Source organism: Natator depressus, chromosome 2, assembly GCF_965152275.1.
Source record: "Natator depressus isolate rNatDep1 chromosome 2, rNatDep2.hap1, whole genome shotgun sequence".
Taxonomy (NCBI): Eukaryota; Metazoa; Chordata; order Testudines; family Cheloniidae; genus Natator; species Natator depressus.
Window position 1 is genome coordinate 65,589,747 of NC_134235.1, and position 72,089 is coordinate 65,661,835.

The 72,089-nt window shown below is 44.3% G+C and overlaps 1 protein-coding gene across 1 annotated transcript; it reads left to right on the forward strand.

The window, feature by feature from the left end:
- The first annotated feature begins 15,326 nt into the window (after positions 1–15,326).
- Positions 15,327–40,459, forward strand: BPNT2 (3'(2'), 5'-bisphosphate nucleotidase 2). The gene is made up of 5 exons (XM_074944352.1): positions 15,327–15,815; positions 29,676–29,835; positions 30,080–30,175; positions 33,691–33,852; positions 35,330–40,459. Exons 1-5 carry the CDS (start codon positions 15,420–15,422, stop codon positions 35,605–35,607), a joined length of 1,092 nt encoding a protein of 363 aa, XP_074800453.1. The 5' UTR covers positions 15,327–15,419; the 3' UTR covers positions 35,608–40,459.
- Positions 40,460–72,089: the final 31,630 nt, after the last annotated feature.

Genomic DNA, 72,089 nt, shown 5'->3' on the forward strand with positions numbered 1-72,089 from the left:
CGGGGACATCAGTTGGCGGCTCCTTCATGGAGCTGTGAGCACGGGCATGTACTTGGCGCGGTTCAACCCCATCCCAGATACGTGTCCCTTTTGCAGTGTGAGGGAAACCCTGGCGCACGTATATTTGGAGTGCGCCAGACTGCAGCCCCTGTTCCGGCTCCTCACAAATCTTTTATTACCTTTTTGGTTGCATTTTTCCCCTCACCTTTTTATTTATGTACTCCCCATCTGTGGCCTCACAAAGTCGCGGGATCTCCTAATTAACCTCATCCTGGCCCTGGCTAAAACAGCCATCTATAAAACCAGAGAGAGGAGGTTGGCCGATGGAGTTTCCTGTGACTGTGGGGCCGTTTTCCGATCCTCGGTCTGTTCACATATCCAGGCGGAGTTCCTCTGGGCGGCGTCCACCGACTCCCTTGATGCTTTTGAGGAGCGGTGCGCGCTGTCCGAGGCTCTCTGCTCGATGTCCCTGTCCGGGTCCCTTTGTTTTGACCCTTTGATTGGGGGAGAGAGTAAGGGACCCCAGCCCCAGCCATTGCTGCTGCGGACACCACCACCTTAGAGGGGTCCTTTCACATGTGGGTGCACATGCCCCCCCCCCGGGTTGTCCACCCCACAGCCTGCCCCTTTTGTTGGGTGCTTTCAGAGGAGGGAATTGTTGGTGACACTCTGGAGTGGCGCCAGGTAACTCGAGGGGGTGGCAGACCTTGAGAGTCGATGAAGCCCCCTCGCTCTGGACCACCAGGTAACTCGGAAGGGTGGAAGACCACGAGAGTCGAGGAAGCCCCCCGCTCTGGGCCCAGGCAAGCTTGAACACTTCCCTCCCCTGAAGCTAATGAGAAAACAATTGTGATTGGTTGCTGTGTTACACATTGCACATGCTTTGTTTTGTTTTGTAAGTCTGTTATGCAAATAAAAAAAAATTACTCTCCTAAAAAAAAAAAAACACTCTCCTGTAGCCCTCTGGCCTGGAGGCAGAAGGAGGGAGAGGACTGATGCTTCTGCTGCTGATACTGCTGCTGTTAGGCCCTGGGCTCTCCCTGCTGCTCCAGCTACTCCCCTGGCTGGGCCAGATACCATCCCCCTTCTCTGCTACCTGGTTGCTGGCTGGCTGCTGGACCCCCCACCCTCGGGTGCTGCTACTGCTCCAACTGCAGCCCCTTGGAGGGGAGCCTGCTAGCCCGCTCCCCAGAAGAAAGGAGTGAGGGACCCCAGCCCCAGCCATTGCTGCTGTGGACACCACCACCACCACCACCACCTGAGAGGGGTCCTTTCTGCCTGCCTGGACCACTACTTGGAGTTCCTAGAGCTGCTGCTGCGGAGCTTGCTGCCTGGAGCTGCTGAAGCCCCGAGGAGAAGAAGAGGACCATCTCCTAGTGGGGGAGCACCTAGAGACTTTACAGACCACTGTGGAGGGGGCCTTTTGAACTGAGTAACTTTCAAACTGTGTTCTTGTGGTGGGGGTTTTGACTGTGTTTGTAGGGACACAGGGGGTGTGGTGTGGAGCTTCCTCCCAATCCATCTGTGTCCCCCTCAACTCCTACCACTACCACCACCGTTGCCCCCTCTACCACCCCCACTGGCTGTTTACCATCTGCCTCAGCTCTTGCCTCTGGACTCAGCTGCTTGCTTGGTTTGCTACGCCCTATTTCCACTCTTTGAGCCAGAAGCAGCAGCCAGCCAAATTGACTTTGTGCAAGTGCACATGGGCGCACGTGCCACCCCACCCCCCGGACTGCCCACCCCAGAGCTTTGCCCTTTGCTACCTGCCCCATTTGCCCCTTGCAGCCTTCCCCCCCTTTTTACCCCAGGCCCCCTTACTAGCTTCAGTTTGTTTGCCTGCCCCGCCCATTTCCCTCTGCAGCCTTTGTTTTATTTACCCCACCCCAGTCTCTGAAGCTAGCCCCTCAGTTTCCCTGATCTAACTCCAGCCCACTTAGCTCCTTGCTCTGTGCGCCCATGCCCCCTCCCATGCACTTGCACCACTCCCCTTTTTTAGTTTAAACCCTCCTCACTGCACCCCCAATGCTGTTGTTTCCCCCCCTCCCCTAGTGTAGCTAGAGGAGCCAGAATCCCACCCAACGTTGGTCATTGACCCCTAACCCCAATTGCCCCCCCGTCCATCCCACCCTGTTTGGCGCCCTCCTCCCCTGCCTGCAGCCTAGCGGGGAGGAGTGCTCGACCTGCTTCCCCTTTGTCCCCTTCTCTCTCTGGTGCTCCCCTTCCCTCCCTGCTCACGATGGCAGGGGACGAGACGGGTGGGGCCCCTCTAGAAAACCCCACTGCCCCTCCCCCACCTGCCACCCTGTTGCCCCCCCGAGCCTCTACCTCCGCTGCTGCAGCCGAACCACCTGCTACTGCCTCCGCTGGGGCACCGGCAGCGGTGGACACCGGGGTGACCTCCGCTGCTGCCATGTCCTTCACCCCCTCCGACCCTGGGGAAGCCCCCCCAGCTGGTGGGAAGGGCCAGGGAAAAAAGAAGGGTAAGAGCCCCTCTGACAGGTTTCACTCAGTCCACCAAGCCTCTAGGGGGCGATGGAGAGCTACTGTCCCACTGACCGGCCTTAGTCACACCTTTTGGGCACTGGGGAATTAGCAGAGAAGGTGTGCCGGCCAGAGTCTGCGGTGCGCCCCTCAGGCAGGGGAGCGCCGGCCAGAGTCTGCGCCACACCCCTCAGGCAGGGGGAGCACCGGCACGAGTCTGCGGCGCGCCCCTCAGGCAGGAGAGCGCCGGCACGAGTCTGCGGCATTCGGGATTCTGCTACTTCCTGTTCCACCCCTCCCCTTCCGGGGATTGGAGTAAGCTTGGTCTGGCCCCACCCACTCAGGCTGAGAGGGTGGCTCTTTATCCTCTGGTTCGGAGGGAGGCCACCCTGGCTCCCTATATCCCCGCAAAAAAGACCAAGCCCTCCATGGCAGGGGCTGCCCCCACTGCCGCGGCCCCACCACTGGCCACGGCGTCCCTCCCCGCTGTTCCCTCCACCAGCTCTGTGGGTGTCCCTCCCCGGCCCCCAGGGCGTACGCCCAGGTGGCGGCAACCCCCCCCCCCCCCCGCCTGCCGCTACATCATCTTTCCCGCCCACCACCTCCGCTACCATCTATAGCGGCCGGGGCCCCTTCCCGACCTTGACCAGGAAGCACGGCGTCCGTTGCCTCCTGGTGCCCACCTTGCCCCATGTGGAGACCTATGTGCGGGCGTTGGCGAGGGTGGTGGGGCCCACGGCCATTGTGGCAGCCTCCAAAATGTACAGAAAGGTCGTCTTCTTTTTAGCATCGGAGGCCACCGCCCAGGAGGCGGTGGAGAAGGGCCTGGTGGGGGGGGGCGTGTTCGTCCCCCTAGAGCCGCTAGAGGACCTAGGCATCCACCTGGTCCTGACTTCCGTCCCTCCCTTCCTTCCCAATGCCACCCTGTTACCTGCCCTCTCTACCCTGGGGAAACCCATCTCCGTGGTCAGCCCTCTCCCACTGGGCTGCAAAGACCCCGCCCTCCGTCACGTCCTCTCGTTCCACCGGCAGGTGCAGCTTCAACTGCCGCTGGTGGCATGTGGCGGAGAGGCACTCGAGGGGTCATTCTTGGTCCCCTACCAGGGGGCCCATTACCAGGTGCACTACTTTACGGGGGAGGCCCGGTGCTACCTCTGCCAGGTGATGGGGCACGTCCGGAGGGACTGCCCATTGGCCCGGCAAGGAGGGCCATCCGGGACCCCCGAGCCCCGGCAGGGCGCCAGCCCCATCATCGCCGGTGCACATGGCTGCCCGGCACACGAAGCCACCCCTCCTCCTTCCCAGTCCACCACTAATCCCGCTCGGGGCCAAGGGGCACCTCCCCCACTATGCCCAGACGAGTGGGAGAGTCCCGCCTCCGCTGCTTGCAATCTTGCTGGGCCTGTGGAGGAGGGTGCGGCAGAGATACCGCCGGGCATGGGAGAGGGCCCGCACCAGGGGGAATCTTCCCTCCCTCGTGCTGCCCCACCGTTACCACCCCGAGTCCCTGAGCCATCACCCCTGCCCCCTGACCTGACCCCTGCTAGCCAGCCCCCAGATGATGCCACGGTGGGCTGGGCCCTAGTACAGGGGAAGCGAGGCAAGTGGAAGGCTCGAGCTCCGCTCCTCCCATCCGATGCGGAGGCCCCCCGGAAGACCAGGAAGGGGGCACCGATGCCGAACCTTCAGCTTTGCCCGCGGGTGTGTTCCATCCACCGGTGCTGGCTGGGGAAGATGTGGCAGCACCGGAAGGTAGTATTTCCCCTCCACGGGAGTCCCTCCCCTCCGAGGCCCCTGAGGGAGCCCTTCCTGCCCTGGTACAATTTGAAGCCTCTGTGAGCCCCGAGGTGACCATTGCGTCGGGTGCCAGTGGGGAGAATCTTGGGGTGATGGAAAGCGATCTGCCCTCCATATACGAGGAGATCGAGGCCCTAGGTCTGACCCTGGTCACCCAGGGGGAGGACGACCCTTTGCCAGCAGGCCTCGATCTGGGCGACCTCACGCCAGCCCCCCTTTCCCAATGCTCCCTCCCCCTAACCGTTGCTTCCGCTCCCACTTCCGCCATGTTGCTGCAGCTAGGGTCTGTGCTGGCGGACGTGGTCCACCCAGGCCAGACCTACACCGTCCCAGGCCGCAGCATCTTTGACATTGGTGAGGCCTCATCTGGAGTACTGTGTCCAGTTTTGGGCCCCACACTACAAGAAGGATGTGGAAAAATTGAAGAGTCCAGCAGAGGGTAACAAAAATTATTAGGGGACTGGAACACATGACTTATGAGGAGAGGCTGAGGGAACTCGGATTGTTTAGTCTATGGAAGAGAAGAATGAGGGGGGATTTGATAGCTGCTTTCAACTACCTGAAAGGGGGTTCCAAAGAGGATGGATCTAGACTGTTCTCAGTGGTAGCTCATGACAGAACAAGGAGTAATGGTCTCAAGTTGCAGTGGGGGAGGTTTAGGTTGGATATTAGGAAAAACTTTTTCACTAGGAGGGTAGTGAAATACTGGAATGCATTACCTAGGTTGGTGGTGGAATCTCCTTCCTTAGCAGTTTTTAAGGTCAGGCTTGACAAAGCCCTGGCTGGGATGATTTAGTTGGGGATTGGTCCTGCTTTGAGCAGGGGGTTGGACTAGATGACCTCCTGAGGTCCCTTCCAACCCTGATATTCTATGATTCTATGACAACCTATATCTGGTCCGGGACCTTTTGGAACTCGGGTGTAGGGATGGTCTGTCGTTTGCCCTCCTGTCCTTGGATCAGGAGAAGGCATTTGACAGGGTGGATCATGGGTATCTCCTGAGCACTCTGCGAGCGTTTGGCTTTGGACCCCAGTTTGTGGGTTTTCTCCAGGTGCTGTACACCTCTGCAGAGTGTCTGGTCAGGATCAACTGGACCCTGACCGAACCAGTCAGCTTCAGGCAAGGAGTACGGCAGGGGTGCCCCCTCTCGGGCCAGCTGTACGCTCTGGCGATTGAGCCCTTCCTCTGTCTCCTCCGCAGGAGGTTGACAGGGTTGGTGCTGCGGGAGCCAGAGCTGCGGCTGGTCCTGTTGGCGTATGCTGATGACGTGCTCCTCGTGGTCCAGGACTCGGGCGACTTGGTGCAGCTGGAGGCTTGCCAGGCCATCTATTCGGCAGCCTCCTCCGCCCGGGTCAACTGGGTCAAGAGCTCTGGCCTGGTGCTCGGGGACGGCTGGCAGGCGAGCTCCCGCCCACCCGCGCTTCAGGCCATCTGGTGGAGCCCGGGTCCGCTGCTCTATCTTGGCATTTACCTTTCTGCCACGCATCCCTCTCCGCCGGAGAACTGGCACGATTTAGAGGGCAGGGTGATAGAGTGGCTCCGGAAATGGACAGGACTACTCCGGTGCCTCTCTCTTCGAGGGAGAGCGCTGGTGCTTAATCAACTAGTCCTGTCCATGCTCTGGTACTGGCTCAACACCCTGGTCCCGGCCCCGGGTTTCCTGGCCAACCTCCGGACATTGATTCTGGAGTTCTTTTGGTCAGGACTGCACTGGGTCCCTGCAGGGGTTCTCCATCTACCCCTGGAGGAGGGATGGCACGGCCTGAAGTGTCTCCACACTCAGGTCCATGTCTTCTGCCTCCAGGCCCTGCAGAGGCTCCTTTATGGTGCAGGTAATCCAGCATGGAGCATACTGGCGCACGCCTTCCTGCGCCGCTTCCAAGGGCTCCGATATGACCAGCAGCTCCTTTATCTTCATCCGAGAGGTCTTCCGCAAGACCTCTCCAGGATGCCAGTCTTCTACCAGGACCTCCTCCAGACCTGGAAACTGCTTTCAATGACCAGGTCCGGGGCGGCCACCAAAGGGGCAGATCTCTTCGCGGAGCCCCTGCTACACAACCCCCAGCTTCGCGTGCAGGTGGCAAAGTCCCCCTCGGTGTGCCAGAGATTGGTCCTGGCAGAAGTCACAAGAGTCGGAGACCTCCTGGACTACAACTGGGGAGACTGGCTGGATCCCCTGACGCTCACTCAAAGCATGGGGCTCTCCAGACCTCATACTCCCCAGCGCATACTTCAGGAGGTGAGGGCTGCTTTGCCGCCCGTTGCTCGGATTTACCTTGACCGGGTCCTGCACGAGGGCGCGCCCCACCCAACCTCCACCCCAGGCCCGCCGGACCTTTTCATCGGGCCCCTGCCCCGTGGACCCAACTGACCCCCCACCCCTTCACCGTGAGCTGGCTGCACAAGCTGCAGCCGGTCTGCTTCCAGACCACGCCAAGGAAACATCTATTCACGCTCATGCTCCGCACCCTTCACGCCCTCACCCTCGTGTCCCGCCCCGATACAAAATGGTGGGACCTTCTGCCACCTTTGGAGGGTGAGGAGCCCCGGTGGGCCAGCCTATATTCCACCTTGGTCCCGAGGCCTGCCAGGGATATCAGTTGGCGGCTCCTTCACGGAGCCGTGAGCATGGGCGTGTACTTGGCGCGGTTCACCCCTATCCCAGACACCTGCCCCTTTTGTGGCATGAGGGAAACCGTGGCACACATATATTTGGAGTGTGCCAGGCTGCAGCCCCTATTCCTTCTCCTCACAAATATTTTATTATGCTTTTGGTTGCACTTTTCCCCTCACCTTCTTATTTATACACTCCCTATCTGTGGCCCCACAAAGTCACGGGATCTCCTGGTCAACCTCCTCCTGGCCCTAGCTAAAATGGCCATCTATAAAACCAGAGTGAAGAGGCTGGCCGATGGAGTCTCCTGTGACTGTGGGGCCTATTTCCGATCCTCCGTCCATTCAAGTATCCAGGCAGAGTTCCTCAGGGCGGCATCCACTGACTCCCTTGATGCCTTTGAGGAGCAGTGGGCGCTGTCCGGGGTTCTCTGCTCGGTGTCCCCATCCGGTTCCCTTCATTTGACCCTTTGAGCACACTCCTGTCCCTGTTATTTCATTAGTTGTCCCCCGTATTTATTTGGTGTCCAGGTCCTGTGGATCCCCCTCTTAGGCTGGGGGGGGATCCTTTAGCACTTCCCGGATCCCAATAGGATTACTCTCCTATAGCCATCTGGTCCGACCCTGTCACACTACATAAAACTCAAAAACTGCTAAAAATAAACACTGAAAAATGAAATTAATAACCCCCCAGAAAGCAAGTCCTAGTTAAGCTACAGTCTTGCCTAATATTAAAGGAAGTCTGTTACAGAGACAAGAATAGTATTCAGCTCTCCTGAGTCCCAATCTGTTGCTTTAAACACAATCCATTTTCTTCTTATATCCCTCTGTCCATCCTGTACACCAAATGAGGCAGGACTCCTGAAAAAAAAAATAGTATCTGACGACAAAAATAAAAACTATAACAGAATGCCAATGCACAAGGGGCCAAATTAAGTTTGCACAGGCAAATGTAATTCTGTCATTTCCTAGCTTTTGCGTGCTTGACTTTGCAACCTTAAAAAATAAATAAAAATGGAAAGATAGAAAATCCATCATGAGGAACCACAATGACCCTCTGTATGGATCACTAGCAGAGTCTAAGCTCAGAACCTGTACATCCACAGCACAGACCTTTGAGTTAAAATATACTTGATAGCAGTAATAGGCTAATTATTCTTTATGTTTTAATTCAACAGTTTTGATTGATGACTTAAAGAAATGAAAATAAAATGCTTTTGATTTTAACCCGTTAAAATTCATGGAGTTATTGAAGAGACGGTGTCTGAGAAATGTTGGCCTGGTTGAAGTGGGGAGCTATTAGTTTCATTTTACTAAAGGGGCTTTCAGAAGTTTTGGAACATTGCCCTAGGGCCTTGGCTTAAGGGGCAGTGCTGAAATCTTGTCCTATCTGCAGCTCAAGCTATGATGAATCACCAGAGAGTATTCTTAGGCCTGGTCTATACTATGGGGTTAGGTCAAATTTAGCCACGTTAGGTCGATTTTAAAATGAATGCGTCCACACAACCAACCCCCATCCATCGACTTAAAGGGCTCTTAAAATCGACTTCTGTACTCCTCCACAGCAAGGGGAGTAGCGCTAAAATCAACCTTGCTGGGTCGAATTTGGGGTAGTGCTGACGCAAATCGACGGTACTGGCTTCCGGGAGCTATCCCAGAGTGCTCCATTGTGACCTGGACAGCACTTTGAACTCTGATGCACTAGCCAGGTACACAGGAAAACCCCAGGAACTTTTGGATTTCATTTCCTGTTTGGTCAGCGTGGCGAACTCAGCAGGACAGGTGACCATGCAGTCCCTCCAGAATCGCAAACGAGCTCCAGCATGGACCGAAAGGGAAACACTGGATCTGATTGCTGTATGGGGAGAAGCATCTGTGCAGGCAGAACTCCGATCAAAAAGAAGAAATGCAAATATATTTGCCAAAATCTCACAGGGCATCTTGGAGAGAGGCTACAACAGGGACACACAGCAGTGCCACGTAAAAGTTAAGGAGCTGAGGCAAGCCTACCAAAAGACAAAGGAGGCAAATGGTCGCTCTGGGTCAGAGCCCCATACATGCTGCTTCTATGCTCAGCTGCATGCCATTCTAGGAGGGGACCCTACCACTACCCCACCACTCTCTGTGGACACCTGCAAGGGGGGAGTCTCATGCAACAGGGAGGAGGATTTTGTGGATGAGGAAGAGGAGGAGGAGGAGGAGAATGCGCAGCAGGGAAGCAGTGAATCCGTTCTCCCTGGCAGTCAGGACTTTTTCATCACCCTGGAGCCAATACCCTCCGAAGGCAGGATCCCCGACCCTGAAGCCGGAGAAGGCAGCTCTGGTGAGTGCACATTTGTAACTACAGTACAGGGTTTAAAAGCAATAGCGTTTAATGTTTGATTTGCCCTGAAGAATTGGGATGCAGTTGTGGCCAGTATAGCTACTGGAAGAGCCTGTTAACGTGTCTGGGGATGGAGCAGGAATCCTCTAGGGACATCTCCATGAAGCTCTCCTGGAGGTACTCTGAAAGTATTCTGGAATCATTGCAGCACAAAGCATGGCAGCGAATGGTCCTGGGTTCTGGTCTCATTCAAGTAACATTCAGCCAATACCTTTCTGTGTTAGCCTCAGGAGAGTGCTATCATTCATGGTCACCTGGTTGAAATAGGGGAATTTTCGTAAGGGAACAGTAAAAGGACCCCATTCATGCTGGGTTGTTTGCGCTTGGCTAAAAGGGATCATCCCGGAGAATAGCCATGCGATGGGATGGGGGGAGGTGTGTGCTGCACATCCACCTGAAAACCACAGCCCCTCCTTCTAAATGTGAAACCCAACCCATTGCTTGCTATGGGAAAGGATGGTGCTGCAGTTTGAAACCATTCCCACATGCTATGCGTAAGAAGCCAACCCCGCATACCCTTTGCCTTACCAGGGCTGCATGGAAACCAAATTGTGTTGCCCAGCCGTGTGTGATGTGTCACCATACCGGCAGGCGCTCAATATAAAAGGCAAAATGTGACCTTGTACCTAAAGCACATGTGCTGTCTGCTGTGAATTCCTTGATTCACTGTGAAAGAGTCTCCCTTTTGTTCTCAGAAATGTATCATCTTAAATTTTACTCTCCCTTCTTATCTCCCCTCAGGTGCAAATGTTTCTAGGCTCCCCCTATCATCTCTGTCCCTGAGGTTATTGCAGATTAGAAGGCAGAAAAAAACGCACTCACGATGACATGTTTTCCGAGCTCATGCAATCCTCCTGCACTGATAGGGCACAGCTGAATGCATGAAGGCATTCAGTGTTAGAGGCTAGGAAAGCATTAAGTGAGTGCAAAGAGCAGAGGCAGGAGCGGGAGAAGCAGAGGCAGGAGGTGATGCTAAGGCTAATGGGGGAGCAAACAGACATGATGAAGTGTCTGGTGCAGCTGCAGGAAAGCCAACAAGAGCACAGACCCCCGCTGCATCCACTGTACAACCGCCTGATCTCCTGCCCAAGTTCCATATCCTCCTCACCCAGACGCCCAAGAACGCGGGGTGGGGGAGGCTCCGGGCACCCAGCCACTCCATTCCAAAGGATGGACCAAGCTGTTGTGCTGTCATTCAAACAGTTTGATTTGTAGTGTGGCTACAATAAGCAATGTGGCCTTGTCCTTCCCTCCTCCCCCACCCAGGGTACCTTGTCAGTTATCTCCCTTTTTTTTTAATTAATAAAGAAAGAATGCATGGTTTCAAAACAATAGTTACTTTATTTCAAAGTGGGGAGGGTGGTTGGCTTACAGAGAATTAAAATCAACAAAGGGGGTGGGTTTGCATCAAGGAGAAATACACACAACTGTCACACTGAAGCCTGGCCTGTCATGAAACTGGTTTTCAAAGCCTCTCTGATGCGCAGCACGCCTTAATGTGCTCTTCTAATTGCCCTGGTGTCTGGCTGCTCAAAATCGGACACCAGGCGATTTGCCTCAACCTCCCACCCTGCCATAAATGTCTCCCCCTTACTCTCACAGATATTATGGAGCACACAGCAAGCAGCAATAACAGTGGGAATGTTGGTTGCGCTGAGGTCTGACCTAGTCAGCAAACAGTGCCAGCAAGCTTTTAAACGTCCAAAGGTACATTCTATCACCATTCTGCACTTGCTCAGCCTATAGTTGAACTGCTCCTTACTACTGTCCAGGCTGCCTGTGTACGGCTTCATGAGCCATGGAAGCAAGGGGTAGGCTGGGTCCCCAAGGATAACAATTGGCATTTCAACATCCCGAATGGTAATTTTCTGGTCTGGGAAGTAAGTCCCTTCTTGCAGCTGCTTGAACAGCCCAGAGTTCCTAAAGATGCGAGCATCATGCACATTTCCTGGCCATCCCACATTGATGTCGGTGAAACCTTCCTTGTGATCCACCAGTGCTTGCAGCATCATTGAGAAGTACCCCTTGTGGTTTACGTACTGGTTGGCAAGGTGGTCCGGTGCCAAGATAGGGATATGCATTCCGTCTATCGCCCCACCACAGTTAGGGAAACCCATTGCAGCAAAGCCATCCACTATGACCTGCACATTTCCCAGAGTCACTACCCTTGATAACAGAACGTCAATGATTGCATTGGCTACTTGGATCACAGCAGTCCCCACAGTAGACTTGCCCACTCCAAATTGATTCCTGACTGACCGGTAGCAGTCAGGCGTAGCAAGCTTCCACAGGCTATCGCCACTCGCTTCTCAACTGTCAGGGACGCTCTCATCTTGGTATTCCTGTGCTTCAGGGTGGGGGAAAGCAACTGACAGAGTTCCAGGAAAGTGGCCTTACGCATGTGAAAGTTTCGCAGCCACTGTGAATCATCCCATATCTGCAACACTATGCGGTCCCACCAGTCTGTGCTTGTTTGCCAGGCCCAGAATTGGCGTTTCACTGTATCAACCAGCCCCACTGCCACCATGATGTCCCAATTGCCACAGCCCGTGGTTTCAGGAACGTCTGTGTCCATGTCCTCATCAAAATCCTCCTCTTAGCCCGGTTCTGCATATACTCCAGGATAATGTGCAAAGTGTTTACAATGCTCACAACAGCACTGGTGAGCTGAGCAGGCTCCACGCTTGCCGTGGTATGGCGTCTGCAGGACAGCAGGAGAGCAGAGTTGCAGCGGAAGTGGTGGATGACGATGGATGCCACGAGAATAGATATTTATACAGAACGACGAGAGGACCTGCCAGGTGGATTTATGGCACCAGGAGAGCAGAGTTGCAGTGGAAGCGGTGGATAACGACAACATGGAGAAATTTGCTATTGAGACTGAGCTTATTTACAAGAGCAGGAGGGCAGAGTTGCAGCGGAAGCGGAGGATGATGATGGTTAGCAGTTGTCCTGCACCATCTGCTGACAGCAGCACTCAGGACACAACAGCGGTGGTGATGGTGAGCTTAGCTGAGCAGGCTCCATGCTTGCTGTGGTATGGAGTCTGCAAGGAAAAAAGGCGTGAAATGATTGTCTGCTGTTGCGTTCACGGAGGGAGGGGTGACTGACAACATGTACCCAAAATCACCCGCGACAATGTTTTAACCCCATCAGGTATTTGGAGCTTAACCCAGAAGTCCGATGGGCGGCGGAGACTGCGGGAACTGTGGGATAGCTACCCACAGTGCACCGCTCCGTAAGTCAATGCTAGCCACGATAGTGAGGACACACTCTGCCGACTTAATGCACTCAGTGTGGACATATGCAATCAACTGTATAAAATCAATTTCTAAAATCGACTTCTATAGAATCGACCTAATTTAGTAGTGTAGAGATACACTAGGCTATATCTACACTTAAATCGCTGCACTACTATAATGCTTCAGTGTAGACACTACATATACTGACAGGAGGGGTTCTCCCTTCAGCATAGGCAGGGCCAGCTCCAGACACCAGCTTTCCAAGCAGGTGCTTGGGGCGGCATTGAGAATGGGACGGCAATCCGTGTCCCACGGCGGCAATTCAGTGGTAGCTCCGCCTCTCTAGCAGCGGCAGCAATTCAGCGGGGACTGCTTGGGGCGGCAAAATTGGTAGAGCCGCCCCTGAGCATAGGTAATCCTTCTCCCCAAGAGGTGGTAGCTAGATTGATGGAAGAATTCTTCCATCAACCTAGTGCTGTCTACACCAGGGGTGAGGTCAGTATAGCTATGTCTTTAAGGGGTGTGTATTTTTTATCCTGATGTGTAGACTAGGCCTCAGTGTCGATGAAGGTCAGTGGAGACCAGGGAGCATGCTCAGTGCAGATATATATACACCTAGTTTTAACTGCACTGAGTACCTAGTTTTGAAAAAATACCTAGTTTTGCCAAACTTCAGGTTTGGAAAAAGCGTAACTGTTTTTGCTGAAACTTAAAAAATAAACAAAACTCTTCATGAATTTGTGAAGAGTATATATATGAAGAATCCTTAATTTTTAGCTTTTTTCTTACATATCTGCTTCAATTAAAAAAACCTGTATGTCTTCATCACAAATTCATATATATATATATGAATCATTAATACGGAATACTCAGTTTAAATTAGCCAAACATTTACAGCGCGATCAGTTTAATGGGTCAACATGCATTATTTTAAAGGAGTGGGGCCTAAAAGTTTTGGCTAGTGTTAGCAAACTGACTATCGCTTACTGAAGGCCATAGCCACATGTATTTACATCCACTATTCACAGGCACATACACACATACAGTGCAAAAGTGACCATGCCAACCACTCTGCTCCACTTTCACATCTCCACTCAGCATTCAAAGGGAACTGTTGTTCGGATGTGATGGTTGGCTTCTGTCATAAATATAAAGGGAAGGGTGAACCCCTTTAAAATCCCTCCTGGCCAGAGGAAAAATCCTCTCACCTCTAAAGGGTTAAGAAGCTAAAGGTAACCTCTCTGGCACCTGAGCAAAATGACCAATGAGGAGACAAGATACTTTCAAAAGCTGGGAGGAGGGAGAAAAACAAAGGGTCTGTGTCTGTCTGGTGATGCTTTTGCCGGGGACAGAACAGGAATGGAGTCTTAGAATTTAGTAAGTAATCTAGCTAGGTATGTGTTAGATTATGATTTCTTTAAATGGCTGAGAAAATAGCTGTGCTGAATAGAATGAATATTCCTGTCTGTGTGTCTTTTTTGTAACGTAAGGTTTTGCCTAGAGGGATTCTCTATGTTTTGAATCTAATTACCCTGTAATGTATTTACCATCCTGATTTTACAGAGATGATTCTTTTTTTCTTCTGTTAAAAGTCTTCTTGTAAGGAAACTGAATGCTTTTTCATTGTTTTAAGATCCAAGGGTTTGGGTCTGTGGTCACCTATGCAAATTGGTGAGGATTTTTACCAAGCCTTCCCCAGGAAGTGGGGTGCAAGGGTTGGGAGGATTCTGGGGGGAAAGACGTTTCCAAACTATGTTTTTTCAGGAACCCAGATAAAGTTTGGTGGTGGCAGTGGAAGTCCAAGGGTAAAATTAATTTGTACCTTGGGAAAGTTTTAACCTAAGCTGGTAAAAGTAAGCTTAGGAGGTTTTCATGCAGGTCCCCACATCTGTACCCTAGAGTTCAGAGTGGAGAAGGAACCTTGACAGCTTCCTTGACACTGGTGCCACTGACCAAAAACTCTTTTCAACACAGGTCGGAAGTGTTTCACGAGGGCAGATGAGGGGGTGGGCAAAGAGTGAATCACCAGAGGGCGGCTGTTTACAGGCACTGTTGCCAACTCTCAACAATTGCTGGTGATATCTGATGCTCTTATTAAAACCCCTGCTATGTAATTACCTAAGCTCTGCTTCCCTTTAATAAGAATCATAATAACAGAAGTCTGAAAACATGGCCTGGTTGTACTCTAAAGGCAAATAAAAGAACCCCAACATTTATATCTCTTTCAGAGTAGCAGTCGTGTATTCGCAAAAAGAAAAGGAGTACTTGTGGCACCTTAGAGACTAACCAATTTATTTGAGCATAAGCATCCGATGAAGTGAGCTGTAGCTCATGAAAGCTTATGCTCAAATAAATGTGTTAGTCTCTAAGGTGCCACAAGTACTCCTTTCCTTTTTATTTATATTTCTAGAAACCCAACCAGACATGATTCTCTGCGTGAGCCTGACTCAGGATTTGAAGCACTGAACTCCCTGCACGCTGGACTTCACTGTGGCTCTAAGCCCCTCACCCCTATTTTTAGGCCCTCCCTCCTCACAGCCCGCAGCCCCAGCTCCCCCCAACTCCCCCTGAGGCTCAGCGATCAGCACGCCGCAGCCTGCTCCGGGCATGCTCAGTGGGAGCCTCGGCAGCCTGCCACGGCGGCCCGCCCCCGCCTAACCCGGATACGCACGCTCCGCTGCCTTTCACCTCTGCTCGCCGGGGAACGTGGAGCCGGGAGCCAGCTGAGCAGCGAGAGAGGCTGCCGCTGCCGGGCTCCCTGTGGTTCCATGCGGGCGGGCGCTGCCCGCGGGCCGCTGCGGGGCTGGGTGCGGGGCGGGTGGGCCGCTATGGAACGCTGGTGAGCGCCCGCCTTCGGCCCCCGAGAGCCCGCTGCGCGCCCGCCCCGCCGCTCCCGGCCATGGCCCCCATGGGGATCCGCCTCTCCCCGCTGGGAGTAGCCGTGTTCTGTCTGCTGGGCCTCGGCGTCCTCTACCACCTCTACTCCGGCTTCCTGGCCGGCCGCCTCGCCCTCTTCATGCTGGGCGACCAGGCGGAGCGGGCCGGGGGCGGACCCGACGTTCCTCCGGGCCCCTTGCCCGAGGGCACCGTGGACCTGCGGGAGCTGCTGGCCGTGTCCGTGCTGGCCGCCGTCAAGGGGGGTGAGGAGGTGAAGCGCGTCCGGGAAAGCAACGTCCTCAACGAGAAGGCGAAGGGCAAGACCCGCGAGGGGGCCGAAGAGAAGATGACCAGCGGGGATGTGCTGTCCAACCGCAAGATGTTCTACCTGCTCAAGAACACCTTCCCCAGCGTGCAGGTGGGTCCTACGCCCGCCCCCCGAGCCCCTGGTCAGGGCCCCCTTCCCTTAACAGAGTGAGCCGCGTGTCTCTCAAGCCCCCTCCCCCCTTTAGGGGAATCTCTTCCCTGGCACTTCCTCCTTATCCAACATACCTATCCCTAATCATAAATCACTTGAACCGGTAGCTCAGTATCCTGTAATGGCAGCTTTCTGTTTGGTTAAACTGGGTGGCCCCTGAAATACTCTGTCAGTTATTCTCAACCTTTTCCTTGCCAGGATCCTCTTAGGCTAAGGTCTGAGCTGCACCCAAGTTTTGTACCAGTATAACTCTTTCAGTTATGGGTGTGATTTTATGTTTTACAGTAATGGTTGTCTTAGTGTAATGTTGAGCCCGGTTGTCATCTGCATAAATCCTGGGACGGACCTCTGGAGCTTAATGCATGAGCTAAAAGACACACCTCTCTTGGCCAATGTAACAGTCTCATCAATCTCTAGTCACAAGAGGGGGATAGAGTGCCATACCAAGCAGGCCTGGGTTATCCTAGGCACAACCCATAGTGTGGATGCAGTTATAAAGGTGTCTTGTACAATATAGTTTATTCCCTTTCCTATGTGGGATTAGCTATATTAGTATGAGGTATCTTTATAGCGGTATAATTGCGTCCACGCTACAGGTTTATGTTGCTTGAACTACTTCAGTGCAGTTAAAGCAGCACAACTTTCTGGTGTAGAGAAGACCTTAGTAATACAGTATAAGAAGGGCAGGACACCTTGTTGTGATCCCCAGATTGAGAACCCATGTTTTATATAAATATAGTTGTACTGCAAACAGTAGGCACGTTAATATGAAACGTCCAGTTTTTATACATTCTGCCCCAAAGTGCTATAAAGACTTTTGTCTCTCAGTAGGTTGAATGAAAAGAGAGATATTTCACATCTGAATTGCAGGGATTAGGGGTGGAGTTGGGAAATAAGTTTGCTTACATATTTTGACGTGATAACTAGTGTAAGGTAGTCCTACATACTACCTTACATGTGTTGTCATAGAGTGATAAGAAATAGCCAACATGGATATGTCAAGAACAAATCATCCCAAACCAACCTAATTCTTTGACAGGGTTATGGCCTAGTGGAGGATGGGGGGCAGCTGTAGACCTGATAGATTCTGATTTTAGTAAGGCTTTTGATACTGTTTAACATGACATTCTCATAAGCAAACCAGGGAATGTGTTCTAGATGAAATTACTATATAGTGGTGCACTCACTAGTGGCTGAAAAGCTGTACTCTCAGAGTCGTTATCCATCGTTGTCTGTCAAACTGGAAGGATGTATTTAGTGGCATCCTTTAGAGGTTTGTTCTTGGTCCAATACTAATCAATATTTTCATTTAATGACTTGGATAATGGAGTGGAGAGCATGCTTATAAAATTTGCTTATAACACCAAGCTGAGAGTGATTGCAAGCACTTTGGAGGACAAGATTAGAAATCTAAAACAACCTTAAGAACGTTAGAATAGTTGCAGCAATGGTCCATCTAGCCCACTATCCAGTCTTCCGATGGTGGACAGTGCCATATGCTTTAGAATGAATGAATGGAACAGGGCAATTATTGAGTGATCCATCACCTGTCCTTCAGTTCCAGCTTCTGGCAGTCAGAGGTTTAGGGACACCCAGATCATGGGGTTGCATCCCTGACCATCTTAGGTCCATCAATGGCTGCTATTCATCACCCATGAATTTATCTAATTCTCTCTAGAGTCCAGTTATACTTTTGGTTGGAGAGGTTGACTGTTGTGTGAAGAAGTACTTCCTTTTTTGTTTTTAAACCTGCTGACTATTAATTTCATTGGGTGACCCCTGGTTCATGTGTTATGTGAAGGGGTAAATAACACTTCCTTATTCACTTTCTCCACACCAGTCATGATTTTGTAGACATTTATAGTATCAAACCTTTAGTTGTCTCTTTTCTAAGCTGAACAGTCCCAGTCTTTTAAATCATTTTTGTTGTCCTTCCCTATACTGTACTTTTTCCAATGACAAGATACCTTTTTTGAGGTGAGGCAACCGGAACTGCATGCAGTATTCCAGGTGAGGGCATGCCATAGATGTATATAGTAGTAGTATGATATTTTCTGTTTTATCTATGAGTTTCCTAACATTCTGTTTGCTTTTTTGACTGCTGCTGCAACATGAGCAGATGTTTTTTTAGAGATCTATCCACAGTGACTCCAAGAACTTTCTTGAGTGGTAACAGCTATTTTAGACCCCATCATTTTGTATGTATAGTTGGGATTATATTTTCCAATGTGCATTACTTTGTTGTCCGGTCACCCAGTTTAGTGAGATCCCTTTGTAACTCTTTGCAGTCAGCTTTGGATAAAATAAAATATATTGAGTAATTTTGTATTGTCTGCAGACTTCGCCACCTCACTGTTTACCCTTTTCCAGATCATTTATGAATATGTTTACCAGCACTGGTTCCAATACAGATCCTTGGGGGACCCCCACTATTTAATTCTCTCCGCTATGAAAACTGACTATTTATTCCTACCTTTGTTTCCTATCTTTTAATCAGTTACTGATCCATGAGAGGAGCTTCCCTCTTATCCCATGACAGCGTACTTTGCTTAAGAGCCTTGGGGTGGGATCTTACCAATGGCTTTCTGAAACACTATATCATTTGAATCACCCTTGTCCACGTGCTGGTTGACAAAGAATTGTAATAGTCTCCTGTGACAACCTGTTTTTTGTTTAAAAACAAGTGTCTTCTATGGAAGCATTAGTTGCTACTACACTCTGAGCTAAAGGTAATCTAAATTTCCATTATAAACCTCACTTTCTAATGCCACCAACTTTGACTGGTGAAACCAATTTGTTTGTAAATTAATATGCTCAAAATAAGTTAGGAGTAATATTTTTCTGGAGACCTTGAAAGTTGCTCCCCCTGGAAAATTACAGTAATACTGAAAAGGTAATGAAGGTTTCTGTTCTTTAAAGAAACTGTGACTGAGGGTATGTCAACACTTAAACTGCTACAGTGGCAAAGAAATAGATAGACACACTACAGCTGTGGAAACACTTATGCAGCAAATAACTTCTTGCATGAGTAACATTATGCAAGTGCCTGTGTGTTTGTGGCATCCCTTGCTGGGATATCTCCTTGTCAGTTAGCAAAGGACCAAATTTTGCAGCGAGGCAAGAAATATTGATATACCAAAATGATACACCTTTAATGCAAATAATTTTTGAGATCTGTTTTTATAGGTAGTCTCAAAGAAAATGTGAAAATGCCATTTTTGATATTTCTACTGGAAACAGTTCTTTCCAGAAGGCAGGAGATTTGACTATGTAGGTAATGATTCTCTGCACCAAATTTTTCTCTTCTGTAGCTAACAAGTAACTCTTGATTGGGTTCTTTATATGGATAGTGGTGGTTCACTTGTTCAGTTAACCATGAAAAACCTGACTTTATTTTATGTGGATTTACACTTCCTTCATTAACCTGAAATAGTAATTCTCAGCATTATTAATAGGATGGATTGTGATCAAGTGTAACTAAAATGTTCAGATTAATTGCTGTTGGTTAATACTTATGAAACAAAACTCAAAGATAATGTTTGTAAGAAACATTTTTTTTAAAAAAAATAAGGCATTCACTACCTGGCATAAGTCAAGTATGCGCTGTTTTGGTTTTAGTTCTCTAAGGCTTCAGTCTTGCAAAGAGAAGCATTTGGGTCATCCCCTATGTGAAGCTCTGTTAAAGTCAGTGATTCCCTACATGGGTGCAGGAATAGGGGCTTAAATCAGGTTTGGTGTACACTGAAAACTTACACTGGCAAAGCTACATCTCTCAGGGGGTGTGAAAAGTCCACACCCATGAGAGATGTATCTATACCAACCTAATCTCCAATGTAGACCGTACTAGGCTGACAGAAGAATTCTTCCATCAACCTAGGTACCACCTCTTGGGGAGGTTGCTTAACTTCAGCAATGGGAGAACATTCATTGAATGTATACAATGAAGTGCTACAGTGGTGCGGATTAAGAGTAGGCATAGCCTCAGTCACAGTTTATTTAAAGAACAGAAACTTTATTACATTTTCAGCATTATTGTAATTTTCCAGTATTCAAAAATAGCTTAATTAGATAGTAGGAAATAGTGTTTGTCATTTGATCAAAGTAGACATACGAACCAATGAGCCACTGTATTCCCAGCGGTTCTGTCTACCCTGCACTACACTACTTAACATTACAAAGAAGAAAAGCATGTAAACAGTCAGTACTTGAAGCAGAGTTTCTTGTTAAGACCTCGTTATCCATAGAAAAGGAAGTGTTAGACTTCCTTGTTATGGGATTTGAAATAAACATGGAAAGAGTCTTGGATTTCTGACACCTGTGATTTATAAATAAAAGCACTTGAAATCTGCAGGGGAGAGAAATCCATAGAAAATGTTGTACCTTTTTTTTTTTTTCAAATGTGCAGTGAGTCTCCATTATGTGCAGAATGGGGGAAAAAAATCCACTGTTTATACAAGTTATTCTATTTGATGTCAGCTGGCTAAATTCACACCGTTTACATTAAGACTTCTTACAGCAAAGATAAATAGGAGCAAGGAGTAGCTTGTAATTTTTACTATATGCTACAATAAGCATGAGCACCTTTTACTGAGGGTTATTCTTTAATATTTGTATTACAGTGGGGCCTGTAGATGCTTCTCGGGACTGGTGCTCCCACGGCCTGGTTGCTATTCAGACCTGAAGGCATGGTATTTCACAAAGGGCTTACTGTCGTAAAGCATTAAACATATGATGACATACAAACACTGCCTTAGAAGAGGGTTATTTAGGTTGTAAAGTCGCACACTCAAAAGTTAGAAAATGCCAGAATAACGGTTGCCAGTACAACTTTAATTCTGCCTCTTTGTGTTTATGCATTTTGATAGTATGTGATCGTATAATTAGCAACCATATATTTTTCCACAGGACCTCTGCCTTTTTCAGTGTATTCACTGGCATGAATTCCTCCAGTATACCTCAAACCTTAGCTGTAGCCACCCTACTTCTGCAGCCATGGGCCTCATGTGAAAGGGAATGCAAATCATTGTCAAATTCTGACAGTTATACGTTGGGTTTTTTGGTTGTTCAGCCAAATGTTAACTAGAAAATGAGTTTGGTTTCATCCTATTTTTCCTTGTGACCTAGACAGAATGAAGGGAAGAAAAGCTCAGAAAGATGGTCCCAGTCAAGCAAGATTCTTAAGCACATGCCTAATTGCAAGCTTGTAACTAGTGCTATTGAAGCTAAACTTTAACTTGATTTCAATCCATAGAAATAAGGAACTGTTTCTTGTAAATTGCATCTCTATTGCCCAGTTCCTTTTTTCTTAAGTTCCATGCCACAAAGCACTGTTTGCCCCACACAAACTGTGAAACCCTTTCATTTTTATACTTGCCATATCCAAACCTGCTGTGTGTAGCAGCAAGTCTCCTGAAAAGTGATTGTAAGAAGTAATTGGAGTTTAGTCTGAGACAGTAAATCATGCTTTTAATACCAGTTTGGCAATGAAAATATAAGTGTTAAGGAAGAAGTTTCAAAGAGCTAAATGCTATTAAAACCCTGACAGGCATTCCTTTGTCATCCTGTGAACTGTCACTGCATTGTGCAGAACAAGATGAGTACAACTCTCTGTGGGAAGAACTCTGTCCTTGATTTGGGCAGTTACGTTGTTGCAATACTTTTGTGACATTGTCTCCTTTTTTTGGCAATCTCCAGCAAGTACCTAAGTAGAACAGTGAGCTAAAATGTAAACCCAAAATCCCACTGACAGATATTGTCTGGGGATTTATGCAGGCCCTCTGCACTGAAGTGGATTTCCCATTTAATATATTTTCTTCAGTGAGCTTTAATTCAGGCCCTTAACATCCTGGTGCAATGTGTTCTGTGATTATCTTTTCAAATGTATTTAAAACTATTTCAGTTGGTATTTTTATTTTAAATTTCCAGACAGAGACCTTTGAGACTGAATTCCTCTGTCCATAAATGAGGAACAGTGCAAGCTTCTGCATGCTGTTTAGCCCATGTGCCTCAAATCTGATTTGATTGGGATGCCTTTAAGAAAGATGGTGATTAACTCTCTATGCCCATCCAATCCTGTCCTGTCTGCTGAAACGTGCAGAGAAGTGGCCAGCTAGAGTGGTGACTTTTTTGTGATGTGGACACTTGTTCACTAAGACGTGAACAGCAGCTATTAACTATTTTACATAGGACACTGACCTGCAGAAAATTTAGAACAAGACTGAGTCCAGGTGACAGCGACAAAGACTGTTACACTCCTTAGGTACCTGTGAAGAAAGCTTGGGGGAAATAAGGTTTATATTAATTAGAAACAAACTGAGATTAAACATGACTGAGACAAGGTCATGCCTTTGCTTAGAAACAGTATCTTATCGCTGCAAGAGTTTATCTACTTCATATATGGGAGTGGATTAGCTACTGCCATAAGAGCAGATCTGTGTTGTGAGTGAGGGGATAAATGTGCCATCCTCTCTGAGTTTTAAGGAGCCTTGGCAATGAGAGTGTACACTTCAGGGAGCTCTGAACTGGGTCTTGCATTTATGTCCCCCGTGGCTGGTAATCTGGAAGAAAACATTAGTAATCTCAGTCGGAGCATAAAGTACCAGGATTCCCTCAACTCAGAGGCTTTATGAGCCATGCTGTTTGTTTTATTTATTCCTGTCTCTAGCTGCTTCTATCTCCAGGTGTGTGCGCGCGCGCACACACACACCACCACCACCACCCCACCCCCAGCAACTTCTTGTGGCAAAGCAATTCTAGCATAATAGAGAATCTTCTGACTGTTTTGAGAGCATTCAGTCAAGCTTTAGGTGGTTAGTCCACTGATCTTGTTGGTTGGTTTTCTGTTAGTGGACAAAGTTGGCATTCTTGTTGGTTTTGTTAATTTCAACAGGGGCTTTTGAAACTGTTGACCATAAAATCTTAAGGACAGGTTTCAGAGTAACAGCCGTGTTAGTCTGTATTCGTAAAAAGAAAAAAGAAAAGGAGTACTTGTGGCACCTTAGAGACTAACCAGTTTATTTGAGCATGAGCTTTCGTGAGCTACAGCTCACTTCATTGGATGCATAGCATATTGTGGAAACTGCAGAAGACATTATATACACACAGAGACCATGAAACAAAACTTCCTCCCACCCCACTGTCCTGCTCGTAACAGCTTATCTAAAGTGATCATCAAGGGAGGGCCATTTCCAGCACAAATCCAGGTTTTCTCACCCTTCCCCCCGCCCCCCCCACAGACACACATACAAACTCACTCTCCTGCTGGTAATAGCCCATCCCTCTTTGAAACCTCTCTCTCTCAGGGCCTAACAACATCAGCCACACTATCAGAGGCTCGTTCACCTGCACATCCACCAATGTGATATATGCCATCATGTGCCAGCAATGCCCCTCTGCCATGTACATTGGTCAAACTGGACAGTCTCTACGTAAAAGAATAAATGGACACAAATCAGATGTTAAGAATTATAACATTCATAAACCAGTCGGAGAACACTTCAGTCTCTCTGGTCACGCAATCACAGACATGAGGGTCGCTATCTTAAAGCAAAAAAACTTCAAATCCAGACTCCAGCGAGAAACTGCTGAATTGGAATTCATTTGCAAATTGGATACTATTAATTTGGGCTTGAATAGAGACTGGGAGTGGCTAAGTCATTATGCAAGGTAGCCTAACCCCCCCCCCCCCCCCAAGACGTTCTGGTTAAACTTGGATTATTGCTGTGCACATTGTAAGATGAGCTATTGCCAGCAGGAGAGTGAGTTTGTGTGTGTGGTTTTTGGAAGGGGGGGTGTGTGTGTGTGTGTGAGGGGGGGTGGCGGTGGTGAGAAAACCTGGATTAGTGCTGGAAATGACCCACCTTGATTATCATGCGCATTATAAAGAGAGGTTTCAAAGAGGGATGGGCTATTACCAGCAGGAGAGTGAGTTTGTATGTGTGTCTGTGGGGGGGGCGGGGGGAAGGGTGAGAAAACCTGGATTTGTGCTGGAAATGGCCCTCCCTTGATGATCACTTTAGATAAGCTGTTACGAGCAGGACAGTGGGGTGGGAGGAAGTTTTGTTTCATGGTCTCTGTGTGTATATAATGTCTTCTGCAGTTTCCACAATATGCTATGCATCCGATGAAGTGAGCTGTAGCTCACGAAAGCTCATGCTCAAATAAACTGGTTAGTCTCTAAGGTGCCACAAGTACTCCTTTTCTTTTTTCTTTTTTCATAAAATCTTAAGTCCTTTGCAGTTCCTGTAAAGGGTGAATTGGAGTGAAAGTGTTAAGCATGATTTCTGCACATGTGCCTAATTGGTAAAGGCTGCCTATAAATTACAAGCAGGCAGTATCTGAATGAGTTAATCCGCAGTTTTAATGAAATAATAGTGGGATTTGTATTTGGGAGTGCTTACTTTACAGCTGGACATATTTACACTTCCTATGCAGATAACTTTTAGGATTTTTTAAAATTATCCTACTTAATTCCTAAAATTAGGTTGTTGATGGAATTCCATATTGTGAAACTAAATTTTTATCACTTTCAATCAATTCCTTACTCTTCTTTTTCAAAGTTTAGCATTGTATGATGAGCTCATTGTGTTTTGAACAAGGAAACAATTTCTTTCTTAGAAATACTGCATTTTCCATTAGCTGCAGTTGCTATCTTTTAAACTATAAAAATGTATCTCCTTAAAAAGCTGCCAAAAGGATTTGACTATTCACATGCTTAATTACAATTATTTTTATATCTTCAATTTTCAGTATAATTGAGAGACTTCATAGGATATAGCTGTAGTTTTGCTTCCCAAACTGGAAAATGTCTTATTTAATGCACCTTTTCATGGACAACTGGCTAGTATTCCAAGCACGTTTGGGAGGAGGGTGGGTGATGTAAAAAAGACTTAATGAACTGTTGTTAAGGAATAGCCCAGCACAGGAAAATGAACCAGTGTGAGGTTCCTGTAATGCTTTATGCAGGCTGGACTGTGGTTTGTTTGTTCAGATTACTGGATTCATCAACATGGATTTTTTTTTTAGTATGTTTATGACTTGTCTCTCAATCCCAGCTTTCTGTTTTGCCAACAAATTATGAGAGAGAATGTCCTCAATATAAAGAACCAAGTGCTTAGGGCCTGGGAAGTCCCCTGTTGTACAGCTTTTTCGGGCCCAGATGTTTTGGTTGAATTTTCTGCTCGTACTTTTCCAGAATAAATTGCCTTCATACTTCATGAGATTCAGATAAACCACAAATTCATTTTAAAGTAGTTCTGAATTTGTGGATTGCAATTAAGTTGCCTTTTTCATATAAGAAAATAATTGATAGGCTACTCTTGAATGACTATTTGCCACTTATAGATGTGTTTAGAAAGCTGCAGGGAAGCGAGAAATTTGTATAGCAGAAGGCCGTTTTTTGTGAGGAGTGACTTCCTTCAAACTCAGTCAGGAATGTTACTGAAGTTTCATGTTACAAAAGTCAGTTTTTGTTTCTTGTTGTTATAAAAGCCGATTTAATGAAGCTCTATATATTGCACATTGATTGTAACTTTATTACTAAAAAGAAAAAAGAAAAGGAGTACTTGTGGCACCTTAGAGACTAACCAGTTTATTTGAGCATGAGCTTTCGTGAGCTACAGCTCACTTCATCGGATGCATTACTAGCATTTAAGAACAAATTTGCAGCGGCCATAATTCTGCTCCTACTCAGAATCTTGTACATGCAAATTATTTAGCTATCTAATTTTTTTTCCCATGAAAACAGAAGTTTTGAGGGCACCCAGACTATGGAGATGACCTTGTATATGCAGATCAACAGCATGAAAGTTACCTAAACAGAGGTGGTTCCATTGATTCGATGGTTTTTGCTAAAACAAAAGTTCTGTCATTAAGGCATTTGGGGTCATAACAGTTTGAGACCTAAAGCAGGTCTCTAGGCAAAGTTTTTAAGATGGGCTAGGTTATACATTTGTATCGCTTTGGGCAGAAGTTTAGAAATTAAAAAAATACAATCTGTAGATGAGCAAGTGGTGATTTTTGGGGGATTGGAACTTGGGTCAAGCTATACGAAAGAACTCTGTAATTTTCCTTTGACAGAGAAGAGTTTTGGTAGGACTGGGGGGAAATCTTTTTTCTACCAGTTTATCAGTATATAAAGCTATTTTTCAGGATATGCCTTAATAAATTATTGCAAATTAGAAGTAAATTTAAAAGCTTGTGGCATGCTATCTGGCATAGCTAAAGATTGTTATACAACTAGTGCTTTAATCCAGTTTATCTCTCTTTAATTTTAATGAATTGTAAGTGATTCTTTGGTCAGTGTTTAATCTTTGAAGGCCTTCTATTAAGAGCACATTTGTGGAAAGTAAATGTCACACAAAGGAAAAACTTTCTAGCACCTTTCGTTAATTAGCCCAGGGTTTCCCAGACTTTCAGAGTTGGTGACCCTCTTCCAGACTAACATGATTTGCAGACCCCCTTATTTAGCCAACATCTCTAACCCTAATCAAGAGGAGGAAAGAATTTGTAGCTGCCAACATGTAGAAATTAATATGAAGTTTGTTGTTTTTGTCACCACCATTAAAGATTTCTCTTTAATGCTGCAGAGACACACAAACTAATATTGGAATGAAAACTTTACAGGCTTATCCAACTAAAGCCAGACATTAATCCTTCAGAGAGAGCCAAAATCTGCAGCATTCATGGTTAGACAGTCAGTTGCAGTGGTGTTTGCAACCTTGTAGATGTTTTGGTCCCAGGATATTGGAGAGACAAAGTGGGTGAGGTAATATCTTTTATTGGAACAAATGCTTGTTGACACTGTGTGTCCAGTTGCATCACAACTCTCTCCCACAGTTCACTGTCTTAAATCGTGTGGGGCTTATTTTTAAGACCTGTTTCTTCTTTATTCATTAGTTATACCCACAAGTTTGTGTGATGATCTGTGAAGTGGGCAAGAATCCATTATGGGTGAGGGTGTCCAATAAAATTCTACAGTGCAACGATGACTGACAGCATCTTTTTTATGGAGGTGCATCTTTTACAAATTACAAGTCCTTATGTGACACTGTATAGAACAGGGGTCTCAAACATGCATCCCGCGGGGTTATTTTCTGTGGCCTGCTAGTTCCCCGTGCCCCCCCAGTGTTTACCTAAAGCGGCTCCAGCCCAGCCCAGCGCACACCGGGGGCAAGGGCAAGCTCCCTGCCTGCCTGCCCTGCCCCCGCGCCACTCCGGGAAGCGGCTGGGATCTGGGGGGGCACAGGGGTCTGTGTGTTGCCCTGGCTGCACCTCCAGGTACCTCCTCCAAAGCTCCCATTGGCCGCGATTCCCCATTTCCAGCCAATGGGAGCTGCAGGGGGCAGTGCCTGGAGGCGCGGCCAGGGCAGCACACAGACCCCTGTGCCGCCCTCTCCCCCCCCCCCTCCCCCAGGTTCCAGCCGCTTCCCGGAGCAGCGCGGGGGCAGGGCAGGCAGGCAGGGAGCCTGCCCTGCCCCCGGTGCATGCCAGGCTGGAGCCCACCCCCCAAACCCTTCCTGCAGCCGAACCCCCTGCCGCACCCCTCCTGCACCCGCACCCCAACCCCCTGCTGCACCCTGCACCCCTCCTGTACCCCAACCCCCTGCCCTGAGCCCCCTGCTGCACCCTGCACCCCTCCTGCACCTCCTGGGGGCAGGGAGGGGGTGGAGTTGGGGTGGGGTTTTCGGGGAAGGGGTTGGAATGGGGGCGGGGCCAGGGCAGCGGGGGTTGAAGGGGTCAGTGATGCAGCCCTCAGGCCAATGTACTAGTCCTCGTGGTCATTTGAGTTTGAGACCCCTGGTATAGAAAGAAAGATGACCATGTGTACACTAAAATGTCACCACCATTGCACAGGTGTGATAAATCTTATACAAAGTATGCCTTGAAGGTATCAATGGACAAGTTATAATCAGCTATGTATTATTATCCTATTTAAATCCATGTATTGGTGTATCTGAAGTTATGAATATTTGCTATGTGTTTGTATCTCACACCTGTTGTGTTTCTGGGTGACACCTGCAAAACAGATTTACATCAAGGCTAACCAGCCTGGTTGATGGCCCATTAAGGGCAATCAGCTCTTCCAGGGCCCCTTCCCAAGGTTTGTTCAGGTAGCATGTAGGCAATGAATGCCTCATAAAACAGCAAGGGACATGTGACCCAGGACTCCATGTTTGTGCCAGTAACTTTCAATGCACCTAAGAGAGAGAAATTGCAGACTGTGACATCATTCTTGGTCTTGTTCCTGCTCCACATCTCTGGACTATGGTTTCTAGCAAAGGGAAGCTTTGAACAAAGGACTGATGACCCCCAATATTTATGATGATCCAGAGAGACTTATTGCAAGCTAACAGATTTAACATCATGCTATTATCCTGATGTACAAACTCTGAAATCAACTGTAATGTATATGATTCTGTTTAACCTCTCAATAACTCCCTTCCTTTTTTTATATATTAATAAACCTTTCATTTTTAGTTGCTAAAGGATTGGCTACCAGTTTGATTTTTGGGTAAGATGATCTGAAGTACATTTTGATTTGAGGTGTTTCTGATTCTTTGGAATTGGAAGAACCTAATATGTGATTTCTGATTTTAATAAACCATTTGTCACATAAGTCTGGTTTGTCTTGGTGGTGTATGAGGGCTAGAGGGCCTGAAGGGGACTGTCTGTGGCTTTACAATAACTAGTATAGTATTTTGGAAGCACACATTTGTTACTGGCTTGCTGAAATCAGTTGTGACACTGGGCCAAAAAGGGTTAAGCAACTAGCAGGCTACGTGACCCAAAGTCAACCTTTAGAGACATACTAAAAGGTATTTAAATGGTAATTAGGGCCATTCCATGTTAGATAGACTAGAGCAGTGGTTCTCAACCACTGTGGGTATGCAGAGGTCTTCTGGGGGTACATCAACTCATCTAAATATTGGCCTAGTTTTACAACAGGCTACATAAAAAGCACTAGCAAAGTTGGTACAAACTAAAATGTTATACGACTTGTATGATATATAGAGCAGTATAAACATTGAAATGTAAGTACAATATTTATATTCCAATTGGTTTATTTTATAATTATATGGTAAAAATGAGAAAGTAAGCAATTTTTCAGTAATAGTGTTCCGGGTAGTCAGGGTAGCACATCTCAACCACTGCTCAAATTACTAGACAGCACTTCCTTCCCAGAGCCAGGATTCCTGCTCTACTGCATTCTTTAGTTGTCCAGCAAATATTTATGTAATCCCCAGAAAAAGTGTATGCGTCGATTCTTCATCTAGTGATTGGTCCATCTATAGGATAACTTGCTCCAGTTATCCTTAAGTGGTGAAGTCTGTGCTGTGGAGCTGAAGGTGTGGAATTCCAGCCCTGCTGTGACCCTTGTGGGAGGTCCTTGTGACTGCTCATGGTGGAATTTTGTGGCTGCAGTTTACTTTATTTTTAAAAAAAATGTGGTTTATTTAATTCACACAGCAATGGTAATATCCTTAATAACAGGGTTTATAGTTAAACTCCATGATCTGGAAATATGGATAGCTTGTAGCAAAATACAGGAGTTCTACGGTTTGGTCACTTGTCATGTATTCAGTTTTGCACATGGGCAGATCTGAAGGTTCAGAGGTATGATTTGGTCTCCAAACTCATTAAATGTTTTGGGATTTCCCCCTCCCCCCACCCACGTTGAGTTAGAAATGAAATTCCTCAAGGAGAAGGGGAAGGCTGTTAATTGCCATTATGTGCACAAATATTTGATAGATCATCCTGGTACAACACTCTGGGTTAATGTCTGTATCATTTTTAACATAGATAAATACTGAAGAACACGTTGATCCACCTGATAAGGAGACAGTTTTCTGGGATCGCAGTATTCCTGAAGACATAAAGGAAAAAATACAGCCTAAAAAGGTCCCAGCAGAAAGTGTGACAGTGTGGATTGATCCATTAGACGCTACACATGAATATACAGGTAACTGCTTTTTACTTTTTAAACTGAGCCAAATATTTAATTCTGATTCTTTCCCCTTTAGATAGGAGACACAAATGAAATGTATTTTCAAGATAAATTTTATACAAGAGTTGTTGCTTATTAGAACTGTTGTGATTTTGCAGGTAGATATCTTGGTCTTTTTTTTGTGCTTTTAACCTATATGATGTTGAGCTAGCTAATTTGTCTAATTTCTTGGTCCCTTCCCCCTCATCCCCACCCTTAGAGGATCTTCGACAGTATGTCACTACTATGGTGTGTGTGGCTGTGAATGGTGAACCAGTAGTAGGAGTAATACACAAGCCCTTCTCTGCATATACAGGTATCAGTATGCATGTCTCATTCTTTGTTTCTGCCATTTTCACTGATGTACAGTTAAAGTTTTACATTTGAGGGAGAATCTGTAGTTATAAATGGATACAATAGTACTTAATACAGGAAAACAAAAATGTGTCATTACTTATTTATATTGTGGTAATGTCCAGAGTCCTTAAGATTGGGGCACCCACAAAACACAGGAAAAGGTGGTCTTTGTGGGGCAGAAGAATGGTACATGGAAGAAACATAAACCAAAAATAGTGGTGGTTGAAGCTCTTTCATTGAAACATTAAGAACAATCTCTTAAAAAAAAAAAAAATAAAAAAAATAACACTGCAAATATAGGCCTCTGTTCTATCACCCTTATACTGAGTAGCCCCTTGTTCACACAAGCAGTCTCATTGAAGTCCATACGAGTGCTCCCACGAGCAAATTATTTTTTATCATGAGTAAGGGTAGCAAAATCAGGACCTTAATGACTAGGGGTACCCACAGAAATTTTTCCTATCGGACCCGCTATGGCCTCAGCACCTCACCCGTCAAAGTCTGTGCCTTCCGAACCGGCCTGTCCAGGTCCAGTGTCCTGATGCTTTTTGGGATTACCTGAGATGACTGTGGTGAATCACTACCCCCAGCTCACAGCAGGAGGGAACCCTGTCTGTGCCCACCCAGGGAAAACACTCCCAAGCCACCTGCTGCTGGCAACATAGGTGCTCTGTTCTGGGTGCCCAGAGCCCCGCTCTGTCCCAGTGCAGGCTAGCAGTTTACACATCCCACTCTGTTACATTCAAGTGCCCGGTGCCTTATCTTCTGGACGCCCGCAACATACACCAGTTCACTGCTTCCAGAAAAGCTATGCATCCCAGTTCACTGGTTTCACCTTAGTTCAACGTACTTCTTAGCACAGGATGTTTAGGGCTTGTCTACACATACATTTTATAGCGCTCTAACTTGCTGGTTCAGGGATGTGAAAAATCACCCCCCTGCGCTCAGCAAGTCTGAGCGCTTTAAAGCGCTGGTGTAGACAGGCTCTGAGCACTGAGAGCCGCACTCCCAGTGCTCTGAGCTAATCCCCTTATGGAGGTGGAGTACCAGGAGCGCTGGGAGAGCGCTGTTGGGCGCGACCTCACTCGCACTTCAAAGCGATGACGCGGGAGTGTTCGCACGGCAGCACTTTGACGTTTCCAGTGTAGCCATGCCCTTAGACAGGTTTGTAGTAAAACCACACTGAAGTTTATTTAACAGAGCTTGCAGGTAAAAGAAAAACATAAGACACAATCTAATAGCCTATACTTAGTCACACATGACTTTCGTGTCTAGTAAGGTATTTCTCACCCAAAGGTTAGTCCTTGCAGCGCTTGTTCAGTCCAAAGAGATGCCCCATCCCAAGCACAGCAGTTGCAATGCCACTCACTCAGTTTTGGCCCTGCAGTCTCTCCATCATGATGGCCAAACCTGAGTGGGCAGTGGGGTGGCCAGCACTGCTCTTCCTCGCCACAACCCGTGGTATGCACCGTGCGTAATGTGCATCTGACTTCAGGAACCACTGTTAATAATGGCTATGCATCCCTCTTTCACAGTTGTTTTAAACACAAGACTTTCGGGGGGGGGAAATCTGTGTATTCCAAACAAGCAGCACTCTCATACAGAATCTCTTGAGTCTGTTGAAGCACTGATGAGGATGGCTGCGAGTTTAAACATACACATTCGTAGATACTAATGTCAGAAGGGACCATTATGATCATCTAGTCTGACCTCCTGCACAACGCAGGCCACAGAATTTCACCCACCCACTCCTGCGAAAAATCTCTCACCTATGTCTGAGCTATTGAAGTCCTCATATCGTGGTTTAAAGACTTCAAGGAGCAGAAAATCCTCTAGCAAGTGACCCGTCCCCATGCTACAGAGGAAGGCGAAAAACTTCCAAGGTCTCTTCCAATCTACCCTGGAGGAAAATTCCTTCCCGACCCCAAATATGGCGATCAGCTAAACCCTGAGCATATGGGCAAGATTCACCTGCCAGATACTACGGAAAATTCTTTCCTGGGTAACTCAGATCCCACCCCATCCAACATCCCATCACAGGCCATTAGGCGTATTTACCATGAATATTTAATTACCAAAATCATGTTATCCCATCATACCATCTCCTCCATAAACATTCAAGGACAGGGTATTGCCAGTAACTTCTGAAAGGCTTAAACAACAAATCCAGTGTTGAGTATATTTGAAGGAAATGTATGTTATGTTCCTGGATAGTTAAAACAGAGGCTGATAACGTTTCCCTTTTCCCTTAGGCCATACTGACCTCTAGAGTCCAGAGCAGTTATGTAATAGCTCTGACTACCACAACTAAGCTCGTTCAAATGAACTAGGTTTTCTACCTGTTAGAATATTCAATGTTACGATTTTTTTCCCCCACCTAAGTATTACATTCTTTAAATGCTAACTTTAATTCCAGTTTATCATTAGGACTTTATCTTCACATTTTATATGTATCTTGGCTTTTTCTGAAGCACCTGCCGCACCTATTATTGAAGAGCTGATTTTCTTTCCAACAAAAATTCTGTCATCGTAACTGGGAATTTGCCATAGTCGTTCTTTTAAAAAAAGGAATCTGCAAGGATAGCCCATCAGAAATCTTCAGGAATGACATCCAAATAAGATTTTTTTAAATGTAAAAATATAGTTAGTTCTGTTATCCTCCTCAACCCCTAATCTTGAGTAACTTTCCAAACTGGAAATGCCATAACCCTTTGTTTTGTCATGATCCTGCTCTACCACATAGATATAAATCAATAAGGGAGAGCCATATTTAAAGATTACAGGTTAGTTCAGTCTCTGCCCACATAGTGTCAGCCTCTCTACTGTGCTGAAATCACCAGCTAGAACACCAAATAAATGTCACATTGTAATGGCTTTTGGACACAGCCTATCAAGGGGTGATTTTTTTGAACCAATGATCTAGAAGCGGAAGGCTATGCATCCTGAATTCAGTCTTCTGAATGAATCCGTGTTTTCTGAAAATAAACATGTTCATATTCTTCTCTCTTGATCTGAAAGATGACAGTATTTTGTTGACTGATGGGAAGGAAATAAAAGGTAAAATTTCACTATCTATTTGAAATATAGTCAATTTAGAAGAATGAGCTAAAGGAATTTCAGGTAATATCATCTACATTACATCTGCCCCTGAATCTCCCTGTGAATTTTACAATCACATTTTTTCCAGGTTTACAATATGTTACTTATTATGAAAGATTACAGTTGAATTTAACAACATAAAGTGTTCTAAAATGCATTTAGTACACAAATTCCAAAAAGAAATTTTTGTTTCCCATGAATTCTATTCTAGTAATCTTATGTGTTTTCTTCTAACAATAATGGCGGGGGGAATCAGGCAGAAGCACTAGTTTTGTTTTGTTTGGTTTGGTTTTTAAGTTAGCATCTCTTTAATTGTATCTCTAAAAGAGCAGATGTCTCCAAAACCCACTAATGGAATGTATGTTTCTTTTGTAGCGTGGGCAATGGTTGATGGTGGGTCAAATGTAAAAGCTCGTTCCTCCTACAGTGAGAGAACTCCAAGAATTATTGTGTCCCGCTCTCATGCAGGAAAAGTAGAGCAGGTTGCACGGCAAACATTTGGAAATAAAACTGTGATCATCCCAGCAGGTGGAGCAGGTTTGTTACCTTTAAGCATCCCAGACATTTTATTGCTTGTGGATTACTTAGTAAGGAAATTGTTATTAAACTGGAGAAGTGACAAAAACAAGGAATTTGCAGCAGAAGTACTGTATTTCATGCACCTAGAACCCAAATTTAAACCTATTTCAGATTGTGGGATGGGAACTGAGTGACTGACTAAAAGCACTGGTATTATAGTTGGCAGGAAAAGGAGTAAGTACCCAAATATTAGGCACAACATGAAACAAGAAGAGAGTACTGGGTACATTGAGAGAGGAGCATTTTGGGTGACTTTTGCTCTATCCCGAATGTTAGAAAAGATCAGAGTGAAACTGGCTGCTATGTTAAGAAAAGGCTGATAATCATGAACAGAAACAGGAGTTGTTGCACTGTTTTACTGGCGTGAGAAAACAATAAAAAGATCATATAATTTCAGATATACAAGCTGAAAATTTTAAGAGAAAGGAGTTCAGTGATTTAAGAATCTAATAGTCAGTCCCAGGAGTGATCTTACTACAAGCAAGCAAATTGGTTGGAGGGTTTTTTATATTAAATGTCTTGGCAAAATTGGTTCATGGTATAAGTGGAGTGTGCCTGTATGAAGGGGAAGCACAAGTGTGAAGTAATTACCCACTTCAGGATACTGCAAAATGCAGGTAATTTCTGAATTTCACAAAAGGGCATCTTCTAATTTCTTTGTATGGACAGCTATATCTGGTTTGGGGTTTTGTTCTTTTTTAGAAAAGGTGCACTTAATATCTCATGTTGATGAGCAGTCATGGGTAAGAGAATGAGTCTAAAGAAGTCAGGTTATGGTTAGCAGGAGAGATGAAAGTTTAATTGACAAAGCAAATATTCCATTCCAGTTGGCAGCATATAAAAAGGGGGAGAGGTTTAGCATGAATGAAGAGGATGAACTGTACTGTGAAATGAGTGAGTAGGGAGCTTTTGTAAAGAATGAAGTCAGTCAATAAAATGAAATCTGATTACATGCAAAGATTTTTATGAACTGGAAATATGTTTGATACGCATGCCAGCTAGAATTAACAAAACATTTGAGATTAACATTTGAGAGAGAAGTGGAGATAAGCGATACAATTGTGGCAAAGCAAACAAGCCCAAGAGTAAAACACTATCATTTAGTTAAATGCATACACAGTCTGATTCTGTTGATGTATCTCTTGATGTGTCTATGTATCTATCAAACCAGTAGAGGATGGTGCAAAGGAAATAATCATGGTCAAAATGGGTTTTAGTTTCAAGTGTGACATGTAATGGAAAAATCTTGATTTCAGCACTTTGCAGGAAGTGTAACAGAAGGTGAAGGTTTCTGCTGCGTGTACCGTTACATTCTCAACTAACATGACACAGTTAACCAAATCATTTTTGTAATTGCTAATGAATGCCATTATTTTGTGATGAATTAGGAAAGTTGATGTTTTCATTAACTGGTGTTACCTTTCTAATCTTCTAGGCTATAAAGTTTTAGCCCTCCTTGATGTGCCTGACAAGAAACAAGAAAAAGCTGATGTATATATTCATGTGACATACATCAAAAAATGGGATATATGCGCCGGGAATGCCGTGCTCAAAGCATTGGGTGGTCACATGACTACCCTGACTGGTGAAGAAATCAGTTATACTGGTTCAGATGGCAATGAGGGGGGACTCCTAGCCAGTATCAATGTGAATCATCAAGCGTTGGTTGACAAACTCCCAGATCTGGAGAAGGCATCACATAAACAAACATAACTGCTGAGGAGTACACAAATGTTTCTGCAGCCTCGAAATGTTCAGCCTAAGGAAACGGGCGTGAGAAGAGCCTTCTAGGGGACTAGGCACTGAGAGCCAAGGCCACTCAGTGTTTTCTGGGGGACTACATATAGCATCGGGCTTCTTCATTGGTGGTAGTTACAAATTCAGAATTAGGAAGGTGACTGAACTGTCCCATGCCATCTTTTATCTTTTGAGACTTTTCCATACAGTTATACTCAAGGTGCATATACCGTATATATTTGTGAATATAGGCAAACTAAAAGAAAATCCAAATGGGTACTTAGATTATTATAAGTGGTACTTTTCATACGGATTCTTGGAACACATCACATTGTTACAGTATTGTAGCTGTATCCATCTTGAATTTGGTAGAAGAAAGAATTGATTTATGTAGTCACTTGATAACCCTGTAATCCATCTAGTAGGAAACCTATGACCATGTGTTCCATATTCCCTTGGATAAAAAGCACAAGTTGCATACACATTTGTGTCTGCTTTCAACAGTTCTTCTGACAGAACAGTATTTTTGAATGATCAGACATGTTCTGAACTAGTTTGCTGATATTTTTTTCTGAAAACTTTAAACCAGTTTAATTCACATGAGAAAATCATGAATATTGCTGGTTTATTAATCAGTATAATTATTTCTGTATATCTTTTTAAAAGAAAATAAGTGATTCCTTGTATGGGTTTTTAACAAACTCTTGTCCTTGATTTCCATTTGCAATGTTAAAGGTGCATGCTAGATTTTTATCTAATGTGAGATTAGTTCAATGTTTGTCCCTGTAGAAGCAGCCTCCTTTCCTTTAATGTCTTTTTGTTCACTAAGTTGCTAGACAACACATATGACAGTGTTGTTGGCAACAGTAAGTAGGTGGTTTAGCTTTCAATATAGATTTAAACTAGCAGTTTTTTAGAATTCCAAAATTAACTTGCTGGCTTCTTAAAGGTTGTCTTGTATGAATTCCCTTCAAAAGATGTATTCTTTCCTTCTTTGCTGTAAGCACTCTAATTCTGAACAGTCTGTGGCCGCATGTTCACAATGGAATTTAGCTCTGCATTAAATTACAACATTTTCCCATAACCCAAAATGGGGTTGGGAAATTTTTGGGGACCTGTGGCATTGATGTACCTCAGTTTGAAGTAGGGCACTTCTTAATTAATTCCACTTCCGAGTTTTAGCCCAGTTCATATGGGACAAAACACTAATCCATTGAGGACAGATAACAAATAGCTGCACCACTAAAATATGTGGGTCTTTCTCTTCTGAAAATGTAACTGTCTAACTGGGAGTTGTCTTAGGGAGGCGGAAGAATAATATTTAATAAAGCAAGTTTAAAATATACTTTTTTCTTTTTAGTACCTGTGGGTAAGTGTCTCATCTTCTCTCAAGAAAGCTAAAAGTTTCATTTAAACACAAATCTTTTTTTTTCGTTCTAAGTTTATTCAATACAAGTATAGGCCATTTATGCAAAATTTATATTCCCCTGGTAAAAATTTTAATCTTCACTCCAGTTATCATCCATGTGGTAAAAGGAGGGTGACACTGCCTATAAAATAACTTTATAGTTCTTCTTAAATAAAGAGCTTAAATACATCAATGACTTCCTTATTTTGCGAAATAAAACAAATTTGCTCCTTTTCAGTGGGCAGATTTATTCTGGACAATTAAACTTCACTGAAGAACTAAAGTCAGTGATTTAACAAGGCTTCAGTAAGATTATTTTGCAGGAGCACAATGTGTGTTTTTGTTTTGTTTTTTTTCTCCCTTCTGGCTACTTTAAAACTACTTGAGGCCTGATTAAAAAGATAGCTCATTTACTACTAATTAAGGAACGGGTTAATTTTAATCCTAGAAATAGCCGTAGTTAGCATATTAGTAAAAGCTGAATGCATCATAGAGATAGGGCATAAGGTGTTAAGTAATACTAAGGCAAAGATTTATTTTGAAGGTTCGGATTGGAAGACCATGTAAACTTTTCCAAGTAAGTATGTGACTACTTCTTTCTTTGGGGCTGATTCTGCCAACCCTACTTACATAGAGCTAGATTGTGAACAGACTACGTGCCAATGCAAGGAAGTAAGAAGGGATAATAGCTCCCCTTACATCCCTACATAGGGAGTAAATGGGGATATTCACCTGCTTAATCTCTCCCCACAGCAGGTGACCAGGGAATGGGCAAAGCTATGGCTCCACTCCCCTACTTGCTGGCCACAGCAGCTAGCCTTGAGTCAGTAAGACTGTTATTTGCTTACAGTTACTGCATCCTTAGGTGTTTTGCTGCATCAGATCCAGAGTATTCAACATATTGCAGGATCAAGCCCTTATTGTGGGTATAGGCCAGCCGTAAATTACTATCTCCGAGGCCATGGAGGAATTGTGATTCAGAGGCATGCCTGAGTCATAGTACCTCCTGGTGCTGCCTGAGTTGGTGCAGCTTTCACACCACCTCTCATGCAGGGCTGTGCCTAGAGTCTCACAATCTAGCCCAAAGAGGCATCCCCTTGAAGTTGGCAGAATTGGGCCCTTGGTTGACATCAAGCTTTCTGATGTTCTCATGTTAGGAAAGTGTAACTTTTTTGCACAGATGAGCTAGTATTTAAAAGTACTTTAAACAGTGCACATCTGGGTTATTTGTGATAAAACTACTATCCATTTTACCATGATTGTGCTGTGTTCCTAAACATGGTATTAGCCCAGCTTGGATATAACACAGTTTGGTCTTGCCCATGTGGTAGGGACTAAATCATGTGTTCAGCATGGTAAAGGATCATTCTGTAACATTGTCCTCCACAAGGCCTGGAGCACAGGTCCTTACTTTGGTTACAATCCTTTGGTCTCTTCCACATAAACCAAACCCTGTTGTACAACGGCAGTACAATATTTAGGCATGCTGCTGAAACATAACATTTACAGTGCAGCTGAGGCCTACAATAGTACCTCTTCTATAAATTTGTAACGTAAAACTTTTATCATAGCTACTAAAAGGGAAGCCCAGGATAATGTTTTATTTTTGGCACTGGTTTATATTTTAACTTGATATTTCAACCAATGTTCTAAGGCTTTAGAGTACCTTGATTTGTAATACGCTTCGTTTTGATCAGAACCAGAGTTCACAGTAAAAGGTGGCGTCGATGCTACATAGCACTGTACCAAAAGTTCTAATTTGCATTCCTTGAATGCCAAATATTTCTGAATAAACAAACATGGAAATAAAAGGGTTGAATATTGTACTTAAAAATGGCTTTTGGTTTAACATATTTTTTATGATATAAAAGCTAATGTACGGAGGGTTTGTTCTTAAACCCACTGCTCTTTCATAGATTTTAATATCTATTTGATGGTTATAATAAATTGGCTCGGGGAGGTGTGGGGTTTTTTTGTTTGTTAATTTTGAAAGCAAGTTGGGGAAACCATTTAGAGAAGCTGACCAATGGTGGAGTAGGAGAAACAGTTACTTAGATTCATCTTTTGATTACTTATTCCAATTCTGATACCATTTCCTTAGTTTAAAAAACATCAATCAGGTCATAATACATCATAATGTTCTCATGTATCTAATGGTGGAAATTTTGCTCTTGCACAATTAACAAAATGATGCTACAACACACACGTTAACAGTATAGAAACAGGCAGTCTATTCCTTCCCTCCTCCCAGTGAATTTGAATTCTGTGCTGCCAACTGTACCCTGTCAACTTAGCCCTGCAACTGCACTGACACGATCTTGCTGTGGCTTTAAACTGATTGGGTATCAAATGAATAGGAATTCTATAGATAAATCCTCTGGTGGACTGTGTTGTTGGCTTTGCACTTTTCACATTTTAAATGGACACTTCAGTTGATTTGGGTGGTGGGTTTTTTTGCTTTTCTGCCAAGTTATTTTCAGATCCTACTTATCTTCCTGGGAAGGACAGGCTCTTTCAGCCTTAGATATCCCCATCCCTCGCATTTGGTTACCACCCAGAGGAATTTGCATCTGCCATGGGTTCTGGCAAGCTGGGCCCAGAGCCTGGATTTGAAAGCCCTACTGCCAGTAACTTTTGTATGTGAACTTTGTTCCTCAGGCTGATGTATTCTTATTACTTAAGAGAGTTCTAAGAGGTCAGTGTATACACTGACATACTCCAACCTAACACAGTCCAGCCATTCATTTCTTTAGAAACTTGAAGATGGATGTTGCTGTCACTGAAGCCCCACAGTATGGTGCTCTTACACACATGACAGTGGAATAGGGCAACGTAAGTAAAATGACCTTACTCACTGAAGCAGACAGAGCTGTTTTTCTTACGGAAGTCTGAGCGCTCTGTATTGGGTTTTATTTTAAATTGTTTCCTGTTTTCATTTATGATGATTAATAGGGAAGAAATTTCAAGTACTAATCCTATAGCTCAGTGGTTCTCGGGCTGCTTGCAGCCATTCAGCAAACAGCTGCGGCCCATGTTACATCCTCAGGGCCATACAGCTAGTATGTGAGCTGCATCCACACAATATATATAACACACACAGAGCTGCATATGCAGCCCACAGTGGTACATAGGTTGAGAACAATTGCTATAGCTCCATTTGACAAGATGCGTGTCTTGAATACAGTACTACCACAGTAGTGTCATGACTTTGTTTTTGTAACTAGAGCCTGGAAATGTCCTTTAAAATATAAATTGTATTCTCCAGAGACCAGATCTGTGGTGCACTCATTTTAAGCCTATGTCTCACTTTCAGATGAGAAGGGAAAAGAAGGCTTGTCTAGTGGTGATTGGTGTAGTGTGTGGGGGTGGGAACTAGACTCTTTGCAATGGTTTTGGTGTTAGGAGTTACTTTTTTTTTTTCTCCTCCCCCTCTCTGGCTACGTGACCTCAGGAAGTCATTCATAGCCTGATTGTTTTTTGTTGTTTGGTTTTGTTTTTTTTTCCAGAGGTATAAGCACCAGCAGCTTCCATTTAAAGTCAGTTTTTCTTCTCAGTAGAGCAGAGGGGAAGATTAATTCCTTTGAAATGTAGCATTTCACACCAGCCAGTAGGCAATAGACTCCATGGATTGCATTCTCTAACACAGTTGGATTTACTAATAGAGTGAAAGTCTGTTCAAACTTGAAGGGTCAAGCTTGAAGCAATTTCTCATTTACACAGTTCCATTATGATATTGTTTTCATATTTCTTTGACATCTTGTTAAATCTTACATACTTACCTTTGCTTTAACAGTGCTCTATACTTCATGGATTAAAACTTGTAATAATGGCATGAACCAAAAGAATTGTAATAAATCAAGATACCATAACATCTCATCCCAATAAGTCACAAAAGGGTGTCTGTTAATATGCTGTTGGAGCACCCTCACTACCTGGGCGTTTGAAGGCCTGTTAAGTAACCAGTTGTTACAGTGCCAATGGCCGCCTAATGCATATCCTGGGGTTGCTAATTGTATTAGAATGTGAGGCTTGGGAATTCTAAAATGGTGGTGGTGTGGGGAGGATTACCTAGTGGATATTTCTGCTGTGAAAAATAGTTGCTAGGAGAAGGATAAGAAGAGTAGGGGCAAAGGAAGTGCTGTGTTAGGCACTCTTCTGACCCTATTTAAAAGTAGGAGGATGAGGAATAGGGGTTATCCCCTTATTTATGGTGACTGCTTCTAGACCAAGCACTGTTTACCAAAAGTGTGCAACTGGATACTCGGCATCTCCAACTAGTTTCCCATATATGTTGCTTTTACACATCTCTCCACATCTTAGAATATTAATTGGGGGGAAATATTTTCTAGTCACCTACTCCAAGTGGTTCAGTAACACAGTAGAATACTCGACGACAAACTGCGTAGTGGTACACAATGCTGATTTACATTTATTTTAGCACCTCTTAGGCAAGAACACTGTAGAGGAGCAGGGTGTCTCTAATCTGTCAGAGTGTGGGATGGCTGCTTCCCCATGGCAGTTGAACAAACCACTTCCCTGTTCCATTCCTGTTTGCGTAAAACTCCCAGTTTGAAAACTGTCCCTGGGTGGGGAGTGTAATAACGTGCTTGTAGCAACACCCGCAACAGAGTAGCATTAGGAAAGTATTTAGAGTATTTGTAGTTATTTAATGTGATTAGCTGCTGGAAACAAAGAGAACCAGCACCATGTAACCAGCCAGTTCTCCGTGGACCAGTTTGGAACTATTGCTGTAGGGATGACTGTTTTTATGCATCCTGTGTGAAAAGCTGAAATTGTTCTCTACTGTATATTATACAAAAGGCTATGTCTACACTAGGATCACTTTACCAGTGTAGGAACACTGGTACAGTATAGCAGCAAAGTGCTCCTACTGTGAACGCAGATATGTTGGCAGAGCTGCCTTTTGTATCACTACAGGAAAACCACCCCCATGAGTAAAACAAGCAGTTATGTTAAAAGTGCAGTTTTGCTGGTATAACTGTCTTCACTAGCGGCTTCTGCTGGTACAGCTATGTCAGTTGGTGGTTACATCTTGTCACAGCCCTGAGTGACAGTGCTATGCTGGCAGATGTTGAATGTAGACCTGACCTAAGACTCGTGAAAGACAAAAGAACATTGACAGTGCCACACTGCTGCACAATAAAGGAAAATACAAACTCCGACTAATGTATTAGTTGTAAGAAGTTAATGGATACGTAACTGACTTTTTAAAAATTAATGGGCCTTGGGAAGGAGTGAAAAACTGGGTCAGAGTAATCTTTTGTCTAAACATATACCATGCTTTGTGAGTCGTAAGTGAAACGACACCAACCACAAGCAATCCTCAGAAGTGGTTGTCATAGGACTATTAAAAGCCAACATACTCTATTGAGATAGTAGAGAAGAGATTCACCAAGGGTGGTGGGGTTTTTTTAATGTGTGCGAGGTTTTTTTAAAAAATTTTAAGTGCTCTGTAGTGAGGAAAAATAAATTGCTAGTAAAAGCAATTGTAAAGAAAACGGGAAAGTCTTCCAAAATCTAAGATTATTAAAAGTTAGAGAACTACTAACAAATTATTTTACTGCCAGGTATTTTAGGTAATATCAAGTAATTCCCCTCAGCTATATCTTCCTTTTTCCTCCCCCTCTGGTTTGGTTAATTATTACCTTTGCCACTATAGTACAAAGAACTCATATAAGGTGGTTTCCCTCCTGCTGTCCTGCCTCCCCTCCCCTCCCCCCCCCCCCAAAAAAAAAAAAGAAAGAAACCTGGGAGTAACAAAACTAACATGGATTACCTTTCAAGAGTAAGGCAGGAAACTGTTTTAGCTTCCTTGATTGCACAGTTTATTCAGTTTATGTTGCAAAATTTCAGAAAGCTCTGAAGAAGTTTGTTAGCATCAAAATTACTCACTCATGCAGGAATGGAGAAGGCAAAGCTAAGACCTAGTCTAGACAGGAAATTTATTATTATTTAAGGGGTGAATTTAAATAGTTTATACCAGTAAAACTACTCGTATAAACTGCTGTGTGGACTCTTATTCAGATATGAGCGAGTGTTCTGTTTCCCTCAAGTCTAGCTTAAACCTCTTCCCAAATGATATAAACTAAATACAAAAGCCACTCTTCTTCCAGAACAAGAATGTCCATGGGGGGAGGTTATACCAGTATAACTATACCTTTATATCTGATAAAACTTTCCCATAATGACAATCCCTAACTGAAAAGAAGTTAGTTATCTAGAAGTAAATGTATAAGAACCTGGAAACATTGCTTAGGCCAGTAGGGGGCTATATTTTTCCATCAATACAATGAACACAAATAGAAAGTTAACTAAAAGTTTTGCAAAGATTTACACACATGCTTAACTTTAAACATGGCAGTAGTCTCATTGACTTACAAATTAAGCATATGTGTACAACACTGCAGGGTCTCATCTAAAGGCTACAGTAATTTAAAAAAACAAACAAACCCACCTCTTGTTCATACCAAGATCTACATTTATGCAAAGGTCACTTAAATTGGACTGTTTTTGCTTCAGTAAATCATGAGAATAAGTACGGTCTAACACCTGCTCAAATTTACTTCTGCATGATGCAAAAAAAAACACAAAAAACCAACACATTCTAACCCTACCGCTTTCTACCCAGCATATGTGTGGCTCTCACACCCCTGAACTTTTAGCTCTTGATTAGGGCAGAGGAATTACATTCCTTTTCATGAAGTTCAGTCTTGGGCAAATATTACCTTTATTTTCCCTTGCTTGGTTTGATCACTACGTATGATTCTCAAACTACAGATGGTTTGTACTTTGAAACACAGTTGGTAATGGCTTTTGTTTGTGTAGTTCACTTTTAACATGACTTATATGTGAGTTTTGGAGCAGATGGGCTGGGAGTTGCATAGATGTTAGAGAGTGATTTAACTGCCTGGGCTTGATTTAAGATGTTTAACTGCTGAGCGTTCTCAGAGTTGAGTGATTATGACTATGGAACTAGCTGTTTACTCTAAAAGGACAATTACATCTGGATGTGATTTCTTCTTTGTGAGGCGAAGGTGAAATAACTGACTTGGAGGGCATATACTGAAAACTTGCGCAAGTCTGCCCTAGTTTAGGCTCAGTGAAATAAATGCAGCATCTCCACAGTTAATCAATATTCAGGATGGCTGGCAGTTTCTCAAAGAGACGATATTAAAGGTGCAACAGCAAACTATCCCTATGCGAAGTAAAATTATGCTCCAGCGCTAAGGATGAGTACAAAAGATTAGCACAAGCATGTAGGCACTAAATCAGAAAGACTAAGCCAAAAATGAGTTATACCTAGCAAGGGATGTGAAAGGAAATACAGTACTCCTCGCTTAATGTTGTAGTTATGTTCCTGAAAAATGCTACTTTAAGCGAATCCAATTTCCCCATAAGAATTAATGTAAATTGGGGAAATTTTTTTCACCAAACAAAAGACTACACACACACTTTAAATAATTTAATACTGTACACAGCAATGATGATTGTGAAGCTTGGTTGAGGTTGTGGAGTCAGAGGGTGGGATATTTCCCGGGGAACGCCTTACTGCTAGATGATGAACTAGCGCTTAGCTGAGCCCTCAACGGTTAACACGTTAATGTAACCTCACGCTCCACAGGGGAGGGAGGGGAAACAGCATGGCAGAGAGAGACAGAGACACAGACTCTGTGTGTGTGTGTGTGTGTGTGTGTGTGTGTGTGTGTGTGAGAGAGAGAGAGAGAGAGAGAGAGAGAGAGAGAAAGAGAGATGCGCATTGCCCCTTTACATACTCTGACCCCACTCTAAGTACATTGCCTTTTTAAGTAGATCAGCAAGTTGAGACAGCAGCTGCTGCTAGCAAGCTCCCTCCGTCCTGAGCCCTGTCGTGTCCCCACCCTGCTCTGTGGAGATGAGATAAAGGAGAGGGGCCAGAGGGACACCCTGACATTAGCACCCTCTTTCCCTCCCCGCCCCCCATGGCAAGCAGGAGGCTCCTGGGAGCAGCTCCAAGGCAGAGGGCAGGAGCAGCACATGGGAGTGGGGGGAGGGGCAGCTGAACTGCCTGGCAATGGAGAGCCTGCTGGGTGGCTGCTGCACAGGGAACTTAGGGGAGCGGGGAGCTGATGGGGGGCTGCTGGTCCACCCTGGTTCCAAGCCCCCACCAGCTAGCTGCAACGGGCTGCTCTTCCTGCAAGCAGTGGACAAAGCAGGCGGCTGCCAAACAACATTAGAAGGGAGCAGTGCACAACTTTAAATGAGCATGTTCCCGAATTGATCAGCAACGTAACAAGGAAGCAATGTTAAGCAGGATGATGTTAAGTGAGGAGTTACTGTAACAGGAGGTTCTATAAATACATGAGGAGCAAGAGAAAGATGAAGGAAAGCATAGGCCCTCCACTTAGCGTGGAAGAAGAGCCAATAACCAGCAAGAGTATGTCTACACAGCATTTTGGGGCAAGCCTCCCAGCCAGGGTTAACAGACGTGGCCGAGTGGGATTCTTGCTAGCATTCTACAAATAGCAGTATGGGCAGCGCTCGGGCCGGAGATCAGATCATAGAATCATAGAATATCAGGGTTGGAAGGGACCTCAGGAGGTCATCTAGTCCAACCCCCTGCTCAAAGCAGGACCAATCCCCAATCAAATCATCCCAGCCAAGGCTTTGTCAAGCCTGACCTTAAAAACTTCCAAGGAGGGAGATTCTACCACCTCCCTAGGTAACGCATTCCAGTGTTTCACCACCCTCCTAGTGAAAAAGTTTTTCCTAATATCCAACCTAAACCTCCCCCACTGCAACTTGAGACCATTACTCCTTGTCCTGTCCTCTTCTACCACTGAGAATAGTCTAGAACCATCCTCTCTGGAACCACCTCTCAGGTAGTTGAAAGCAGCTATCAAATCCCCCCTCATTCTTCTCTTCTGCAGACTAAACAATCCCAGTTCCCTCAGCCTCTCCTCATAAGTCATGTGTTCCAGACCCCTAATCATTTTTGTTGCCCTTCGCTGGACTCTCTCCAATTTATCCACATCCTTCATGTAGTGTGGGGCCCAAAACTGGACACAGTACTCCAGATGAGGCCTCACCAATGTCGAATAGAGGGGAACGATCACGTCCCTCGATCTGCTCACTATGCCCCTACTTATACATCCCAAAATGCCATTGGCCTTCTTAGCAACAAGGGCACACTGCTGACTCATATCCAGCTTCTCGTCCACTGTAACCCCTAGGTCCTTTTCCGCAGAACTGCTGCCTAGCCATTCGGTCCCTAGTCTGTAGCTGTGCATTGGGTTCTTCCGTCCTAAGTGCAGGACCCTGCACTTATCCTTATTGAACCTCATCAGGTTTCTTTTGGCCCAATCCTCCAATTTGTCTAGGTCCCTCTGTATCCTATCTCTGCCCTCCAGCGTACTCCAGATTCGGAAGTATGGGGGGGAAGTGGGCTTCGGAGCCTGAGCTCCAGCCCGAGCCTCAACTTCAAATCATTGTCTATACAGTAGAGCGCTAGCACAAGTCCTACTACCCCAAATCTGCCATCCTGAGCTGGGAGGCTTGCTCGTACTCATTCCAAAATGCTATGTAGACATCCCCAAGAAGACAGAGGTATTTAATGCTTCTCTCTCTTCAGCCTTCACTACAAAGATGAACTGTGACCAGATAGTTAACACCATTATTGGTAGCGGGGGTAAGAAACACAAGCCAAAGTAGGAAAAAAACATGTTAAAAAATATATAGATAACTTAGATGTACTCAAGCCAGCAGGCCCTGATGAAATTCATCCTTGGGTACTTATGGAACTAGCTGAAGCAATCTCAGAACCACTAGCAATTATATTTGAGAATCCCTGAAGGACGGGTGAGATCCCAGAGGACTGAAAGAGGACAAACATAGTACCTATCTTTAAAAAGGGGAACAAAGAGGACCCAAGGAATTTAGATCTGTCTGCCTAACTTCAGTACCAGAAAAGATACTAGCACAAATTATTAAACAACTTGTAAGCACATAAAGCAGTGATACTTACTCCCCAGTGATTCAGGAGCTAAATTAGTAATCAACAGTATCCAAAAGAGCCATAGTAGTATGAATTCATTGTTTAATTTACTATAGAGATATGGATATATTTTCTCTCAGGAAAATGACTGACCAAGTATTTTATCAACTACAATTGGTTAATAACATAGTAACAGTATCCTGATTGGTTAGTAATCAAAGCATACAATGCTTTAATATCGTATGCTGCGAAGAGTCGGAGGAGATATATTAAAGAGCCACTTGCAGCTCTCGAGCCCCGTCTGAGTATCACTGGCCTAGAGGATAGTAGGGTTATAGGGAAGAGCCAGCATGGATTTGTCAAGAGCAAATCATGCCAAACCAGCCCAATTTCCTTCTTTGACGGAGTTCCTGGCCTAGTGGATAAGGAGGGAACCAGTAGATGTGGTCATCTTGACTTTAGTAAGGCTTTTGACACAGTCCCACACAACATTCTCTTAAGCAAACTGGAGAAATGGGGTCTAGATGAATTTACTAAAAGGTGGGTGCACAACTAGTTGACAGACTGTATTCAAATCGTAGTTATCAGTGATTCCCTATCAAATTTGGAGGGTGTATCCAGTGGGGTCCTACAAGGATCTGTTCTGGGTCCTGTACAATTATTTTCATCAATGATTTGGAAAATGGAGTGGACAGTATGCTTATAAAATTTGTGGATACCACCAAGCTGGGAGTGGCTGGTAGCACTTTGGAGGATAGGATTAGAATTCCAGATGACCATGCCAAATTAGAGAATTGATCTGAAATCAACAAGATGGAATTCAATAAAGGCAAGTGCAAAATACTACTCTTAGGAAAGAAAAATCCACTGCACAGCTTCAAAATGGGGAGTAACTAGCCCAGGTGGTAGTGCTGCAGAAAAGGATCTGGGGGTGATAGTGGATCACAAATTGAATGAGTCAGGAATGTGATGCAGTTGCTTATAATGCTAATATCATTCTAGAGCATATTGACAGGAGTGTCGTATGTAAGATGTAGGAGGCAAGTGACCCAACTCTACTTGGCAAGGGTAAGTCCTTAGCTGGAGTTCTGTGTTCAATCCTGGGTGCCCACACTTTAGGAAAATGCAGACAAACTGGAGAGAGTCCAGAAGAGAATAACAAAAATGATAAAGGGTTTGGCAAACCTGACCTATAAAGAAAGATTTAAAAAACTGGGCATGTTTAATCTTGAGATGATAAGACTGATGGGGGACCTGATAACTGTATTCAATTAAGGGCTGGTATAAAGATGATAACAACAAGGAGCCCTTGTGGCACCTTAGAGACTAACAAATTTATTTGGGCATAAGCTTTCATGGGCTAGAACTCACTTCATCAGATGCATGGAGTGGAAAATACAGGAGCAGGTATAAATACATGAAAAAATGTGAATTGCCTTGCCAAGTGTGAGGTTAGTCTAACGAGACAATTCAATTGACAGCAGGATACCAAGGGAGGAAAAATAACTTTTGAAGTGGTAATGAGAGTGGCCCATTTCAGACAGTTGACAAGAAAGTGTGAGTAACACTAGGGAGAAATTAGTATTGGGGAAATTATGTTTGGGTTTTATAATGACCCAACCACTCCCAATCTTTATTCAGGCTCAATCTTATGGTGTCCAGTTTGCAAATTAATTCCAGTTCTGCAGTTTCATGTTGGAGTCTGTTTCTGAAGTTTTTTTGTTAAAGAATTGCTACTTTTAGGTCTGTTATTGAGTGACCAGGGAGATTGAAGTGTTCTCCTACTGGTTTTTGAATGTTATAATTCCTGATGTCAGATTTGTGTCCATTTATTCTTTTGCATAGAGACTGTCCGGTTTGGCCAATGTACAGGGCAGAGGGGCATTGCTGGCACACGAGGGCATATATCACATTGGGAGATGTGCAGGTGAACGAGCCGCTCCATATCCACTGAAGGACAAGAAGTAACAGGCTTAATCTGCAGCAAAAGAGATTTAGAGTAGATATTGGAAAAAACTTTCTAACAGTTAAGCACAGGAATAGTCCTCCATGGGAGGTAGTGAAATCTCTTTCCTTAGAAGTTTTTAGACAAACACCTATCAGGGATGGTCTAGGCTTACTTGGTCCTGCCTTAGTGCAGGAGGCAAAACTATATGACCTCTTGAGGTTCCTTTCAGCCCTGTATTTTTATGGTTCTATATTAAAAAGAGGCAGTGGAACTATCATTTTATTTAAACAGGAGTCTCAAAGTCCCGGCCTGCGGGCCATCTGCAACCCGAGAACCTCCCCAATGTGGCCCATGGGGCTCCAGCAATTTTGGGGCCAGGTCTCTCCCTTGGCCCCTCCTGCTGCCCCTGGGCACTCCCCCACGGCATGTCCCCAGGGTGATTTAAAACGGCCCGGGGCCCCGTCCATCACTGGCAGCACAGCAGAGCTGAGCGGCTTCCTGCACGCTCTCGCCACGTGGCTGCTGGCCCCTCCCAGTGGCGGGGCTGTGCCTCTGTGCACTGCCCCCACCACGAGCGCCCCTGCGGCCAATGGGAAGCTGCGGGGGCAGTGCCTGGGGGCAGCAGTGCATGGAGGCCCCCCGGCCTGCCCAGCCTTGGAGCCCCAGGTAAACGCCACCCCCCCCCGACCTCCTCCCAGAGCCTGTATCCCCACCCCTTTCCCACATACCCCCTCCCACCCCCAAACTCCCTCCCAGAGCCTGCACCCCCTCCCATCCCCACATACCCCCTCCCGCTCCAAACTCCCTCCCAGAGCCTGCATCCCCACCCCTTTCCACACACCCCCTCCTGCTCCCACCTTAGTCCCAGAGCCTGCAACCCCACCCCCTCCTCCTGCACCCCCACCCCCTGCCCTGGCACAGAGCCTGCACCCAAGCTCCAACCCAGAGCCTGCACCCCAGACCCCCTCCCCCACCCAAACTCCCTCCCAGACCCTTAGGCAGGTGGGGGGTGGAGTTTTGGGGGGCGGGTTCTGGGCGGCATGAATGATATTATTGGCCTGCTGGGAGGATTTGAGGACTGGCACTCGCCCTAAAGTAAATTGAGTTTGAGACCCCGATCTAAAGTTTGTTTAAAGATTTTATCTGTTAGATCCTAGAAAACTTTTGTCCTTTTCTTTTTAGCTTAGAAAAACACTGGCTTAAGCAGGACTTGAAACTGGAAGTCTCAGCCATGTTAATCAATGGGCGTACCCTGACCCTGGCATTAGAATTCTACAGCCTGATTCTCAGCTGGTGTAAATTAGCATAGCTCCACTGAAGTAAATGGTGCTAAATTACACTACCTGCAGATCAGTCCCTTACTGCCTGCTCTTGCACCAGGTGCATTAAACAAGAGTACTGATGTCAAATTTATCTAGCTGGATACCATAGGCAGACAGTTATGTGGGCCCATGGTACCTGTGCTCCACCAATATTCAGGAACGTAAGGCCCCCTAATGTTTGGAGCTCCGCTGCCGGCCCTGCACTCGGGGTCCTGGCTGCTGCCTGGGGCTCTGCTGCTGGCCTCGTTCCCAGGGTCCCAGCCCTGTGCCTGGGGTCCCGGCTGCCAGCCCCACGCCCGCCCCCAGCCTCATCCCCCTTCCCTCTGTCCAGGTACCCCCTCCCGGAGACATGGCCCTTCTCCTGTGTGGACCCGTTGGACCCGTTCTGGGCACCACCAAAAATTACACAAACCTGGCACCAATGCTGGATACTTACCTATCCCTCATCACCATACCATCTGAGCACCCCTCGCAGTTTGCCCATCTCCCCTGCACGGACACCAGTACTTATACTGTAAGTGGTATAACACTGGTGTTCCAGTCTCTCATGCTACCAAAATCACAGACCTCAGTGGGAGCAGGATTGAGCCTATATCATCTGATTTAGTGTCAGGTAGTGTTCAGTCACCACATGGAGGAAATATTTTTTGGAGGTGGGAGGGGATTGTTTTATTCTTTGCTCTTCATTGCTGGCTATCAGCTCTGTCATTACATTTTCCATTTACTATATTATCCTGTTTATAACATATGGAAAACTAATTACTATATTTTCTTTCCAAGAAGTTTCACTTATACTGGGCTAACTTTTTATTTTGCAGTATGGTTTTCCGCCGTGTATATGCTCACATGGTAAAAGGATAAGGATGTCCCCCTACAAAGAAACCACTCCTTAAGCCAAACACCTGAGAAAAGAGAGACTGTATTGTGCTTTAAAACTCCACAGACTCTCATTTGTTCAGACCTGGATCAGGAAGGAATAGCATGTACTACATTTGATAGGTCTCTTCCCAGAATACTCACTGGCCTTCAGGTGTTTATAGCTAGGTATTCTCAGCTTAATGTCCCAGCTGACCTAGCTTTCATTGTAGTATACATTTATTTGAAAGAAGTGATGGTCTCAAAGGAGCCGGGACCTAGCCTGATCGATTCAATCCTCTCTTCACGGGATTGGCCAGAGAAGTAATCAAAGGGAAAAAGAGAGGGGATTATAGGTCTCTGCAAATCAATGGCGGTACATGGAGTGGAAGGCATCTAAATGGCTCATACAGCAATCTCCCTACACCTGGATGTAATGATCACTATCTGTCACTTCAAGGTTATTAGTGATTGAATCATGTGTATCTTTCTCCTGCCTGCCTGCACTACAACGTGATGGTACTCATTTATCCAAAATAATGCCATCCCCAGTGGTGCAAGTACGGCAGTCCGGTCCAGTACGCTGTACCAGTAAGATATTTATAGCTGGTACTCTGTACCGGAAAGACACAGGAGGAGCAGGATCCACTTAGAGCTGGATCTTACCACTGTGATTCATGCCTTTGTCACTTTTAGACTTCATTACTGTAATGTGTACTGTATGGGCCCACATTCACAGGCCACTTGGAAATTACAGTAGGAAGAATGCAGCTGCTCACCTGCTTGGCAGAGTTAGCCATATACAACATACTAGATCTGTACTCTGAAAATTTCTCTGACTCCCTATTTGCTTCCAGGTGCAATTCAAAGTGTTGACTTTGAGCTATAAATCACTAAATAATTTGGGTCCTAGGTTCCTGAGAAATGTCCCTCAAGCAGTGAGCTTGCCATGGCAGTTCATGTAACTGAAATGCTTGAGCTAACAGATCCAAGATTCAAACCACTGGGCAATGGTGGCTGTGCATTTAATGTGAACAATCCTCAACTCCAGAATTGGCTCTCCCAGGTGTTCTAACAGAGAAAACATCTCAAGTAGGAGACTATGGTCAACAGTCATGACACTCTCTATATGATACAAAATACAGTCAGACCTCACTGTGAGCGAGATTCTGCTATCCTTTCTCTTGTTGACTAATACTACACTCCAGAAGTAGTGAGAAGTATCTCTTTGGAGCTACTCATGGGGTAAGGTACTACTCAGCAAGTGTGAAGGTGGCAGAATCTGATATGGTTCGATGCTGAGAAGTGAATACATGCATCTGTTGCTCTACCTGGTCAAATGAAACCTGTTTACCTGAGTGTTCTTCATGTTCCTGAAATGTTTTGGATAAGAGAGATAATTAAAATTCTTTGGAAGGGAAAAGATTTAATTTTTTTCATATAGGCTAAAGATACAAATAAAAGTTTAAATTCATGAAACTATACATGACTCATGGAAAAGGAGAAGTTTTGATTCCTTGGTCCCTACTTTGCTTCATTGGATTTTGCTGAGCATCTGAAATCAACTGAGACTTTGATCAACTGAACATCCAGAGTCACTTCCAAAAGCATTCATAGCCCTGTGCGGATACAGATTTCTATTCACGGATGCCAATATCCATGGATAGAAATTGATATCCTATCCGCTGAACCGCAGGGCTCTCCGGAACCGCAGCGGCGAAAGGAGCAGAATGTGGGGCCGCTGGCAGCTTCTCCAGAGCATCTGTACAACTTCCAGCCCCACCCCCTCCAGCCCTGTGCTCTGGTGGGGCTGCTGTACAGACCCCAGGCAGGACTCAGGAGATGCAGCTTCTTGGAAGGGCTGGGGGTGGGGCTAAGGGTGATACAGCCGCCCCGGAGGAGCTGCTGGCATGGGGCTGCCCAGTGGCCCCATGTTCTGCTCCTTTTGCCACCGGTCATGTGGGATGGATGTGAATCATGGGGAGGGGACGGGGAGAGCATGGGATGGGGAGAGCATGGGAGCCCCAGGCTGGTGGCTGGTGGGGAGGAGTCACGTGGGGAGGTCACATGCTCCCCCTTTAGCTGGTGCCCCTCCACTTTGTGTCCCTTCCAGGAGTGTAGCATACCAGTAAGAAATGAATTCTACTTTACCACTGGCAACCCCTCTCCTCTTTCTCTGCAAACAGGCTTAGATTCTTCACTGAGGAAAGAAACTAACACCAGCCACTCTTGGTAAGTCATTTAGGCTCAAGTCAAGACTCAGTAAGTAAGTAAGTCAAGGCTCAGAATTGAACTCTCTTCCCCCCAAAGAGAGACAAAGAAAATTTGAAGCAAATTTGTTTTGAAACTCTTGAATCAGGAGGGTTGTGAGCAACTGGATGGACCTACTTTCTATCATCTGGCATGGTCCTCTGATGGTGTAGCCAGCTAACTTACATCTGGGCTCCTCCTCTCCCTGCTTCCATCTCCTCCGTACACCCTTTTCCTGCCCAAGGTACCCTTCTTCCCAACCTTATAGTTTTGGGGGTTTTAGTTAAATATCCTGATAAAGACAATCTTACATCTCACTTTACCTTCTGTGATCTCATTTACTACTAATATAATATTTCTATGTCTGAAATCAATATGAGCCAAATTTATTTTCTAGTCCATGTATTGCTCAGTATTGTATACTTTAAAAACTTGTATCGTTCGGGTTCATCCTCCATCTATTGAAGTTAGACACCAATTTTATGGACTGCAGGGCATACAGAATCAATCCCATAATGTCCAACCAGCAATGTTGAGTTATCTGGGGGTGTGTGGAGAGAAGGATCGCCAGATCTTAGGGGAACACGGGAAGCAAGCGGAATAGAGGGAGACTTCTTTGTGTTTAAATGTAAATCTAAAAAATTATGCTAATTTTAGACCTTTGACATTTGTGAGGTTAATTCTGTTAGTGAAGGTGCATGCATACATACAGTATTATACTTCATACAGGCAGTATCACACTTATCAATCAGTTACTTAATCAAACTTAAGGAACACCCACGTTTTAGGAGCATGATCATTTTATAACAAGCCGTTTTAAAAGACAAGAGAGACAGTGCTGTTTTAAAAAATAAAGTAAAGAAGATATTAGTCTTTTGTTCACTCCAACCTCCACATATAAATAACAGCACTTTGAGCAGTTAACATCAGCAATCCCATGTTAGCCTCAGGCTCATTTTACATATGCATTTATTGAGATAATCAAGATTAACTGATGTCTTGTTATGTATCTATCATAGGACCTAGAGGGATAACTTCTTAGTTCAAAATGCTGATTAGGATCACCAAAGAAAAATCCTCTTGTTCGATAACAACACTTAGATTTCCATTTTTGTATATAATACTTTTATCTAGTGAAATTGCATTAATACTAATTAAATCCTTTGGAAAACTTCACACACACACACACACACACACACCAACGAAGGTGGTGTTATGACTATGCTATCTTAGGATCTTTATGATTTTCATGGTTAAGAGTTAATGTGTTTTTCCTTAGCACATGTCTGCTGAGTCACTTGAACGAGCAAAATGGGTTTTGGACAGTAGAATTGAAACTTCACATTTAACTTCTTGAATTGGGGGATCTAGTTTCCAATCAATGCCTGTTCAAGGGAAAAAAAGTGTGTGTTTTTGCACATGCATGCCTGCCTTTTAGAATGGAGATCTGAATGTTTTGGCTTGGGATCCATCTCTAATTACATACCTAGAAGGTTAAGAGTCTGGAGGCACTGGAATTAACTCTGAAATATTTGATCTGAGCTTGAATGAAAGTGTTTAGGATTCAAATCATTTTATCAATATTTGCTGAAATAGAAAAGCTAGGGTCTACTAAAATTACTGATATCCTCAATTAGTTGTGAGGCACAGAGGATTTGTAAGAATATGACATATTGATTCTTGAGAGGAAACTTACTCTGACTGAGATTTTATAAATAGTTCTATTTTAAAATGAACGTAGATCAGCCTAGCCACTTGGCTGAATTAACCCCCCCCCCAAAAAAATGCCATTACCATATTGTAAATGAAAGATCTGTAACTGTGTTTGAAAGTGCTTTGAATTATTTAGATATTAGCTTCTGCAGTAAAGAGAATCTAATTTTTTAATTCTTTGGGGCTCAAATATTTTATCCTATCATAAATATATCATTGACGAAGCACAAAGGGCTTACTTGAGAAATATTGAGCACTTTTAATGTTTCAAAGACATTTACAAGGTTAGAGGACATGCCATCTCCTCTGTGTCTGAACTGTCCTTATTCATGAATGGCCCTCTTGGAATAAATGGGCCATCTAATGTGAATAAGGGTTTCAAGGATCAGCCCCTTAAATTCCTATGCAGCTCAAACCTGGCGTGTAGGAGTCACCTCTAGGAAAGAGTAGAGTTTAGTCTCAAAGTATGTTCATTCATTCCTTGGATGCCTTTTCATTTAAAAACTTTAGTGTCCCCATGCTTAGGAACAGGGACTTGAAATTTGGCAGGGGGTAGCCTTTGTGTCATCCCCATGAAAATCCACCCAAGTTTGGTCAAGTTACTAGTTTTGAAAAAAAGTGCAGTTCGCACATGTTCAGTAGAGTCTTAGATTTTGGGAGATAAATTCTCCAAGATTCTATTCACATTAGGCTTACTCCAGCCTGGGGCTGAGCAGGATTTTCCTTGCAATTGTAGCTCTGGATTGCTGTGGGCCATGACAGGCACAGGTCCAGATACCTGAACTGAGAGCAGGGAGATTTTCTTCTGAGCTCTCAATGACTATGCCGCTGAGCACAGGCAGCCCGGATGGGAAAGATGCCTGAACTGAATGTGGAGGGACAAGAGCCAAACCTGTGGGGAGGACTGGGAAAAGGATCTGTGGACGGGAGGTGACTGGGACTAGAGGCTGGTGGCAGAGGAAGATGGAAACTGATTGGGAATTGGGATGGGTGGAGAAACTGGGACTATGGGTAAGGAGACTGGGACTTGAAGCCAGGGTGGAGGCTGAGAAACAGTTTTGGGGGAGAGGAGACAGATCTGACAATCAACCAGGGCGTGGGAGGAGAACTGGGGCTGGCTGGACAAAAACTGGAGCAAGAGCCCACTGTGTGGGGGAGAGGAGAAGCACAAGAAATTGGACAAAGGAGCCAAGGGGACAGAGACTGGGATGGGAAACATAGGTGAAGGCATTGGTCAGGGAGAGAGAGAAGGATTAGATAAGGATCCAGGAGGGGGGAGTTGGAACTGGTTGGGCAAAAAAGACGGGGACAAGAAGCCTCAGGAATGGAGAATGAGACTGGGTCTGCGTGGAGAATGGGACTGGGACAAGGAGCCAGGGTGGAGATGAAACAGGACTGGGACAAAAATGGGGCAGAGAGATTAATCTTTGGGCAAGGGGGGCGGAGGGATGTGCAGAAGACTATGCCCATTAGAGCCCCTCCGGAGCCTGGAATGGATCCCAAGATTCCTTAGTCTCGTCTTCATCAGCAAATATCCATGAAACCCACTGTTAAAGTGTCATCCCTTTCTAGGGCTAATCCACATAGAGTAATACAGCCCAGAGTGGCGGTCTGTTAGCTCAAGTGGCAGAGGTCAGTGAGGTGGATGCAAATGTTCCAACCCTGCTGATGACCCATGTGGGGATCAACATGATGCCACATGATCGAATTTAAAAAAAAACCCCAACAACCTAGTTTTTGTGTGAGTAATTTCCTGTTGCAAAGTCAAGCACTCAAATTTAGGAAAATGCCAGAATTAAGATTATCTGTGCAACCTTAACTTACTCCATTGGGCATATGCATTATGATGCAATCTCTAATTATGTGATCACATAATATTTTTTCCACAGGCCCCCTGCCTCATTCAGTGTACTACAGGATGGACCTGCTTTGGGGAGTGAATCAGGGTTGCATAGTGATAGAGACTGCTGTCTATAAGACTCCTGCCTTATTTATGTCAGCAGTTGGAAGGTCTGTAGTGTATAAGGCAGGGGATTGTAGGAAGAGACAGGGTGATCTTGTGGTTCAGGCAATTGAATACAGCCGAGAGAGCTGGATTCTATCACTGCCTCCACTACAGAGCTCCTGTGTGATGCTGGACAAATCATTTAAAACATCTGTGAAGTATTCAGATACTGTAGTGATGAATGCCTCAGAAAAGCCCATGAGGAAATCTAATAATTCTATCTTCAGAGCAGGTTTTTCGTGGCATGCAGTAAATAAGGCATGGGGCCACACATAGAACAACAAGGAGAAACCCAAAATATTGAATAGCTGTTCATTAAGTGAGCAATATCCATTCTCTGCACTGAAAGAGACTGGGGTCCTCTGCACAAAATAGTATGTGATTATTTCATTAGAGACTATATCATAATGCATATAATTTCCTAACTTTTGAGTACTTGATCTCACAATCTTGATCAAATTTTTAATGTTTTGTGTCTGTGTGTAATTATTTGGATAGGGCCTAATAGGCCCTATGAAGTTAATAGGAGCAGCACACCGCCTTACAGTGTGTCACTCACTTCACACAGAGCTGAAGAGGGCAGAATTTACAATCTCTAGTTAACCTTGATGTACTTTCATGAGTTACAGCTAAGCAAAGGCTCTCAGGGTAAACACATAGCCACTCTCCCTATAGAACGTGAAAGGAAAATGGCGAGGCAAATTGGGGCTATTTCAAAATAAATCTGTTCCTCCCTGGAGATAGCATTGTTCCTGTTTGAAAGGCACGGCTGTAGAAGTGAGACTATATGATATCAGTGATAGGGCATAACTGTTCAGGCCCAAGTCTAAAAACAGGAGAAGAGTGTCACTGAATTACACGTTGTATGGCTGTGACACAGTGGCTCATTGGTGATTCACTACTGTGTGTCGGCAGATCTTGTCAGGACTGACAATCATTACACTTAAACACACTGTTGTCATGATACATGCCCAAAAGGCAGCATGTAAGATATTATTGGAAAACTTTAAAACTCACTGGTCGTTAATATTCTTGCATGATGTATGTATGAGGCGTGTACAGAGAGTTATAATATGTGCTAAAATTATGTTCTTAGAATGTCTTTGGCAAGCAATGCATAAGCCCTGTCTGTCCTATACCATGGAATGTGTATTTGCTTGACTGTCCAGTCTGGTTGTCAGGCAGAGACAATAAAGGTATATTTACATAAAAGCTAAACAAAGCCATCAAAATAAGGGGTGTCTGAACCTCAACTGATAAGTAATTGAACCAACTGATTGTATACAATATTACTGCATTATAAAAGTACCGGTAAGGTCTGTTATGAAATCGAATGGCACACTGGTGATTAACAATTGTAAAATATATGTATTAACACTATATGAGGAATCATGAATATTCATTTGTATTATGCTTTCAAATCTGTGAGCAAAACAAAGGGAGTAACAGGTTCTCTCAGACAGGAAGAAAAGTAGCTTTCTACAATAAAATTAAGCAAGTGTGATCAAAAACAATGGAAGGCCTATTTACATATGAATCAGCAAGGGAATGTGAAGCCCGCAGGAAGGGAAGAATATGAGGTCATCCTGCATCTGGGGACAAAACAATGAGTTTGGGAAGATATACAGAGAGAGAAGAAGCCATCATGGCATCCATCACTAGACAGGCACAAGGGACCAGAGCTCTTGGAAGCTGAGAAGGATGAGACCTACAGCCAAGGGGGTTGAAGTCTCTGGGAGCTGAATATAATTGGAAAAACCTGCTTAGGCAAAGATCTTTCACCTAGGAAGACAAGGGAAATCAGCACCTTGTACTTCTGTAGAAGGTCCTGACTGAAAGTCAACCACAGCTGGAAAGAAGAAAGCGATTGGTAAGAATTCTACCTTGAACCAAGGCTGTAGCTTGTTGAGTTAAGTCTTAGTCACCAAGTTGTGGGTGTTCTCAAGCACACAATGTATTTCAATACTTTATAACTTCACATATAATGAGAGCACATACAATCCAACAGGATATCAACGTTCAACAGATCAAGACTTTTAAAATGATGCCTCATAAGGCATACTTTGTACAAAACATAGCATAATTATATGACAGTGGTGAATGTGGGAGTTCAAGGGTGCTACTTTGAGGTATGGAGTGCCACGACATATTACTTGTGTGACTTTGCAAGTCACTTAATCTCTCAGTGCCATAATTTTCAAACTGTAAAAATCAAAATAATAGTACTTCCCTAGTGTATTGTGAGGCTAAATCCAGTGTTTATGAAGTGTTTAGATACTCTGGTGACAGGGGACCATAAAAGTACCTACATTCATTTCAGTGAGCAATATAGTGACAGCTATCTCTGAATATTTTACACTTTTAACTTTTTAATATTCCTGACGTGGTCAAGTCCTCAGGCTCCCCCACCCCCATCCCAGATAATTTCAAGTGCTTCTTTTTAACTCTACCACATCCTGCCAGTACCTCAAGTGCCTTCCATGAGCTTTATAGATGGTCAGTTCACAAAGGAACTTGCAAAAGTCCATATGGGTCACAAAACTTCTAAAACAACTAACATTTAGTCTAAAAGTCAGTGAAAGAATGGTATTTTTAGAAATCACTCTATGCTGATTAATCTCATCAAAGTATCCCCAAAGACTTTGCTATAGTACCATAATTTCAGAACTTCATGTCCCACCATGCATTGTAAAACCTGATTTTTATTTTATTTATTTCACAATTCCAGTAGCAACTCTTTATTAGCTAACTATTAGGCTGGTTCTTATATCACAAATTAAAATGCAAATAGTAGGTTGACCAAGTCTGGTGTTCTTAGGGTATTTACATTTTGTTATGCCTGTCAAGGTCTATGGTTACATCAAGTGATTCCACAGCTGCCTAACACCTGCATTTGTTTGATCAAAAGGAACATTGTCATGACAAGTGTTTAAAACATTGTGTAGAAATGTTCCAAAAGCAGTTGTTGGATGGATCATTTTCCACTGTTGCTTGGATTCTTATTCCTTAGAGATGCGAAGAAAAACTGCTCAGTAAGTCAAACAGTTCTTTCATGCCTGCAACTGTCTCTAACGTCTATAGATTAAAAATTAAAAATGGAACATTTGGGACTAATCTAAAAAGGAACCTTGTGGATTGATACAATTTTTTTTATTGTATGTAATGTACCTAGAGCTAGTAATAAATGGAAAAATATCAGATGGGAAGATCAGATGTACTGGAGTAAAATACTGAAAACTGGTTTTTAGAGCGACAAATCCTTTCCCTAAATCACTACAGTAAAGGTGTGAATTGGGCGATCCTGTTGCTTTCATTTCAGTAATTACAGCAGCTCCTTTTAAAACAATGCTTTTTCTTGATTATTTGAAAATTGTTAATACTCTTGAAATACTATATTGTAAACTATAGCAAATATCATTCAAGTTCTAAGCAAGTATATTTTCCCCCACAAAAGCTAGAGGTTGAAAATACATATCAGTGATTTAGGGTGAAATACATTACAGCGAAATTATATTAAAAAAAATTACCAACCCAGGAAATTCAGAATTAATCTTAACATTCAATCCAAAACATGTTAAGGCATAGAAATGCATCACTAAATCCCGTAATAATCTTGACTCCAACCTGTAGTGATATAATCAAATAACCCAACAGTTCTGATTAGTGCATAAATCTGTAGTCCCAAACTAAAGACACACTAGGTGTTCTTTTCCCTTCCTCATGGCTTTACTGCTGGGAGGAGTTAAGCTTGTCTGGGTGCATTAACTGTGTATTTCTATCCCTTAATACATTTGGATTTGTGACCCTTAGGATCTCTCAATTTTATAGGAAAATATGCATAAATGTGTAGGTTCACTAATCGCTATTACCACAAAGTAATTAGAGAATATTCCCAATGGATCTGCTCTTTTTTTTTTAGTTTATTTTCATATTTAGATACAGAACTAAACCAGAGTCAGGCAATCTTAATACTGAATAGCTTTTCTGTGTCAGTAGTATTAGAGTTAACAAAAGTTTTAAAGAGAAGTTCAACACTAAGATTATTTCGCTGCCTTAATGTTTTAATACAGAGTGACTGATTGAAAGAAACAGCTTATACCACTAGAAGACAGGAGAACATGCAGAAGTAAATGATAACATGAAATATTGTTCCTGATTCCTTTGGGTAATTTCACCTTTTTTCCCCTTAGAAAAGCTGACAGTGATCATTTTTACAAACCTCTCCTCTTGTTCTCCATTCCTTGCTATATTGCTTCATACACGATGAATTATCAAACTTCACCACAGAGGGGAAGCAGAGCATCATTCTTTAACCCTGTGCCATGGTGAGCAATATTACCTGCTGATTTGATATCTCCCCATTAGGGACTGGGGCTCACTACTTATGGGATCAGCAAGAGGCAGCAAAAGACTTTTAATAAGTTGGCTTTGTAATTTGCCATCTATCATGGCTATTACAGAAAAGTGTTGCTGCTCTGGGACGAGGCACAAGCTATTGTGTTGCCTTTTCCTAATCCATGGCAAATTGAACAGAACTCAGACAGCCCACGAAATAAGAACTGTGCCTTGATCGTGATTTTTTTTCAGATTGAAAAATCAGAATAAAAATGAACATCGTTAATTTGAGTGTTTAGTAATTAGCAAAAGGGACTACATGTATTTAGGCACTGGAATCTCCTTGCATTATAACATGCCTGTGTTTTGTTTTGGAATCTCAGTTCTTGGTTTCAAGCTCTCCTTGGCTGTGACAAAGGGGTGCCTCTGTGTTGCGGATCTTCACAGCCTTATGAGGCTGTGGTGGTAAACTTCAAAAACAGAAAGCACTGTGTAGGTGTAATCCAGATCTTATTTTAGCAAGGTTAAATACTGAACAAAAAAAAGAAGAGATTTTCTAGACACATACCACCATGCTACAGGTGTGGGACACTCAGGGAATCTTATCCCACATTTTAATAGCAGAGGATACTAATTACTTTCAAGTGGTGACTATTTACATTTTAATGGTGGCCACAGAAGCACACCTTCACAACCCCAAGCTTGTAAGCCTAGTGTCCAGGGCCACTTTACCCCACTCTCCTCCCTACCCTCCACACAGAGAAGAACATAGAATTGTCATAGTGGATCAGAACAGTGGTCCATCTAGTCTAGAATCCTGTCTCTGACGGTTACCCGTACCAGATGTTTCATCACAAGATTCAAGAGGTAGGAAAAACTTTGTGAGCTTCTCCATTCAGTTCTTGAATATGCCTATAGGGCTCCCATAACCAGTAGGTATCCTGCAGGTCTCTTGAATTTCAGGACCACAGGCCAGTCTCATATGCATGGATATCCTGTCCCTCTACACTGCCTCTCTGACTTCCTGTTGCCCCCTCCAGTTCCTTAACAGTGTGGCTTCATTCAGTTCTTACACAAGCAGCTGCCTCCAGAACCCACCTCTACGGGGGGTTCCATGCCATATGTGATTCTGCTTGGGGCTCTGTTACCTTGTGTGCATATTTACCAGGGTTTGGGGAGGAAAAACATTCAGCCCTTCTATCCACTCCCAATGAGTAGATAGTCAGATCCACTGAGCATCCTTGACAGGCACATGGAGGGTACTACATAAGTGATTGATTATCCCTGCCTCCCATCTCCCTTTCCATATGTCCAGGGATATATTCTGGCACAGGTGGGTTGCATTAGGATTAAACTTTTTCTCCCTTCCCATCTGTACAACTTCAGTTTTCTCCTTCAGATGGGAAACATTTCTTTACTGATGCAGTTGTCTGCTCAGCTGGAGAGTGATTGATCTCTCATCGTTCATACAGTCCTTGATTACATGCTTTCTAAAATGTGACACACTAAGATGATAAGGAAGAATTTGAATAGTCACTGAAAGTCATCTGAAGAACTGTTGAAAAGCCCACATAGCAGCAGCAAGAATCTTGGGTTTGATTTTTGCATTAAAAATGGTTATTAAAACTATTTTAATAACAATGGGCCAAATCCTGCAGCCCTGAGGTTACATTTTTTGCTCAGTTTAAGGACTGTAGAATGTAGCCCAGTGCACTAGGTAACCCATTCAAACCATCTTAAAATGCTATTTCTGTACAGTCAGTACATGAAATTTCAAATCACAGTAGCTTTTCTTATATAAATTACAATTATAGGCCTAAATGGGGTATAATGAAGCTATGTTCTCATTGTGTACCGTGTGATTAGCCCTTGGGGGAAATCAAAGATGCAACCTGCAAACCAAATTTATTGAATCCCAATTACTGTGGACCTAGAAAAAGAAAAGGAAATTTTAAAGACGTTGGTCCTTCCCTCAAGTTGCTGCAGCCCTCTGTTCTTGAAACATTGCCTCCTGACACGTGGATGTCAATTGCCTTCAGAAAAAACAATGTTAATGCCCTTATTGCCTGTTGGTTCAAAGTCTGTGGTTTCTACCTCAAAGTACAGCCTGACTGAAAAATGTGGCTGACCCACTTATGTAAGATCTAACTTAGCTCATGTGGAGATTCTACCATCTACATGTGGCTACTGTAATATCAGAGGGATCAGCCAGCTTAGGATGGCTAATGTCTTCAAGACTCTTAATCAAATATGGCCTGCTCCTGCTCTGCCATCACTCCAGCATCTTGCCGTCTATACCAGAGATTTAAATACCTACCATACTTCCTGGGGCTATGGAGAATCTGATCAAAGTGGGCTTGACCTTGCAGACAGTGCTTCCCTCTTTATAAAAGCACACCTTATTCATGAACCTAAGCAACCAGCAAATTCTCACTATGCCTGTTGGAACCAGGTATACTCCACTGACCCCAGTTGGGTCACTTCTGCTGGAGACCACCCTCTATCAGCCATCTGCAGGGTCCTTGAAAATTTCCCCCATAGCAAGCATCACACTATCCACATACAAATAGGGATTACCATACCTGTTGTGACCACTAGCTCAAGGCTACACTGGAACTATAGAAAGGCAGACTGAGGCAATTACACTAAGCTCATTGACCGATATACAGTCTGTAGCCTTCATAACATCTCAATAGATCAAGCATATTCAAGGTTTACCAAACCAATTTTTAAGACCACCTCCAAGTCCATCTGATGTGGTTGCCAAAAAAACCTATATACCATCTCTGGATGAAGACTCTGCAGACCTCTTTACAAAAACTCTGATGATTCAGAAAGAGCCAAGCACCTCCTAGAGAGCCAAGATCTAGCAGGAAAGCATGGACACTCTTCAGGAAATTAAGTGCAGCACAAAACCCACTAGATACACAGCAACAGAAAGTCTCTCCAAGCTGTGTCATCACACACCTGACCAACATCACTAACACAGTCAGAGATAGAATTGTTGAGGTGTCAATCAAAAGAGAGTGGTGTCAAACAAGCAATCTCCACAGCTTGAGCAAGAGAAAAGCTTCCAACCATTCTCTAGGAAAGAAATAGAAAAGGCACTGAAATTAATGAAAACAGGGAAAGCCTGTGGCTGTGATTGTCCATCTTCATGTCCTGCATCATACAGGAGAAGGTGACGCGCAAGATATGGCAAAAAGCTAAGGTGATAGCTTTACCAAAGCCAGATAAACACCACTCTGCTGCAGCCAGCTATTGTCCAATATCACACCTGCATTGTAGCTACAAAATCCTTCAGTGGATGATCCTACCAAGAATTACTCCCATGACAGAACATCTTTTGAAAGATGATGAGGCCAGTTTCCAACAAAACTGAAGCACTCACTATGTACATTGAGAATAGATTTTAAAAGAAGAAGAAAACTGGAGCTGTATTTTTTGACTTTACAGCCACCTATGACGCCATCTGGCCCATTGGTTTTCTGTACAAGATGTCAAGAGTTCTTCCTAGATGGGTTATCATGGCAACCCTGCTGAGGCTCTGAAAATGATGTTTTCAGGTGGCTCTGGGTCACAAAACCAGGACATCGAGATTCCAGAACAATGAATTCCTGGAAGGCTCAATTCTTGCACCAACTTAATTTAATAGTATTCAGTAAGTCATTGCTGAATATATCTCCAGGCAGCTCATGTATGCCAATGACTCCTGCTTGGCTTCAGGGGTCCTCAACTTCCAAAAGACTGCGGACACCTGAACTGTGGTATGGCTGCCAGAGGTGACTATTGTAAGAAATGGAGACAAAAAACAACTACATCAAACACTGTGTCAACATGCATCCACTTATAACATGCTCAGAACCATCAACGTAACATCTTTTTGAATGGTCAGTGGTGGGCAGATGATTAAAAGGCAGTGTATTTTAGCGGTCACCCTAGATTGCTCACTCACATACTGTCGGACTAAAGTCACTTGAAAGATCAAGAGCAGAAATTGTCTCCTGAACAAACTGGTAGGGTCCATCTGGGGACCCAATGTGCAAACACTGTGTAGTTTGGGGCTCACTCTTTGCTACCCAGTTGAAGAGTACTAAACCTCAGTTTGGTTACACACTACCCACACTAGACTTGTAGACACACAGCTTAATCATACCATGAGCATTATCACAGACACACACATGCCAACAAAACTTGTATGGTTACCATTCTTAGACAATATTCCCCCACCTAAGATCCAGCATCAGAATGCAGCCAGCAAACTGATCACCAAGGTACAGCAAATGGCACACTTACTACTGTTCAGGGATATAGGGCATAAACTCTGCCACTAACTGCATAGAAGAAATCCTATCGGGACAGTGCTGCCCACTCACCATCCAGCTGATAACTTCATAAGCACACTGTGGCAGACAGAATGGAAGATAGCTTCTGTCACTACCAGGAACTCCCACATCAACATCAGGTGGATGAACAGCCTACATGGCTTTCTGTTCCCATGCCACTTCTGGAGCCATCTGAATAGTTTCAGGTTTGGCATGGTTCACTGTACCAAGACCAGCCACGCCTGGAGCACCTAGGACAGCCCACTGCGCAGCTGTGGTGCTGTGGAGGATGCTGCACATATGCTGGATGGTTGCGCTTTCCATGTTGGGCTTCTAATTGATCTTCCCAAGCACAATACTACTGCCTCAGAGACCAGGATGATTCAGGACCATTTATCTAGATGGTGGTGATGTTTTAAACCTTGCCTTGCTTCTCGTGCCCACATGCAATCACTATCTGCCTCCTTACCTACATACTAACTAGAATAAAATCCTTGACTCTTAATGAGAGTTAGGCACTGTGATGGGGCATCTGCCCCACACTGGCCTGTAAGGGGTTAATGGATCCCTAGGGAGCTGCACAGAAAGCAGCCAATAGGAGAGGGGCTGTGAGGAGCAGTCAGTTGGGGCTGGGCAGGCCCATATAAGAGGAGCTGCAGGGCAGAGCATGTTCAGTTGCTCCCTGGAACTTGAGGAGGGAGAACTGGCTGCCTTGCAGGAGGAAGAAAGCTAGCATCTTGGACAGAGCATTGCTGGGCAGGATCAGGAGAGCGAGAATTAGCTCCTGGCAGACTGCCAAGCCACTGAGGAAGTGACTAGACTTTTGGACTATGGTACTGTCCCCCGGAAGGGGGGATCACAGAGTATAGCACAGCTGGAGGGCGGTGTCCCAAAGAGAACACCATGATCCTTGGAATGACATGAGTGTGACACTGTACCCCATATTCTTCATAGTGATATTATGATATGGTTATAGCATAATTATGATGTATTTTATGCAAGATGCGTCATGTAAGGTGTCATTGGAAAGTTATGATTTGCTGAATGTGATTATTCTATTTGTATCCATGTATCATTTTTGTATCTGAAGTTATAAATACTGACTATGTATCTGTACCTTCAAATGTAGTTACATCTGGGTAACACCCACTAGACAAGATGCTTTCAGTCTAGATAGCTGGTTGGGAAGGCGTATTTAGGGCAATGAGCCATTAGGGAAAACAATAGGTCTTAGGAGAAGCTTATCTTCCACCTGGTGAGCCTTCCTAAGAACACTCCAAACAGCCTGTAAGTAATGGCTGCTATGACTCTACAAGGACATGTGACCAGGCCAAATGATTCTGGACTCCATCTTGGGATGTCAGTATTTTTCCACAAATGGTCTGGGAACCAAGTTTTGAAAGGAAGGGTTCCCGCCATATGCTAAAGCTCTATAAGGCAGGAAGTGACATCATTTGTTGTTCTTCACTCCCCACACAAGAAGACTCTTGAAAACACCTGAGGAGCAAAGACTGAACTGGGGGAAGTGCTGGACCCAGGCTAACAGGATTTCTAGCCTGCGTATGAAAGACCTGGGGATTCCAAGCTGCAAAGCAAGTGTAGCTTGTGCCTTAAGAATCTGCAGCCCACTTATTCCATCAGTTAGGGTGATAATCTGCTAATTCATATCCAGTCTATCTAGTATATTAAGCTTAGTTTGTGTTTTTGTTTATTTGCTAGGTAATCTGCTTTGATCTGTCTGCTATCACTTCTAATCACTTAAAATCTATCTTGTGTAGTTAATACATTTATTTTATGTTTTAATCTAAACCTGTGATTTTGGAGTGAAGTGTGTGGGAATCTTAGCTCAGAGGGGCTGTTGCATATTCCTCTTCACGTTGAGGAGTGCAGCACAAGATGGTATAATTTTGGGTTTATGCACCAGAGGGTATGCATGCCAGGGGAGCTGAAAGTTACCTTGGCTTTAGCCTTTCTACTTTTGGTTCACATGCAGTGGCTAGTCAGAGAGCATGCATGTAACTCAGTGTGTCCCAACCTGTGTATATGCTGGTGGAACTGTAAGACCAGGAGCGGGTCTGCAACTTGTCATAGCAGCAGCAGTGTGAGAGGGAGCCCAGGCTGGTGGGACAGAGGGCTCAGTGGTACCTCAGTTCCAAGTGGCACCCCAGGGGGAACCCATCACAACGGGTTCAGGAGCAGAAGTGTTGGTGGGCAAGACGCCACCAGGAGTCAGCATACCGACCTGTGGAGCTGATCTGCAAGATGACCAGCAGGATGCGCTAGTGTGGTGAGTCACACTCTGTCGTAGGAACCTAACTTTTGAATACAGGACTTAGTGACTTAGATGTCTTAGGTGCTTTTGAAAATTTCTCCTGAGGGCTAGCTTGTTGGTTAGGAGGGAAGGTAAAAGAAATCCCCTCCATTATCAGCATAAGATCCACTTACTAGTCAACTTGTTGAAGAGTAAATTCTACCAAGTGAGTCATAGTGTGTAAGAATGAAATAGAAAGGGAATGAGGATCCTGTTGTATAGCTGCAGGTTAATACATAAAATATTTTTTCTGAAGCACATGTTATGAATCACAAAAAAACCCTCTGTCCCTTCCTATGAACTCAAACCTTGTGCAAGAGAGGAAATTGAAATTATTGCTTAATCCCCTTAAAGTAGATTTAGCCATTCATGTAATTCCTGAGTCAGTGGAAATGTTTCTGATAAGTATACTCTTCTTATAGTAATTAGTTTAATATCATGGGAAAAGGAAATACAAAACTAATTTCAGTATTGATGGGTAAGACTTCATCAAGGCCATTGGCTTGCGAGTTATTGCTCTGATACAACTGAATTAATTAAGGCTTCCTCACTGTAATGCACACATTGAAAAATCTTATTTCTGGAAAACATAATGCATCTTTGCATATAGCTAGTAATTCAGTGACTTAGGCTCCAGTCCTGTGAAGTGCTGAACATCTCGCTGAAAGTGTGGCTTCCCCTCAACTCCCATTTAAAGTCAGTGGGAACTGCGGGCACATAGTGTCTTGCAAGACTGAGGCTATGTCTACCCTACAACTTATGTCAGCATAATTAATAATGCTCGGGGTGGTGGTGAATAAATCATTCCCATGAGCAACATAAGTTACACCAAAATCAGTGTAAGTGTGGACAGCACTATGTCAGCAGGAGAGCTTCTCCCGCCAACATAGCTACTGCCACTCGCAGTAGCTAGAGAAGTTAAGCTGATGGAAGAACTCTCTCCTGTTGGCTTAGAGCAGCTACATTAGAGAGCTTACAATGGTACAGCTCCATCGGTGCAGCTGAGCGCTGGTAAACTCTCTAGTGTAGCCATGCCCTAAGCTCACTGAGAAAGGATTGCACAATGAAATGTCTGTAAATAACGATTACAAAGCTCAACGCTCAGCCTCTGCCTTCATCCTGTGTTCTGAGGACACAGCTCAGGTATGAGAGGTTTCAGAGTAGCAGCAGTGTTAGTCTGTATTCGCAAAAAGAAAAGGAGTACTTGTGGTACCTTAGAGACTAACCAATTTATTTGAGCGTAAGCTTTCGTGAGCTACAGCTCACTTCATCGGATGCATTCAGTGTAAAATACAGTGAGGAGATTTATATACACACAGAACATGAAAAAATGGGTGTTATCATACACACTGTAAGGAGAGTGATCACATAAGATGAGCTATTACCAGCAGGAGAGCGAGGGTGGGTGGGGGGGAACCTTTTGTAGTGATAATCAAGGTGGGCCATTTCCAGCAGTTAACAAGAACGTCTGAGGAATGGGGGTGGGGGGGAGGAATAAACATGGGGAAATAGTTTTACTTTGTGTAATGACTCATCCACTCCCAGTCTCTATTCAAGCCTGAGTTAATTGTATCCAGTTTGCAAATTAATTCCAATTCAGCAGTCTCTTGTTGGAGTCTGTTTTTGAAGTCTTTTTGTTATAATATTGCGACTTTTAGGTCAGAGATCGAGTGACCAGAGAGATTGAAGTGTTCTCCGACTGGTTTATGAATGTTATAATTCTTGACATCTGATTTGTGTCCATTTATTCTTTTACGTAGAGACTGTCCAGTTTGACCAATGTACATGGCGGAAGGGCATTGCGGGCACATGATGGCATACATCACATTGGTAGATGTGCAGGTGAATGAGCCTCTGATAGTGTGGCTGATGTGATTAGGCCCTATGATGGTGTCCCCTGAATAGATATGTGGACACAGTTTGCAACGGACTTTGTTGCAAGGATAGGTTCCTGGGTTAGTGGTTCTGTTGTGTGGTGTGGGGTTGCTGGTGAGTATTTGCTTCAGGTTGGGGGGCTGTCTGTAGGCAAGGACTGGCCTGTCTCCCAAGATTTGTGAGAGTGATGGGTCATCCTTCAGGATAGGTTGTAGATCCTTGATGATGCGTTGGAGAGGTTTTAGTTGGGGGCTGAAGGTGATGGCTAGTGGCGTTCGGTTATTTTCTTTGTTGGGCCTGTCCTGTAGTAGGTGACTTCTGGGTACTCTTCTGGCTCTGTCAATCTGTTTCTTCACTTCAGCAGGTGGGTATTGTAGTTGTAAGAATGCTTGATAGAGATCTTGTAGTCTACAGTCTTGCAGTCTGTAGTCCATCTTTGTGTGGAATGTTGGTGTAGAGGGCTTCTACATCCATAGTGGCCAGGATGGTGTTTTCAGGAAGGTCACTGATGGATTGTAGTTTCCTCAGGAAGTCAGTGATGTCTTGAAGGTAGCTGGGAGTACTGGTAGCGTAGGGCCTGAGGAGGGAGTCTACATAGCCAGACGGTCGCAATATTACAACAAAAAGACTTCAAAAACAGACTCCAAAGAGAGACTGCTGAATTGGAATTAATTTGCAAACTGGATACAATTAACTCAGACTTGAATAGAGACTGGGAGTGGATGAGTCATTACACAAAGTAAAACTATTTCCCCATGTTTATTTCCCCCCTCCACCCCCCACTGTTCCTCAGACGTTCTTGTTAACTGCTGGAAATGGCCCACCTTGATTATCACTACAAAAGGCTTCCCCCTTCCCCCCGCTCTCCTGGTAATAGCTCATCTTAAGTGATCACTCTCCTTACAGTGTGTATGATAACACCCATTTTTTCATGTTCTGTTTGTATATAAATCTCCTCACTGTATTTCCACTGAATGCATCTGATGAAATGAGCTGTAGCTCACAAAAGCTTATGCTCAAATAAATTGGTTAGTCTCCAAGATGCCACAAGCTCAGGTATGCTGTCACACACCCAAGTGAACAGGCAGATCAAAAATTTCATCATCCTGAAGGAGAACAGGAAGAGTTGTGGAAGACCTAGGAAAAGAATCTGGCTAAGGTACATAGAGAAATATGGCTGAGAAGCCAGTTCTGAAGAAGACTGAATAGAGGATTTGTATAGAAATATAACAAAGAAGGATCAACCCTTAGTACAGTATAGGAAGTCCTGTAAATAATTTCCTAAATTAAAACAGCTACAAAAGCAGTAGCCTTAAATAACTACAAGTTCAATAAGAAGTATATTTCTGCATAAATTAGAGTTCACTTATTTGTTTTTTTAAAATCTTGTTTGTATTTAGCATTTAAAAAATTAATTCTTTGTAACAAACAAATCTAATTTAGAGAAGGAAAATCTTTCTACTTGTATGTCAAAGAAACAATATACTTTTACTTCTGTCTTGATTATCCTTATCTACAAAGAGGCAAATAGCCTCCTTTGTATTATCAGGAATCTGTTCCTAATCAGGGACTGAAAACTGTGGCTTAAGGCAGATGAATGTAAAAATCCAGTGCAAGACTTTGTTATGGGATCTCATTTGGGGGAAAGAAAGTAATTGAGATCTAATGTGTCTGTCATACTGACTCTGTTTCTCAAATTACTCACATCACAAAGGTGGCTTCTGCTGTGGCTAGTGGCCAGAAGAATGGCTCTTGGGGTTAGAATAAAATAATGATGTTGTGCACATACTAATTTAGTTAATACTATATATATTTGCAATAGTGTAACTGTTCTGACCCAGCATTGTTCATCACTGCTTCCCCTAGGCAACACTGATGCAGTCATTCTGCATAGATGCCTTTTCTTGTGCTTGGTCAAAGATGTCAAGAAGGCATTTGGAAATGTGCTAGTATGTCCAGAAATGATGAAATGCTCAACCTGCTCATGTGGTATTCCCGTAGCTCCCCAGTCTGATGCTTATTTCTGAAACTATTGTTTAACAATCTGAGGTTAACAGTAAGTCCTCTTACTCTGGCATCAAAGTTTGGTTCAATGATGGGCAACACCAGTTGGGCAAATA

What these genes read in the sequence shown, in the direction of transcription:
- BPNT2 (XM_074944352.1), top strand. Translation starts at nt 15,420, where the DNA reads ATGGCCCCCATGGGGATCCGCCTCTCCCCGCTGGGAGTAGCCGTGTTC. An exon ending in GCCCTTCTCTGCATATACAG is followed by an intron (nt 30,176 to 33,690) that starts GTATCAGTATGC and finishes TTTCTTTTGTAG; the next exon opens with CGTGGGCAATGGTTGATGGT. An exon ending in CATCCCAGCAGGTGGAGCAG is followed by an intron (nt 33,853 to 35,329) that starts GTTTGTTACCTT and finishes CTAATCTTCTAG; the next exon opens with GCTATAAAGTTTTAGCCCTC.